At 39.1% G+C, this 72,089-nt stretch overlaps 1 pseudogene; it reads left to right on the top strand.

The window, feature by feature from the left end:
• The first annotated feature begins 30,229 nt into the window (after positions 1–30,229).
• On the top strand, positions 30,230–62,558 carry LOC119263617 (annotated as a pseudogene).
• Positions 62,559–72,089: the final 9,531 nt, after the last annotated feature.

The following is a 72,089-nucleotide window of genomic DNA, read 5'->3' as shown; positions in this document are numbered from 1 at the left end:
TAGCCACTCTAAAATCCCCTTGACCCCCCCCCCCCCACCCCCCCCCCCCCCCCCACCAAACACACACACACACACACACACACACACACACCCCGATGGCAGCTGAACTGAATTAATGAAAAACTGAGAAGGGAACTTTTAAGTTGTGCCTTGTACATTTTTAAGACAGTTTGTATATCATTTATTCTGTCAGAGTTAGCATATTAGTACTGAAACAAAGTTAAAAGAGAGGGTTTTTTTCTGGTAAATATTTTGCTGGTAAATAAATTATGTGTAAGTTGGATGTCAAATTCATTCATACATTTCAAATTCTGTTTGATCATATTTTTTTTTTCACCAGCAATAGCACAGAAACCAATAAATGGGCTACAGAAAGGACTAGTCATGCTCTGGAGCTAATGGCTAATTGCTAAGAGAGTGCAGATGGTTATGTTTTAATACTGTTGAAACACACTGTGTCTAAACAAGAACATGATTTAAGGTAAATGTGCTATAATAATTAAGGCATAAAGTCCTGTTTGCCTCCCAAAAATGGTTTATTTACAGAAAAAAGCACTAAAGTGAGTCCTGGAAGAGGCCACAGCTTTGCACTGCTAAATATTTAACACTTCCCACGCTTCATGTTGTGAAGGACTTGATAAGTAGCCGATGAGTGGAATCAGGTGTGTTAAATCAACAATTGCCCTGGCAGTGAAAAACTGCTCACATACAAATAGTTTATAGACGAAGATGTTTAGAAACTGTTTAGAAAGATGGATTTGGAAAAACACAACAAATGACATATATTTCTAAAAGAATCCATATTCCCAGTTCATTAATGCTGTATTTACAGAGCACATTCAAAAAAAGATGATTCTTTGATAATGTCAATGGATATATATCAGACCATGAGTTCTACGTAGAACCATTTCATGTTTCAATGCGTGGAGAAGTTATTTGTCAGTTTGATGTTGTATGTGGTTCTATATAGGAACTTTATGAGACTGATTCTATGTAGCACCAAGATGAGTCCTTTTAAGGCTTGAAATAATAGAAGAACCCCTTTTGGGGCTAAATAGAGCCACATACAACATATTCTCTATCACTCTGTAAAACAATTTCACTATGCAAAGAACCGCATAGTTCTTTACAGCAAATGCCGCTGTAAAGAATTTGTGGATCTAAATACAACCATTCCCTTTACTAAAGAGGCATTGAAGAACCATCTTGTAAGGATGTACTCACTACTAAAGAGATGAATTATTATTTTTTAAATGCTTTTATATAGCGTCAAAAATGTTGACATTGTAACTATAGCAGAATCCTTATTGGTATTTTACATATGATGGTATTGAAACATTTACAAAAAGTTTCAATATGAGCATATACAACACATTCTATACCAATTTGAAGAACTATTTCATCATGCAAAGAACCATTTAAACATGCAAATGGTTTTTTGAGTGTTCATGGTTCTATATTTTATGAGTACAGGCACACCTTAGAATTATACAGCAAGAAATCTGAATTCCACTTTCTGTTCTAGAATAATTACACTTTCTTATAGTTTTAAGTAAAACAACTTAAGGTTGCTGTTTCCCACACGTTCTTTGTTATTCACAAACCATCCATTGTGGTTGGAATTTTCTTCTCCAAACATTTCCCATTGTAGCCTCACAAAATCTCAGTGGGTTTTGAATCATGCCTGAATTTCACTTAATCTACTGTGTGATGTTTTGCATTGTCTTGTTGGAAATATCCAGTATGTAATATTTGTTATGTTTATCTTCAAAAACGACAGGACAAAACATATCAAAAACAATTAGTAAATGTCAGTGTATGACAGCCATTGCATGTGAGCAATTCTTTTTGACTGCCAGTGTTCTTGACAAAGGGATATGCAATGAGAACCAATTGTTTGTACATGGGGAAAAAAAAATCCCCAACTGAGTGGAGAGGCCTACTTGGACTCAAAATGACTACATCTGTCATTCCATGTCAAATCTTTCAGAATAACAGAAATTCTTTTTTGTAATGCTTCCATTTCCGTAAAGCTTCTGTAGATACGAAGGCATTAATGAAGACCCCGCTGTACTACTTTTCTTGCGTTGGTCTTAGGTTTCGTTCTTTTATTATTATTTTTAGATCCTCGTCACCAGCCCTCTTGGCATTTTAATTGCACAGGAAAATGTCATCAGCCGTCGCCCTGGTGCAGCTCTGCCTGTGTGATGGGCCAGCGTCACCCCTGGGCAGAACATGTCCTGTCCATCACAAGCTCTGTGATAATGGCACTCAAGGGAACAGATGAGGAGGGTCATGGGCAAATATGGCTCCTGCTTCTTTGCCATTCTCTCCTTGCATCTGCGGAGTGTCATTTATTAATAGCATTTGGTAACATCTTCCTTTGAAGTGCTGCACTGTGAAACAAGCTTATGAGAGAGTGCTAAGGAGGGTGACAGTATTTGTTGGAGCATATGATATAAATCTGTGGATACATATCAATTTAATGATGTAGTGAGTTAGCAACAATCACATATTTCGTGAACATAGTAGAAGCATTGAATCTCACTGTGTTGTAAATTAAGCCGCTTTGTGCATTTTTACAGAATCATTGTAAATCATTATATAAGTATCAGGAACTGTACTAAACACCATTCTTCAAAAAAATGTTCACTCAGTTGGTGTTGCAGTTGGTATGCATATGCAAATGACAATGCCCAGTCAATGCATTGCAAATGGACATTCTCTACAGACTCACTGGGCATTCTTATGTTACTGGGGTGGGTGAAATACTTTGTACTCAAGGAGGGTAACAGAGGAATATCAGAGCAGGATCTATTGTTATACCAACAGCCTCAACAGCTAAACATGGGCAATAGAAGAGATTGAGCTGTTTTACCTGTTCTATTGGATTAAAATGGGGATGATGCAACATATATGTTTATGTTTATGCAAGCAAACCATTTTTGAAGAGACTTAACTGCAAAAAAGTATGAAACTGTCACTGGGGTGGTATCAGTATCTTTAGTCAGGGAACATAACTACACCATAATCCTTTGAGATTATATTTTGTTAGTTGTATTGACTCTATACATATAGCACCAAAAAGAATCCTTCTATTCTTATGATGTCAGGATTATAATGGTATAAGAACCATTTCTGGGGCTAAATACAGCCATGTACAAGACATTCGCAAGCTGAAAAACTCACCATGCAATTAACCATTTAAGCATGCAAATAACTCTGTAAACGTAGAACTCCTGGCTCCCTATAGAACCATTCACTTTACTAAAGAGACCTTGAAGAGCCATCTTTTAAGGATATACTTACTACTTGACACATAATGAATATGCTTATTTAGTTAGTTACAACATCTTTAAGTGGCAGGAAGGTCTTCATATGTACTTGAACATGATTTCAGAATTACACAATAAGTTAGTATTGCTCTGCTGTGACCCTTCACTCTAAGGGTATAAATGGACACTAACCATACCAACAAAATGCCCCTTACAGCACGACAGAGCCACTAGACCTTCTCTCTGTAGGGGTCCAGCATTCAAGCCTCTTAGTGCACGCTGCACATGCACTCTCCCACTTATGGAGAGTATGGTGGAAGATGACTCATCTGACCAGATCACTGTTTTCCACATCTCTGTAGAGCTGATGGCTTTATACCAACGAAGACTCACATGGTCAATGTTTTTTGATGTGCTTTTGATGAAGCACTGTAACCCTTTAGTCACTGTTCCTACTGAAACACTAACCAGTTGAGCAGTCTTTTTAACTGACGCTCCAAATAATGAACCCTTTCAAAGTCACTTAGATCATTTCCTTTTACCATCTTGATCCAGAAGTGAGGTCAACTGGGCCTGCTCAGTGTTTTATACATGCAATAGAGAATTGTGAGATGTCATTTTCTTAACTGTGCCATACCTTTCTGGAAGCATATGCATTCACTTCTCCAATCATTTATTATTTTCCTTCAGTTCCAGAGTCACCTGTAAGATGTCTGGCCTTGCAGTGCCACTGCAACGCCATGACTTTTGAAAGATATTAATGGCCAGATGCCAGTCAGACATTGTGAACAAGTTTTGAACAGAGTTAAATGCACTCCTGGCTTTTGCCTCTATACAAATCCTTCTTCCTTTACATTCCAGTGCACTTAGGCTTTAACCTCTCACGGTGCCTCTCAGACACAATTGTTTAACCGTACATCCATTCTGCTCACTCTGGCTGTGCAGACAGAAAGCCCTCCCATTTAAAAAAAGCTCTTTGAACTTGCACGGAACGACCTGCACTTCCTTTCACAGCACAATACGCCTCGCTTTCCATCCAATAATAAGGTAATGCATTCGCTCCAAACACACACGGCTCTCCACTTGCCATGAATTAATTCGACAGTGTTACAACCCTGAAGAACCGTTTACAAAAATCCACTTTTGATTCCACGCAGACCCTTTTCTTAATGCACTACCCCCCCTCCACCCCCACCACCACCCCTTCTACTTCTCCCCAAGCGACCATTTTCAATTAATCCCACTGCATAATGCATGGTTACATTGAACAATCCAATGAATTGTTATGGAGTCTCTGGCTGGCCGAGAGACTCTATTAACGATTATAAAATGGAGCTATACCACTCCAGACGAATTCATTACTTCTCTTTAGTGACTCCAGAAGTATGACACCTGTTGAAGTCACATTTGGCCAGACACTGGGCAGCATTTTACTTTTTCGCTCATCCAAATTAGGACCAGCCCTCAGCCAAGTCCTTCAGTAAAATTATGGGTTGCTTTGGATGAAATACCTCTGTACAAAAGTTAAATTTGCACAATTTGACAAGAAATGTTTGGTATCTGAAGCTACTGTAGCTAACAAATATTGGAAGTTTATGCAAGCTATTTTTGTGCTGAATGTTTTAAACAAAACAATAATACTTATAAGCAATAAAAGCAATATACAAAGTATATTGGCAAAAGAGACCACTCTTATTTTACTTAATTTCCAGTCAGAATGGCCATAAAAGTTAAGTAGATACCTTTACTCATGTCCATACCATGAACTCTGGAACTTTCTCCAACATGTTTACCATATTTCATTCGATTTATTTACATAACACATACTTGAGTCCTATGTTGGCATATTTAAAGCTATGCTTTTTTTGCAAACTTAAGTCGCCAATTATGTTTTGGCTGATCTAATATTTTTAGGGTATAGGAGCACATTTAAGGTGGGCAGGGGGATGTGGCCACTTCAGTATTTAGAGGCGGATGAATTGTCAACCCCAATAATTGGCTCTCAACACATCCACACTTTGCATTTTGTTGTTGTTGTGATTGTTGCATGTTGTGATTGTTTCTGGATGTTCAATTTGACCCAGAAATATCAATTTTTAAATATTTATAAAAAAATCATGGCTTACACAGAGAGGATCTTTTTTGTCCCTGTGCATAGACTCATGGGACTAGCTACTGTAGTAGGTCTCAGAGGTTTATTAACTTTGTTAAGCTTCTATCTATAGGTGTACTTCTGTGTCACCTTGGCACCTACATATGTCTTACTAGGGTTGCCAGGTGTCTGGTTTTAAGCTCAGTTTCCATTGGGAAAATACTTGTTGGTTAGAAGAAGTCTATTGCTGCTGAGGTTAATGGACCATTTTATAGAAAACCAATATCAATGCTAATATTAATGAAAGAAACCAGTTACAACATTGCTGCCTTATAATAGTAATAACTCAGATTGAAGCATTTCAAATATATTTATAGGCATTACTATTGTATTGAGTATTGTATTGAGTAAAACTGAGTATTAAATGACTGGAGCTAAATAATTATTTTCTTAACATTAATAACCTGTATAAATTGCTTATTGCATGATGGGTTAGATGCTATGAGCACTGCTAGGAAAAAAAAAATTTTTTTGCCAAACTATTACTTAAGAAGAATTTTCTTGAAACATAAATAAGATTGATTCCATAGCACAAAGCCTTTGTTAATGTTAGCAAAGGTGTACAATGTGTCAAATCCAGCTTGAGCAGTACTCCAGCTTTCCTTATAGTAGGAAAGCAAAAGAGAGTAAAATAGACTGAAACAGACTGGACGAAGCGAAAGAGAGAGACGCAGTGCCTGAGATGGCCCTTTTCCCCCTCAGGCCATCCGAGTAGCGCTCTTCCTCTCCTCCTCTCTCCTCTCATTATTTCCTCCCTCTCTCCACGGACTAACCATTTCCTCAGCTCCAATGAATGCCCATTATGTGCCGTACCTGCCAAGAGAGCCTGCAGTCATGCTATGGTGCAACTAACTAAATGCACTGTCTGCTGCTTTAAGTACGGCCGCTGTGCAAGTGAAGGGACTCTCCTTATACTCCACTGACTAGACTCAAGTGATACTTGGGTTTTTTGCTTGTAGCCCCTGTGAGTTTTTAACTCTCCACTCTATGCCTTGAAACTGTAGTAGAAAATCCTGAAAAAAAAAGGCTAGATGCAAACCGTGCATGTGCACACACCCAGTCTCACTCAAGAAGTAGCCTCAGGGCATCAAAAGTATAGGAAAATGATTGAGTGGACGTGACATTTGAGCAGCCCAACAGCAGAGGTGTTTTCTTCTCAAACTCAAAACTGCACAGGCCTCAAGTTCATATGTAGGTCAGTAGAGTTTTGCTCACCCTATGTGTATGCATTAACTAAATATGAACAGTGTGTTATGAAGCAGCTATGCGGCAGGGTTCTCAAATGCTGGAGGCTACAATTTAGACGGTCATCTTCAACAAGGGAGGTCGGCAGAAGTATGTAGGAAAAATCTACGTAACATTTTTCATCTCATGGTTTACTGTCACGAAAAATCATATTTTTTTTCCAAGTATGAAAACCTCCTTCTGATGTACTCTGTATGGCCAAAAGCATGTGAGCACCCGGCCATCACACATATATGAGTTTGTTGGACATTCCATGCCAAAACCATGGAGTGTGTCCTTGGTGATTTGTGCCCCCAAAAAAAGCATTTGTGAGGTCCTTCACTTATGTTGGATGAGAAGGCCTGGCTCACAATTGAGATTCCAGTTCATACCACAGGTGTTCAGTAGAGTTGAGGTCAGGGCTCTGTGCAGGCCACAGAAGTTTCTCCCATCTTATCAAACTTATCAAACCATGTCTTTAAGGAGCTTGCTTTGTGCAAAGGGGCACAGTCATGCTGGAGCCCTCCCCAGACTGCTGCCATAAAGCTTGAATCATATAAATAAGTATGTGGGACAATAATAATAATAATAAGTTACATTAAGATGTCTTTAATATGCAACCAAGGAGCCAAGCCCAAATTCTGACAAACAGACCCAGACTATTATCCCTCCTCAAGCAAACTTTACTGTTGGTACCATGAATTCCAGTAGGTAGTGTTCTTCTGGACACACCTAACCCAGATTTGGCAGACTGCTGTATAGTGAAGCATGAATCATCAGCCCTGGGAACACTCAGTTTCCACTGAGTACAGTGGTGGCACACTTCACACCATGCCAGCTGACACTTGGTATTGCATATACTGATGATAAGCTTGTATGCAGCTGCTCAGCCATGGAAGTTCATTTCATAAGGCTCCTTATGCATTGTTGTTGCACGGATTTTGCTTCCAGAGACAGTTTGGAACTCTGTACTGAGTTGTGTGATAGCTGTAGTGAATGGGTGATTCTTATATGCTACGTGCTTCAGCACAGAGTTTATGTGTCCGCCACGTTATGGCTGAGCTGTTGTTGCTCTGAGATGCTTCTGTTTCACAATAATAGTACATTTGACTGGGGCAGATCTAGCAGGACAGAAATTTCATTGTTGTACTTGTGTCAAAGGTGGCATCCTATAAACTAGCAGTCAGGTTTGGTTGACACTACAGGGATTCCCAGTGGATGTATGATGTATCTGCACAATGCATGCTGGATATATGCATGAGAGGATACTGAGGAACCAAAATGATGTAATGTCATGAATGCAATATACTGCCTAATGTGATAATTAACATGATAAACTATACTTTTGGGCCAGAATGCCCATTTACACAAACACAACCATATTTGAGTAAAGTATTTCTTTAAAACCTATATTAAAGCTTTATAAATGAACAAAAAGTTATATGGAGGCAGATAGTGTGCAGGATTTCACTGACACAAACACCACCAGCCATTGTCATGATTTAGTCTGATTCCGTTTCAATCTGTCGATCATTTTAATGACCTGTCTTTATATGTCTCAGTGCCACCCATCTGCAGTGCCAGTCTGTGACTCACTTCCTTTGAGTTGATTTAGCCAGCGAAATGGCTTTTCATGACACTCGACAGCCTGGCTGATGGGCGGTCGGACTTGTTATTAGTGCTGTCATAGTTTGCCATTTCTGCACGGTATATGAAGGATTCTGTAGGTGCAGGCATTTATTTGTTTTGTGCTTCACTGCATTATCCTGAGCCAACACCATATTCCTCAGACACAAAAGTGTCAGTCATCTTTTCGTCTCTTGTTTCTATAGATTCTATGTATCTGCAGCCTTGAGTCTCTAGTCTCTCCTTTATTCTTCACCTGCTGTAGTTACGCATGTGGAATTCATACTTATAGGCTACTTTATACAAAAACATTTATTAGACTTTGGCAGCAGTTCCACCTTTCTAGAGACTGTAGCTGTTGTCACAAAATTTGCATTGTAATCCTAACCACACTTTGCAGCCTTTTCTGGACATTTTTGGAGGATTGACCACTCTGAACCTTGAGAGTGAAACCTTTTTGCACTTCTGTACACTGAAAAAAAATGAAAATTTTGCTCAATTTAAAATGATATAGTAACTGGTTATGTGGATTTTCTTGAGTTAACTCAACTTGAGGACACCAGAGTTCACCCAGACTTCTTAGAATCAAACATTTCCTTGAGGTAACACAACTTGTGGACACTAGAGTTCACCCAAACGTCTTAGAGTCAAACATTTCTTTGAGTTTACTCAACTTGAGAACACCAGAGTTCACCCAAACGTCTTAGAGTCAAACATTTCTTTGAGTGAACTCAACTTGAGGACACCAAAGTTCACCCAAACTTCTTAGAATCAAATATTTGCTTGCACTGACACAACTTGAGGACACCAAAGTTCACCCAAACTTCTTATAGTTAAAATTCTCCCAGCTACTGTTTCTGTGTCTGCATCTCAGTTAGATAAACAAAGCTGAATTACCTTTTTTTTACTCAATTTCCCACTACCTGTCACTCATTCTATTACATGATCCCATCTGGCATATTTTCCTCTAGGGCTACCGGATGTGGGCAGTTATGGTATTGTTGGGAATTAAAAAGTAAATAAAAGAAAATAAAGTTTTCTCCAGTTTATTAAACATTTGTAGACACAAAATCTGTGTTGCTGCAAATGTTCCTGAGTGGTCCTGTGAACTAAGCCATCACCCCAAAAGGAGGTTGTGATTTTGAGCCCCAGGAATGTTATAGTCATCCATAAGTGAGTACCCAAGAGAAAAAATGTCTAGCAGTGTTGTGTGATGGCAAGAGTCTTGGTTAGTGAGGAAGTTGAGCATAAAAAAACAAGTTCCTTTTATTTACCCAACTAAGATGCAGAACTAAAAGAACTTGCAGAACTTGCTGCAGGTCTGTACAGTGTCTTTTGTACATGTCTTGGAAAAAATAGAGATTAAGACAATCAACATCACAACACCTAATTGTTTTTGAGCAGTAACTTTGCTGAAATCAAAGTTTACTGCAAAAAGCATCAAATTATTCCAAACATAACTACTGGCCTACATAACAAGGCACGTGCACAGCAGGGTTTAAACACATGTCCTTTTGTCCTCAGAATGTGCAAGTGTATAATAATTGTGGCCATTCTTCAAAAATCCATATCAGCACAGGGCAGCTCAGACTCATCCGGCCAGTAGAGCTTGTAAGTCTGCTCGATTTCCACAAGTTCCATCGTTCTTGAGCACCCCCTCTGGTATAGTACCGACCACCTATAGATATTTCCTCTCAGAAGCTCCAACCTGTTATGGATGCGTGCATCACCACAGCATCCATCAATAAAACACAAATGTCATTAAGAAAGTGTCACATTCCATAATGTAGTTATTTTGAACAATGTACAAACATAATATTGACCGCAAGAGGCACCAACAAATCACTGAACTGATTGTAAAAAACAGGGATTTGTGCCTTTGTGGAGCTATTTAAAAGAGTTCCAACTCCAAGGCTTACAGTTTAGATTGCACAGTGGTTCATGTTACAACCTTTTGCACTGATTAGAGATTGGAATTCAAATCCCTGTCCGTGTGATAAAGCTTGTGCTAGAATTACCTCTTGATAAGTATCTCTGGACTATGGTGTAAATTAAAATAAGCTTGATTTGAAACATTCATGTTTCATGTTTTGCCCCTTGAGCCCCCCAGAAGGTTTGCACACATAATCTTGTAGAAAGTCCACACAGTCCACTGGCATATCTTCCTAACATTAGCAAACTAAGACCTCCAGTCTAGATAATGTCACATATTCTCTCTCTTGTTCACAGACAACTTTTCACCTTTAAATGTCTCACTCAAAAACTCAGTACAGAAATGATAGCCGATAGTCTTCTCTGAAAATGCAAAACTGCTTCACCAAACAATGAATGTCATTTGTGGTAAAAAGTTGGTGAATTTGTTAATAAGAATGTAAAAACATGTTCTCTACTTTCTCATTCAAAAATGCTGCCAATGCTGGAATGTTTTCCCTACTGTGATGACTTCAGCTGCATCAAATACATAACTGTAAAAAGAATCTATGGTCCACTGCTTAAATAACATCCGGTCAAAAGCAGGTCAGAAACTGAAGACCTTCTGAGCAGACAGACCACTTAATGTGGTCAGTGAGAGGAAGAATCATAATTATTTCTGATAAAGTGGATATGTTCCAATTAAATGTACATATGTGTAGGTGTTGGAGCTTCCTTAGCACATGAATGTCTTTATTTAATTTCCATCTGCATTCATTCTAAGCATGTGTAATTTCCCCAGATGACTGTGGCGTACTTGAACAAAACACTCCACAGTTGGCCTTCTAAAGCCATGCTTATAGGAAAAGCACTTGTTTGGGACTGTGTCCTTTGTGCTATTTCTCCCTCTAGTTGCACTTAGCCTGTTCTAACTACTCTTATTAAACTTAGTTAAGCCCTCATTACCCCTCATAATCTGCAGATGCCACCCTGGGGAAGCACATGTCCACCTGCGGCCTGCCTAGCCGGCGGAATTAGGGATTCAGTGTTGTCGCCAGCACACCTTACACCGGCACCTACCGTTAAAGCGTATTAATAATAATGATAATGTTAATAATGAAAGCTGCATTAAATGGCCCTGGGAGGAGTGCTGTTTGATTGTCTTTAATGAATTCCACCGTTGCGCACTTTTGTTCCACCTAATGAAAGGGGGATGAGGGTTGGGGGGCTGCTGCAGAGAGGAGAACGTGGCTGAATAGATTAATAGATCACATGGAATTGAACTCCGTCGTAGCAGAGGTAATGAGCTGTCAGTTTGCTGTTATGGAGGGTGGGAGTGAGTTTTCCTTTTTTGGTCGAGAGAGAGAGAGAGAGAGAGAGAGAGAGAAGCAGCAAGACAAAGAGGAATGGCCAACCAGAGTTCAAGAGCTTTAAAAAAATAAAAAGTCAGGACAGGACGCCGACCAATTAACAGGTTCGACTCGTCTTGTCAGAAGGTTTTTAACCTCCTCACCTTCATCGCCTCACTAGCTCTGACGTCAAACAACTTTGGGACCCTTCAGCTTTGCTGCATATGCTTCAATTTGGGCCTGTAAAATGTATTGTGTTGCGGAAGGTTTTGAGAGACATGCCAGGCGATGACCTTCACTATTCCAAGACTGCGCATCATTGCAAAGTTGAGGAGAAAAAGGGCATGTCCTTTATCATCCTTAATCGTTAAGACTTTTAGATATAAAACATTAACAATATTACATTCAGAATGGTTTAATGTGAAATGCTTCATTCTAGAAAGATACAATTGCTCTGTTGTAGCATTGCTCACTAAAGTGGCAATAGGAACCAGACATACAAAGGGTTTAATGCCTCTAAAAGCTAACTCACAGAAAGCTTGACATAAAATATTTACAAGTATGTTGCCTGATGTGTGAGACAATGTTTTATACAGTTTTGTGAAAAGGTTTTGGCTAATCATAGCCTTTTCAATCCATGCAGGAAATGTATTTAGCAAGCCAAACATTGTCCACAAGGGTGCAATATCAGCACTTGAATGGAATTTGTGTGCATTGTTGAAAGAGAGGAAATCCACACCAGCAGGATCTCACATATGCATGTATGATAATAACAACAAATTTCCTATACATGCAGTAAAAGTAATTTTAGTAAAGTAAAGTTATTTTTTATAGGTAGTATAGCGTAGTGGACAAATAACAGGGTAACCCTAATAATATTCAGAATTAGACTTTTTAACTGTAACTTTAATTGTAACTGTCTGTTACAAGATGCTACAACTCTCTAGCAGAGATGACCGAAGCAGTACTAAATCATGTTTGTGAATCGAACGCGCACCACTGGTAGCATAACTAAGCCTTGAAATTCCTTTAGAAATACTTTAATGTGTAAAATAGTGCATTAAACATGTTTAAACATGATTTGCTCACCCATGACAAGTTAAATTAAGTTTCTCAAAGCAAGATTTCTCAAAGTGTCATTAAAAATAACTTTAAAAACATCAAACTGAATTTGCTGATATCTGCAGATCATCTGACAATACATATTTTTAATTCTAATACTGCTGACTCTTAGTAAGACACCAAGTCTTACAGACATGCCCAATTCTACATATTCTTAGCCAAAGTACTGTTGATTTAAGCCTTTCTTATTGTTTGGCGATGAAGATTATTAGATTAGATTAGATTAGATTAGATTAGATTAGATTAATCCATAACATTATTGATAGTGGCAGCCCCAGCCATATGTTTGAATACCTACACCTATCCGTGGTAATAATGCATACAATAAACTTCTTACATATTCACTTACATTTAAAGATCAGATGGATCTGATCTGCAGGGAAGCAGGAGTAGCTGATTTGCATGCTACTTTTTGTAGCTAACTACAAATTTTTTGTAGCTAATAGCTGTAGCCACTGCAGTTTTATGAAATGTGGCTAATAGCTGTAGCACCTACAAATTTTTGTGTACCTAAAACGATAATTTTTACTGCAGCCTTCAGGCAATCTGCACAAACACTGAACCATAGAACGCGGTCATTAACTGGGCTGGTGCAATCCTGACTGAGTCTTGGAAAGTTTGAGCAACCTCTTACTAGTAAGCTTAGCTCAGGGGTTGGCAATTGAAGTGTTAAGAAAAACCATTCTATTCTTTCAACAAAAATGAAACCACCTTGGGTGCCGCAACATTTTATGTCCATTTTGCCATCTAGACTATAAATATGTCTCAGTATGTGCTCATGTTTGAGTATAGACTATAAAAATATAATATAAATGAAAACACAGACTTACTTTGCCCTGCTTTAAGCTTTAGCTCAGCTATAGCCACTTTTCCTGTGTATCCTCCAGGAAACTTTTCTGCAGAAGTGAAATAATTTCTTGTAAAATGTCTCTCAATGTTCAACTATTTTGATGCTGTAATCAGCTTCTCATTCACCTCAACTTAGTTTGGTTTCCTGATATGTTTAATCTGCAGTGAGAAACCGTCAAACCAGTTGAGTTCTTACAAATGCAAATAAGTCCGTTTGTCTTCAAATTATCAGTGTACGTCTTAAATGTTTCTCTTTGCTATTTTGTTAGCTATTACGCAGTTGAGACTGTCTGCATTGCTGTGTGACCAGCAGTCTGCATTTTGTGAAAACAATTGTGAAAACTGTCAGACCTGTGTGTTCAAACACATTGTTTCAACAAAGCTATTTTATCTTAACATTTATTTCTGCTGTGGAGAATCATAATTATTTCTAATAAAGTGGATATGTTCCAATTAAATGTACATATGTGTAGGTGTTGGAGCTTCCTTAGCACATGAATGTCTTTATTTAATTTCCATCTGCATTCATTCTAAGCATGTGTAATTTCCCCAGATGACTGTGGCGTACTTGAACAAAACACTCCACAGTTGGCCTTCTAAAGCCATGCTTATAGGAAAAGCACTTGTTTGGGACTGTGTCCTTTGTGCTATTTCTCCCTCTAGTTGCACTTAGCCTGTTCTAACTACTCTTATTATACTTAGTTAAGCCCTCATTACCCCTCATAATCTGCAGATGCCGCCCTGGGGAAGCGCATGTCCACCTGCGGCCTGCCTGGGCAGTAAAAGAGCTGTGTGTTGCCAACACGTGGCTTGGATAAGCGTAAAAAACATTTTCAGAATAGACTATTACTGATAGTACTGCACAGAACCAGGATCACTAATGAGAATGTTCAGGCTAAAGTGTTGCTGAAGTTTAACAAAGAACTTTAAATGTCATGGCTGTAAATATCTTGCTGAAATGTTAAAGTTAGAGCAGGTTTATTTCAACAGTTGAAATAACACAAGGTTGTTTGGTTTGTATTCAGTTATTTCTGTTGATATTTGTTGGGGAAAAGCTGGAATTATTGACTTTGCCTTTACTTAGTCAAATTTTTTGTTGGATATCACACCTTTGGTTGTATAAGTTTGAATGTTGATTACACTTTAGTTTACTTTTTGTGGATCTTTTTGTAAATTTGCAACTTTCTTTCTGGCACATGATTAAATGCAATGTCTTGTTCACACTATTAGTTGGACTGTCACCAAACACCAACCTTCTGACAATTGCGTTTTCAAAGTAGTGCACTACTTCAAAATGTAACTAGTAGCCACTACTTTTTCTGGAAAAGTAGCTAAATGGTTGCTAGCTACAAATTTTGGGAAATTGTGAAAGCTAACTACTACTTTTTCAGTAATCCCAAGCCTGCTGATCTGCAAAGAACAGTAACTGTCTGCAGAAACAAGCAGAAAAAAACAACTTCCATTGTCCACTATAGAGTTAACCTTACTGCTCTCAATTTGCTGAACTTTCTCCCTTCTCAATTCTATTCCTCCTTGATGGAGCTCTAAAATAAATGGCCAGATATGAAGCAGTTGCTTGCAGGTGCCTTTGGCCCAAGCCAACCAGGGAGCCATATGGAGAAACTAACTCATTTCTCACACCTTTCAAGCTCCTCAGGTGCGGAAGAAGTTATGTTCGGAGTAAAGATAAAATAATCACTCCTAATACCAGCTGTTTCCTCTTTTTTATACAGTATCTACTTGTCTATACTCATGCAGTCCTACTATTATATATGAACTCTGAGTTTTGCATTTCATAGCCTGCTTCACATTATTACACTCTCAGCAGTCATGTAATTCATATTAAAATATTGCTCATTTATTTGCTACACCAAAAGTAACGTGTGCTGTGTAGTAATGTGTACGCTTCCAATTCATATCATTATAAACTCCTACTTTGTACTTCCATGTACAACTACAACTGTAGCTCTTCCTTTGTCATGTACAATGTGTCACGTGCCCTCTTCGCTCAGTTGATCACTGATGAAATTCTAGAGGATGGCTAACATCAATCCTGCATTGACATATGGGTTACAGTCTCTAACTGTACACCAGCAAGGTGCAGCTAGCAGTAGCAGTTTCTAGAAAAGTGGCTGATGAGAGAATTTATGCACTACATTGCCAAAAGCATCATGGACACAAAAAAAAAAATCATATCCTTGAGTGCCTGTTGAGCATTCAATTCGAAAACCAGGTGTATGAATAGAAAGTTTATCCCCCCCTTTGCTATTTTAACAGCCTTCACACTCATAGGTTTTCCACTGGATTTTGGAATGTGGCTACAGGGATTCATTTTCATAAGAAATGAATTAATGAAGTGGGGCAATTATTTTGATTGTAAATTGAGTCATCTACTTTTTAAGGCTAAACATTAAAAAAGGCTTAAGTGAGCAATAACGTGGTAAATAGCTTTTAAAATCATTTTAATGCCACAAATTTGGGCCTGGCTTGTAGGAGGCAATCCATTTTATTCCAAAGCTGTTGGATGTGGTCAACGTCATGGTTTTGTGCATGTTTTTCTATACCATGTCTTTATGGAACTTGCTGTGCACAGCAGCATCAAAATGCATTCAGTCTAATATCACTGTATGTTTTGTATGCCATTATATGTCACTATATGTGGTTGTAGCATTAAGATTTCCCTTCAATGCACCCAAGGATCCAAGCTCAAATCGCAAAAAAGGTCAAGAACATTATTCCACCTCCATCAGACTTTACTGTTGGAACTATGCATTCAAACCGGAGGCATTCTCCAGGCATCTTCCCAACCAAAATTCATCAGCCTGTCAACGACAATGCTTCCATTGCTCCAGAGTCCAATGGCAGTATGCTTTACACCATTCCAGTTGACACTTGGCATTGTGCATAGTGATCTTAGGCTTGTGTGATGCTACTTAGCCACAGAAGCTCCTGAAGTACAGTTCTTATGCTGATGTTGCTTCCAGGGGCAGTTTGGAGCTTAGTAGTGAGTGATGCAACAATAGACAATTTTTATGCACTTCATCGCTTGATGGCTTCGTCTGTGAGTTTGTGTGGTCTACCACTTCACGGCTGAGCTGTCATAGCTTCTCAACATTTCCACTTTACAATAACAGCATTTATACTTCACTGCTGCAGCCATAACAGGACAGAAATTTGACAAACTCATTTTTGGACAGGTGGCATCCTATATGTCACACTGAAAGTCACTTAGTTCTTCAGTACAACCCATTCTGCTGACAATGTTTTTCTATGGACACTGAGTACTTGATTTCATTCACCTGTTAGCAATGGATGTGGCAGAAATACCCTAACCCACTAATTAGAATGGGCAATCCTTATGGTCATGTATTGCGCTGTAGTACACACTGTCTCAGTCGTAAGACTGACTTTGACCCAAATTTTGCCCTAAGAAGGCATTATTCCTATAGGTAGTCATCAACAACAGCAAAAATGCTGTTTACTGTGATGTCCCTCTGCCAAATCCATCCATGATTTTCCGAAAAATTTCTTAAAATCTGTCACATTCGCTGATCACCACGGATGCAGTAATTATAAACATTCATTTTCGTCTGAAATCTGAGCATAATGTTCCATGTTGCTCCAATCAAAGCTCCTTGGGCTTCTTGATTATGGCCCAAACAAGAAAACAAGATGGGACTTTATTCTGTATCCACTCAGACATCTGTTTGCATAGCAACTACAAGCAGAGGACGTGGTATTGTGTACATGTGTGTATGTGTGTGTGTGTGTGTATGTGTGTGTTTTACCCCGATTTGTCACCAAATGTCCAATTAACATGGGCAGAGGAGATTAGTGTCCTCAGCGCAGAGGGGATTACTCAAGCCATTTAATTGCGATTTGGCAGGAGAGAGCGACGGACTCTTCTCCGTGAGCCTTTTGGATTATGTGCTGGCAAAATGTATGACATGGTACGGACACCTGGAGACAAAAAAAAAGAAAGTCCAGAACTTGTTTGAACACCTGTGCTTCAAGACTAATTAGGTGTAGAGCAGTGGTATTTTTAAATATTTCAATGGGCCCAAGATCAGCCTCGTCCTGGCTTGGCTTGGATAAACATTTTAGCATTGTTTGACAATATTTTTAATAGTTCATAATCTATTCCTTTTATTTAAACATTTTTACCTTTTTTTGCTTGTAAAAAATTGTTGTCAAAAACAATTATTTGTTGTGGTACTGTGTATTAGTCTTTATTGTTTACAATCTTTCTCTCTTAACAGACGTTACCACTGATTATATAGATTAGTTAGATAGGTCCACAAGTCCTATGCTTGGGAGAAAATTGGAAACCACATTTGTTAGAAAAATGCAGCTAAAATGACAATTATATTCACTTAGTTTAGCCAAAAATTAACCAATTTTGACTGGGATGTGGGATGCAGGCTGTGTGACAAATTATTGACCCCTTGAAACCACTGAACATTCTCAAGATGAGGACATGCCCATATTCCTCAGCGTTGGAAAGTTTTAATTTTTTGGCACACACCAATGATTTCACAGTTTTTGACGTTATACTTTAATGATCCTACAGTTAGAATTCATCCTTTGACCTAACAGTGCCCAGAGTAAGAGCAGCACAGCATTACCAGAAGAGCAGCACCATTTGGGGCAGTGGAGGGTTGAGTGCACAACCAGGAATATCTAGTGAATCTTGGGATTTGAACCCACAACCTTCTGGTTGCTGGCTCACCTCTACCAACCTCTACAGCCTACTGTTGCCATCTCCTTTCAATAGTTACGTTATTCCTATTTTCTGTGTGTTCTGCGATATATATATATACCATGCAAGAGATGCAAATATTTATGACATTGGGCACAGAGCAACTTACAATTTGATTATTTTACAAAGGTAGGCCAACGACTCTTACTAGTACAGTGTAGTATGGTTGCCCTGGTGGAGGATTGAACCCAAGTTTACAGTGTAAAAAAATCCGAAAAAGACCGGATTTTAGCAATATTTTTCAAATGATAAGAAGCTTCTTTCATGACTGTATTTACATGCAAGTTAAAGCAGATCTCAGAATTTAAGATTACACCCAGGTTTTATACTTCAGGTTTGGCATACAAAGCTAAAAGGACCAAGCTTCTTATAAAACATTTTTCTTTGAGTTTTATTATCAAGTACCAGTATCTATTTTAAGAATTTTTGTAACATCTACTGAGAAAGTCTGTCTACAGACTCTTGATCATCATAAGGAATAAAAATGTATAATTGCATGTCAATGAAAATGTATATTATTTCCAAATGACAACATCTAGAGGTAATATGGACAAAGAGAAGAGTAAGAGCTCTAAAACTGAACCTTGTGGGACATCACAAAAATGTTTAATCTCTTCAGTAAACAATTGTCTGTGCATATTTTGTTTAAACCATTCTAAAACTGTACCTGAGAGGCCTACCCAATGTCTATGTCCAAGACAGTCTATTAGAATATTGTGCTAAAGCTAAGAACTAATAAGACCAAAATGGATTTTTTGCTTCAGCACTAAGCCTGAGGTCATTCATAACACAACCCCCAACAACAGTGGCTGTTGGTCATTTGACATTCATTTATTTATTACATCTAGCCTCTCTGACATATCTTTTTGTACAGATGCATTACATTCTGCAATGTACTGTTTGCCAGTTCCTCGGGCTCCAGTAAACTCAAAACTACATGACGCATGATTTGTGCTTGTCCTTTAGGGACTATTTTGGGAAACGGCATCATTATTCGCTCCGAAAACCTGACAGGAATGGATGTTACCAAAGCCCGATGCTTATATGTTCCTTTCGAAATGCATCAGAAGCCTGACTAGTTAACACAAAATGTGACTGGCCAAATGATGGTAGTGTTAGCCACGTTGATGCTGGAATGTCATTACAAAGAACAGAACATCAAAATAAATGCAAGTGATTAGAGTTTGGACAAGGCAGCAACCAAATCTGTTAACAGTACATCTAAATGAACGTCCAGAAGATTGTACAATTGGATAGCAAATGTAGCCTGGAATATCACATAATTTCATAATGTATAGTTGCTTGTGTGATAACAGCCACATTAGCCTAATGTAACAAAAAAAAGAGTAGCTAGCTTAGACATTTTACTAGAATTGCGTTTTAACTATTCTAATTTTCAAAATTGCACTTAAACTGATATTTATGTTTCAGTGTTTTGTAAGAGCGGCACGGTGGCGTGGTGGGTAGCGCTGTCGCCTCACAGTAAGGAGGGCCTGGGTTCGATTTCCCGGCCGGGTGACCAGGGTCCTCTCTGTGTGGAGTTTGCATGTTCTCCCCGTGTCTGCGTGGGTTTCCTCCGGGTTCTCCGGTTTCCTCCCACAGTCCAAAGACATGCAGTCAGGCCAATTGGACATGCTAAACTGCCCCTAGGTGTGAGTGTGTGAGTGACTGTCTGTGTCTGTGTGTCTGCCCTGCGATGGACTGGCGACCTGTCCAGGGTGTGTCCTGCCTTCCGCCCGAAGACTGCTGGGATAGGCTCCAGCTTCCCCCCCGCGACCCTGACGGAGAAGCGGCTTAGAAAATGGATGGATGGATGTTTTGTCCATCCATCCATCCATCCATCATCTTCCGCTTCTCCGGGGTTCGGGTCGCGGGGGCAGCATCCTGAGCAAAGAAGCCCAGACCTCCCTTTCCCCAGCCACTTCCACTAGCTCCTTGGGAAGGATTCCGAGGCGCTCCCAGGCCAGCTGGGCGATATAGTCACGCCAGCGTGTCCTGGGTCTTCCCCGGGGTCTCCTCCCCGGTGGACTTGCCTGTGACACCTCCCAAGGGAGGCGTCCAGGAGGCATCCTAACAAGATGCCCGAACCACCTCAACTGGCTCCTCTCGACGTGAAGAAGCAGCGGCTCTACTCCGAGTCCCTCCCGGATGACCGAACTTCTCACCCTATCTCTAAGGGAGAGTCCAGCCACCCTGCGGAGGAAACTCATTTCAGCCGCTTGTATTCGCGATCTCGTTCTTTCGGTCATTACCCAAAGCTCATGACCATAGGTGAGGGTGGGAACATAGATCGACCAGTAAATCGAGAGCCTTGCCTTATGGCTCAGCTCTTTCTTTACCACAACAGACCGGTAAAGAGCCCGCATCACTGCTGACCCAGCACCAATCCGCCTGTCAATCTCCCGCTCCCTTGTACCATCACTCGTGAACAAGACCCCAAGATACTTAAACTCCTCCACTTGAGGCAAGAGCTCATCCCCGACCCAGAGAGGGCTCTCCACCCTTTCCCGCGTGAGAACCATGGCCTCGGATTTGGAGGTACTGATCCTCATCCCGGCCGCTTCACACTCGGCTGCAAACCGATCCAGTGAAAGCTGAAGTTCACGGCCTGATGTCCCCAATAGGACCACATCATCTGCAAACAGCAGCGATGTGACCCTGAGGTCACCAAACCGGACACCCTCCATCCCCTGACTGCGCCTAGAAATTCTATCCATAAAAATTATGAATAGAATCGGTGACAAAGGGCAGCCCTGACGGAGTCCAACTCTCACTGGGAAAAAGTCTGACTTACTGCCGGCCATGCGAACCAAGCTCCTGCTTTGTTTGTACAGGGCCTGAATGGCTCGTAGCAAAGAGCCATGTACCCCGTACTCCCGAAGCACCTCCCACAGAATACCCCGGGGAACACAGTCGAATGCCTTCTCCAAATCCACAAAGCACATGTGGACTGGTTGGGCAAACTCCCATGAACCCTCGAGAATCCTGGAGAGGGTAAAGAGTTGGTCCAGTGTTCCACGACCAGGGCGGAACCCGCACTGCTCCTCCTGAATCCGAGGTTCGACTATAAGCTGGACTCTCTTCTCCAGTACCCTTGCATAGACCTTACCAGGGAGGCTGAGGAGTGTGATTCCCCTGTAGTTGGAACACACCCTCCGGTCCCCCTTTTTAAAAAGAGGCACCACCACCCCAGTCTGCCAATCAAGTGGCACCACCCCCGATGTCCATGCAATGTTGAAAAGGCGTGTCAGCCAAGACAGCCCCACAACATCCAGAGCCTTGAGGAACTCGGGACGGATCTCATCCACCCCTGCAGCCCTGCCGCCAAGGAGCTTTTTAACTACCTTAGCGACTTCGGCCTCAGTAATGGACAAGCCTATTCCCGTGTCCCCAGACTCTGCCTCCTCACTGGAGAACATGTTGGTGGGATTGAGAAGGTCCTCAAAGTATTCCTTCCACCGCCCAATGACGTCTTCAGTCGAAGTCAGCAGCACACCATCTCCACTATATACAGTGCTAGTGGCACACTGCTTTCCCCTTCTGAGTCGCCTGACGGTTTGCCAGAATCTTTTCGGAGCCGACTTAAAGTCATTTTCCAAGGCCTCACCGAACTCTTCCCACACCCGGGTTTTTGCCTTGGCAACGACTGAAGCCGCAGATCGCTTGGCCTGTCGATACCTGCCAGCTGCCTCTGGTGTCCTACAGGCCAACCATGTCCGTTAGGACTCCTTCTTCAGCTTGACGGCATCTCTCACCTGGGGTGTCCACCACCGGGTTCGAGGATTACCGCCCCGACAGGCACCAACTACCTTGCGACCACAGCTACAGTCAGCCGCTTCAACAATGGAGGAGCGGAACATGGCCCATTCTGAGTCAATGTCCCCCACCTCCCCCGATATCTGGTCAAAGTTCTGACGGAGGTGTGAGTTGAAGATCAATCTGACAGGTTCTTCTGCCAGACGTTCCCAGCAAACCCTCACTATACGTTTGGGTTTGCCTGGTCTGACTGGCATCTTCCCCCACCACCTGATCCAACTCACCACCAGGTGGTGATCAGTTGACAGCTCAGCTCCTCTCTTTACCCGAGTGTCCAGTACACATGGCCGCAAGTCCGCTGACACGACTACAAAGTCAATCATTGAACTGCGGCCTAGGGTGTCCTGGTGCCATGTGCACTTATGGACATCCTTGTGTTCAAACATGGTGTTCGTTATGGACAAACTGTGGTTTGCACAGAAGTCCAAAAACTGAACACCACTCGGGTTCAGATCAGAGAGGCCATTCCTCCCAATCACACCCCTCCAGGTCTTACTGTCGTTGCCCACGTGAGCGTTGAAGTCCCCCAGTAGGACAATCGAGTCTCCAGGAGGAGCACTTTCAAGCACCCCTTCCAAGGACTCTATGAAGGCTGGGTATTCTGAACTGCTGTTCGGTGCATAAGCACAGACAACAGTCAGGACCCGTTCCCCAACCCGAAGGCGTAGGGAAGCTACCCTCTCGTCCACCGGGGAAAACCCCAACATACAGGCGCCGAGTCGAGGGGCTATGAGAAAGCCCACACCTGCCCGCCGCCTCTCACCATGGGCAACTCCAGAAAAGAAAAAAGTCCAGCCCCTCTCAAGGAGATTGGACCCAGAGCCCAAGCTGTGTGTTGAGGTGAGCCCGACTATATCTAGCCGGTATCTCTCGACCTCGCGCACCAACTCAGGCTCCTTCCCCGCCAGTGAGGTAACGTTCCAAGTTCCAAAAGCCAGTTTCAGCAACCGAGGATCAGAACGCCAAGGCCCACGCCTTCGGACACTGCCCGATCCACGGATGTTTTGTAAGAGAGTTTAACTGAACAATCAAAGATATATTTTAGTATGTTGTGTTCTTGGCCATGTATTTCTTCTGGGTAGTAGAGTGTTTGTGCAGACTGAGCACAGTACTTTTATATGGCCATCTTAAGTGACTGTAACATTGAAGCAAGCAAGGAAGCACGAAGTATTTGCAAGTTCGGGCTGACAACAGCTGGTATGTACAGATAACACACAAGAATTCATGAGACAAACAGAAAGAAAGAACAAAAATAACATATTTGATGAGGGGGCAGAGCTAGGGCAAGAGTGACATGAATGGGGCAGACAAGAATCTGACTAGGGAAACAATACTCAAACAATAAGTATTGTTAATATTATCATTATCAGTACTGGAAATGAACACAGAGGAGTAGCAGCACAGCTCCACTAATTTTGTGTACAGCTACAGTCCATAGCCCATCTGTTCCTGCACATTTGTCATGCCCTCACAACCTCATCCATCAATGGTCAGTTTATGACCACAGGGCCGCTGTTGATCAGATATTATTGGAGTGGTGGTCCATTCTCAGCACAGCAGCGACACTGACATGGTAGTGTGTGAGGTGCTGGTATGAGTGTGTCAGACACAGCAGTGTTGTCAGGGTTTTTACACATGTCAATGTCACTGCATGATCCACAATAAATATCCAGCCAAGAGCAGCTCTGTGATCAGACCAATAATGAAAGGCTAGAGGATGGCTAACACAAATGCACATCCACAGATGAGCTAAAGTCTCTCGAGCTGGCCATACATGACTTCTAAAATGCTATCCGATTTCAAAAACACATCCACACACTTAAAAAATGTCTTGTTTTGTCATGAGGGTACGCACACTAGATGACAAAGCAGAAGTAAGCACAACACATATAGAGAGTTTTGGCTATGAAAAGCAATCAACCAATCTTTTCATACAGTACATAGTAATGTAGGTTGTATGGGTCACCAGTAATGAATCTAAATATTTTAGAGTAGTTGCAGATGGATTTCTGTATATCATGTTGCCATAATACAGGGTAGACAATAGCATTGCTTCAACAATCTCTTTCCTTATGTGCATACTTTGTTTCGATACATTGAGTGCCAGTTTACACGGGAGCACATATAACACACATTAATATGGTGTTTAAAAGTATCATCTAGCCATATACCAAGGTATTTGTACTCACTAACTTTTTCAATTCTTTCAATGTCGGATCCCTTCAGGGTTGTGATTTTAAAAGTATTAAAATCAATGTTAGAGGCTCTGGAAAACAGTATAAATTTAGCTTTCTCAAAATGTAGGACTATTTTATGATTGTAAAAAGCTGACTGCAAGGCAGTATCAGTATAGTTAGCCAAGCAGTACAAGATGCTGTCATCAGCATATGAATGTACCTTGCAATTATCAATTGTGGTGGCAATGTCATTAATGTAAATACTGAATAGTACTGGTCTGAGGATTGAACCTTGAGGGACCTCCTAAGTTATTGGTAGTAGTTCAGATGTACTTTGTCCTAAGCCCACACATTGCTGTCTATTAGGCAGATAATTTCTAAACCAGTTGGTAGCTATGTGGTCAAAACCAATACTTTGTAGACTTTAAAAATAGGGAATGATCAATTGAATCAAAGGCTTTAGAAATATCAATAAAAATGACTGCACATTGTTTCTTTTTATTAATGGCACTGAAGATTGTCTAAAATGAGTGTAGCAGCAGAGATTGTATCATGCTGTTTTTTAAGACCAGATTGATAGTTAGAAAAGACCGAATATCTATGAAGAGAAATTCCGTAAGTGCATATGTGATTCTTTTTTTACTTTTTGCTCTCTTTTAGTCACTTCCATCTAAGCTCATGACCTTGAAAATTGCATCAGTTTATGAAAATTTGTTCAAAGGGGCAAATAATGGTTGAAATTCATGTAGTGTAGAACCAGCTTAACTGTACACCAACAACTTGAAATTTGCGGAAGATTTAACAAAAAATTCAAGACTTATTTAGCCCCTTACATCGCCAGTTTTATTATACACTTCTATAATCTATTAATAGCTCAACCAGCTTGCTTTAAAGTGCCTGTAGTTACTGGATAATAAGCCTTATTATGTAATAAGACTGGGATTTTAAGGGGTTAATCTCTACAAATAGTTTCTGCTTTTTTCATTTTTCAATGTTTTTTTTAGTTTGCTTCTCATATCTAGGCAAGATGAACAGCAGTGAAAATTACAGCACAAACATTATTATTACATTTTTATTTATTATGACATATTTTCATATTGCAGTGTTATAATAACTCCTCTACAGATGAAAAGGGGCTCTGTACGTGCGTGTTCTTTTCCCTCATTAACACATTCTCACCTGCTGTAGACATTTTGTGACCACATGTTTTCTTTCGCAGGTGTAAGAGGGATTTGAGGGGAAGAAAACGGTGTGTGGTCGAAACAATTTACCAGCAGTGTGAAACAAGCACAGTAAGGATAGGAGAAGACACACATGGTCTTCTTGTCACACTTAAATGTGCTAAGATGACACCATTTCTCATATAGAGAACTGACACCGTGGTTAGATGTTGACTTGACTACTTATACCACCAAAATATAAAATCCCTGATACATACCATTAAATACGCATAAGCAGATTAAATATTCATAAGCAGACAGATTGACGAGAGCAGGCCTTGGTAAAGTTATGGAAAGATGCTGAAAGTACCATTTGTCGAGTCTCTCTATTGAATTCTCCTTGGCTGGCTGAGCTCTTCAGTTTCTTTTTTCCCATGACGTGTAGCTGTAGCCACACAATTAATCAGCCCCCTCCCACCCTGCCCATTAATGAAGGTAATACAGCTGTGATGTTGTCATGATAGCGTGTGTTGTACTGGTACAAGTGTATCAAGCTCACAGTTAGTAATCTATTCAGACTAGCAACTAGGTTTTAAGACTTACTTTGGTACCAGTATTCCAGTGGCAAGCAATGTGTAATTGCCACTGTCGTGCTACCAAAGAACTTCTGGTTTTTATTAAGCTTTTTCTTTTGAATTAATCCACAATATTATAGCCACTAGAGTTTGGAGTGAGTGATGGAATGCAGCTTCCTAGTGGATTGTGGGTAGTCATTGTCTGAGTCACGCTAAGCTGATGATTTGTTGGTGAACTCAAGCGGTATGGGGTCAAGACAGAAGCTCTGCCACAGCTTGACTAGCATTAGTCAGCTCAGCAGGCCCATGCTAGATTGAGTTTGAGAAATGACTTACTCCATGTGTGAGCTACACACATAACATAGGAAGCCACATGCATACAATCTGTTCTCTTATTCCACTGCACTTGAAATTTACTTTTTAAATGTGATTAACTATAACCCTATTAAAAAACACATTCAGAGACTGCTTTTGTTCCCTTCAACTCATTTAAATTTGTGTACTGTAAAGTTTTCTATCAGGGAATAAAAGAAGCTCCATACTGCCTTTATTGTTGAATGCACTGTGAACGTTTCTAAATGAGTGTGCAGTAGCTTTAATCAGGCCTGAAATTTTGGTCCAAACTGACTTTCTGTCTGAGCCTGAGCTGACCCAACCCACAGCAAGTTTTGAGTCTGAACCTAACCTGTGTCTAATAAAATGTTGTCCGAACTATAACAATCCCAACCACATTATGTTTTCAGTCTGAGACTGACCCAAACAGGCCTATCATCACTCAAAATACCAACCTCGAGAAATTCTATCTGAAATATGACCCAAATCAGCCCATCACGTAAAATGCTGAACTCAAGAAACTGACCCAAAATGGCCATCATTTCTAAAATTTCTAAAATAATTCCATCCAAAACTCACCCAAGTGAGCCTGACTGACCTGAATGACAGATACTTCATGTTTTCCAATATTTGTTACATATTTTAATAATTCGGCTTTTGCCAGATGTTTCAAGCTCTAGCATGAAGACACATTCAGAAAAGCAATCATATCACTATAGAAATGCTTATTATAGGTTTGCTTCATCAGAGTAGCAATAAATGGCCTCAGATGTTTCAAGTATAATTCATTACAATTCATATGTTTGTTTTCTTAAAATTATATCTTGTGACAATTTTTTTTATCTCTCCATTTCTGTCTTTGTTACATCCTGCCCTTTCCACATCAAAGTGAATGTGGCAAGAATATTGAGAAATCACATTATTAAAGCAGAGTAGATTAAAGCCACATTTTCCCAGCATTAAGGGGTTAAATCCATTACACTCACCATCCACTTGCGCTTGTACTTTGTGCTTCCATTGACTGGATACTTTGAAGTCCACCTTCCTTCAAAGCCCTCTGTGTGCAATGTGCAATCAAAAGTTTGGAGACACCTTGCTTTCTTTTGAAATTTTGGAAATCCTTTGACCTGAAGGTGGTTCAGAAATATTCCAAAAACATGAAGGTAAGAGAAGCTCCGTGGTCAGACATTGACCACTGATGAAGGGTTAGAGGACATCTAAATGCAGATTGGCATTAACAGATGGGCTAGATCGGCAAGGTGGAGCTACAAGGTCAGGTTTTCTAATAAACTGGCCAGTGGTTTTATATGAATTTGATTATTTGCAGGTGCATGCCATGTTGCTGGAGAATCATTGTTGATATTTGAACTTAAGAACAAAACAAATACAGCCTCCTTTCAGAGCTCTTTCAGAAGCTCTGCCCTGCAAATTCATGAATATGCATTACCAAGATGAATGAGACTGGGCTAGAAAATTTGTTCTTTTAAATCTTTGTGGCCATAAAATCCTTTGCAAATGTGCTATGGACAAATGCCATGACATGAAGTTAGAGCAAGCAACCATACTGCGAGTACTGTAAGTAACGTTAGCCAGTTTGTGGGTTAGCAAATTGTTGATACACTTTCTGCTGCAAAGCTAACCAATTGGGATTAGCTATTACAAGCAATCACAAATGGGACAAAAAATACTGATCAACAGAAATAAGTTAATGTTACCCACCTGTTAAACAGAAATAGAGCAACCTCCTTATCCCTTTTCATGCCTTTCAACTATTGATGGAGCTGATGTCAACCTTTTATTCACCAACTTCATGTTAGAATTTTCCCATTCCACTTTAAATTGTGCAGCAGTTACATTCTGGTGGTTGAGAACAGGAAATTCAAACTAGAAGCTGGTGATTAAGAAGTCAGCATCAGCCTCATTAACTCTCTGAGGTCACTCCACCATTGAAATGCCTTAGCAACGTTAAGACGGCTCTTAACCCTTACCTTGTTCTACCTTGGTTCTTCAGATTTTCTCCTCTTTGGCTGTTTCTTGGCTATCTCTCCTTCTTGATAATGTGTTAAGCAAAGTTAAGGACATATTCCTCCTCTTTTCCCTGTTCTGTGCACAGGCATGAAAGCCTCATGGTACTGACTGGCTAGAAGAGTGTTGTTTCACTTTGTTTCCCATTTACAGAGGCAGGGCTGTGTACTATAATTGTTTCTTTTTTCCAGTGCACACACATAATGAACAGCTAGTGGCCCGTGAGGAGATATTCACTGAATTTGACAAAAAGTGTATAGGATTCGTATTGTTAACTGCACCTTTAATTGATTAATTGTCTGGAATTCTCATTTTAGACCAACTTTAGAGCAGTGGAAACTGTCCCATTGAATCCTGGGAGTAAAACACCCCATCTCATTAGGAAGCTTGTGACAGATGAATTTCAAAATGTTGCTAAACACAGGGACAATTAATCATCTGTTTCCTGGGCGAGAAATGCACAGCTCATGTGTATGAGTAATGTCCATCCTGCGTCCATCCCACTGCCTGGCAGCCTGTTCATGCAGAGAAGCCTTCACGCCTCCCCACTGCTGCCGGCTTCAGAAGAATGACTGGACTTTCAGTGGAACTAAACGTTCCTCAGTCTGAACCTTTGCTTTTAACTTTCAAATGTCAAACATATGCTGTCATCATTGTATGCAATAAAAATCACTTTGGCCTACATCGAAACTTCAACTTCAAGTGTTTTTGTTAGTGATTTTCTCTTTCTTTAAAGATGGTAGTGAGCAAAATTTAGAAACAGCCCTTAATTTATTCATATTCCATACAAAACAACCATTAAGTACAAGTTAATATCAAAGCAAAATAAGTTGAAAAAACAGGCATTTTCAAAAAATGATGGAAGGATCAAAATCAACAGCACTTAAAGCTTTGATCTTTGAGAGAGAGAGAGAGAGAGAGAGAGAGAGAGAGAGAGAGAGAGAGAGAGAGGAAAAATTAGGCTCCACTCTTGCTTCAGATCTGAAAAAAATCAACATGTGTTTCTGTTCATCCTTCCACTGTAAGAAGACAATTCAACACTATGGATCTTTAAGGATGTGTAGCTGTCAAGAAGTTCTTACTGAGAAACGGAAACTTTGGGAAAGGAAATTTTGGTATTGTATTGAGTTATTGAGGATTCTGTGCAGTTTTCTGTTGAAAATGTGTTCTGCTATTTTGTTTATGCTGAAAAATGAATAACTTGTATTTAATGGCCATTTTGACTGGAAATTCAATAAATGAAGGCTCTGGCTTCCAATTTGTTGCTGTGCAGTTAGATACTTGAACATCACCGTCATAAAATTGATGTACTGCGCAAACACAAAATGATATTTTAAGCTACTTGAATGTAAGTGTTGCTTTGGGAGAAAAAGGATAAATACAAATAAACTCCCCTTAAAGCAGCCTGGTATGAGAAGCTGCCAAAAAAAGCCTAAAACATTTGTCCAGTAGTAATACATTTATGTAATGATGATTATTTGAGTAATTAAGACATTTCTATTAGTAATTTCATCATAAAATATTCATACATAGCAAAGGTCAACTGTCAGTTTCAAGTGGTGTGAAAAACAGAAGAAAGGCTGGTGTTGCAAAGTTTTAATGTGATGACAGTATTATATTAGCCATCCTCTAGCCATCCACCACTGCTCAGGTTCTGGCCACGGAGCTGCTCTCAGCTGAATATTTATGTGTGGTGGGCCACCAGTAGTGACACTAACATGTACAAAAAACCCACCAAGTGCTTGATACACTCATACTACATCACACACACTACCAAAGCTGTGTCACAGAACTGAGAGTGGTCCACCACCCAAATAATATCTAGTGAACAGTCATTCTTTGGTCAGAAACTGAGCATTAATGAATGGGGTACAGAATGGCTGACAGATGGCAGCAGCAGATGAACTACAGCCTGTACTTGTGCACCTACATAATAGAGCTATATGGTAGATGGAGTTCAAAAAGTGGCTATCGAGTGAAACAACAAGGTAAAGGTTAAAATAGATCATGACTAAGTAGCACTGTAGTTTTGGTGTCAAGCAGGAACAAGCATACTTCTTGATGTTCTGTTATAAGGAAGAATGCCATTTAGATGACATACTTTTTTTCTTCCTTTTATTACTTTGATGCTGATGTTTGCTTGTTGAAAGATGCACAATTTTTCTCTTTTTATCAAGATACAAAGAGACCTGGCAAATTCCTGATCAAAGAGAATGGGTTTAACAGGTTATAGGGATTTCTTACGCTTAGACGTCTATGTAGAAATGATTGGAAGTTAGGAGAAAAAGAAAGTCTAGATCAATGAACTACTTTTTATACACTCTGTCAGCCATTCAGTAGAGCAATGCTTAATATATTCAGATTTTTCCTAAATGATTAAAAAAATATGTGAAATATAATACTGTGGTGCTTGCCACTTGCTTCATGTTTCAGAAGCTGTGTTGGATGGTCCATAGTTTAGATGCTTTATAGATACTTAATTTACTTTCAACTTACATTCAACTAAATGTCTATTAAATTGACCATAATTTCCTTTAACTGTAAACCTGGCATCTAATCCTAACCCTAACCTTCACCTCAACTCAAAACCTAAACCAAACACTTACCCTGGTCCTAGCCCTAACCTCGGACCAAATCCTAACCCTAACCCCACCACTGTTTAGAATCAATTCATAGTTAGAATCATTCATAGTCAATAGATAGTCTGGTAATTGGAACATCTGTAAATAATCTGTAGTGGACGATCCAAATAAAGTGAGGCCAATTTGTATTGGCTTCACTCTCATCCGCAATTAACCTCCTGTGTCCTCTCTCCTCCAGGCCAGCAAGATCTTCCCCACCTGCCCCCTGGCTGACAGGGGTCCTGCGCAGCAACCGACAAGATCTAAGGAAGGCTGAGAGAAGGTGGAGGAAATCCCAGCTTGACTCAGATCTTCACTCCTATCAATCTCTCCTTTCCAAGTTCTCACTTGAAGTTACTGCTGCAAAATCATCATTTTACAAAGGGAAACTGGAAGCATCAGCATGTGATCCACGCAAGCTCTTCAACATTTTCTCCTCTCTTCTCAACCCTCCTCCTCCCCCTGCACCCTGTTCTCTCACCCCTGAGGATTTTGTAACCTTCTTTGAGGAGAAGGTAGATAGAATCCGCCAGTCCTTTCCCTCTGTCCCCACACCTTCCACTAGACTGCATCATCTCGTTCTCGATCCCTTAAACTGTTTCTCTTCTCTTTCCACAGATGCTGTCCTTCAACAAAGGCATGGATCAAATCCAGTAACCCAACCACATGCCCACTGGATCCAATCCCATCTGCTTTGTTTCAGTCAATCTCTGAGGACCTATTGCCCTTCATCACGTTTCTCATCAATGAGTCTTTGGCGTCGGGTGAAGTTCCAGCAACTTTCAAGATGGCAAGAGTACTCCCCATCTTGAAGAAACCCATGCTTGACAGCTCTGATGTCAACAACTACAGACCGGTATCTCTTCTTTCTTTCCTTTCAAAAGTTCTTGAATGTGCAGTCTATAATCAACTTTCTCTCTTTCTCACACAGAACCAGCTCCAAGACCCCAACCAGTCTGCCTTCAAACCAGCACACTCTACAGAAACTGCCCTCATCGCAGTGACTGAGAACCTCCAATCTGCAAGATCGGCCAAATTGTCTTCTGTCCTGATCCTTCTTGGTCTCTCAGCAGCTTTTGACACAGTCAACCATACGATCCTTCTGGACACCCTCACCAACCTCAGAATCACTGGTTATGCGTGGAAGTGGTTCAAGTCCTACCTGGAGGATCGCTCTTATCAGGTAACATGGAGAGGGTTCACATCCTCTCCATGCAGGCTCTCCACTGGTGTCCCCCAAGGCTCGGTCCTGGGCCTCTTCCCTTTTCTCTTTACACTAGCTCTCTTGGTGATGTAATATCTTCTCATGGCTTCTCTTACCACTGTTATGCTGATGACACTCAACTAATGTTTTCTTTCTCTCCCTCTGACACACAGGTTTCCAGTCGCATCTCGGCATGCCTGTCTGACATCTCTACATGGATGGCAGCCCACCACCTGAAGCTCAATCCCAGCAAGACTGAGCTGATATTCATCCCTGCGACTACAGGTCCTCATCATGATCTTGCCATCTCATTCGAGAACTCCCTCATTGTTCCATCTGCAGAGGCAAGAAGTCTTGGTGTGACCCTAGACGGCCAGTTATCGTTCTCGACTCACATCGCGAACCTGACTCGGTCATGCAGGTATCTACTGTACAACATCTGGAGGATCCGACCCTTCCTCACCCGAGAGGCCACCCAGGTGCTAGTGCAGTCTCTGGTCATCTCAAGGTTTGACTACTGCAACTCACTCTTGGCTGGTCTTCCCATGCAGACCATCAAGCCTCTGCAACTCATCCAGAATGCGGCAGCACGACTCATCTTCAATCTGCCCAAGTTCAGCCACGTCACCCCACTGCTGCGCTCCCTTCACTGGCTTCCTGTAGCTGCACGCATCAGATTTAAAACCCTAATGCTTGCCTACAAAGCCAAAAATGGACCAGCCCCTACCTACTTGATGGCAATGGTGAAATCTCAAACTGTACCACGAGCCCTTCGAGCTTCGAGTACAGCTCAGCTTGACCCGCCACCCTTCAAGGTGCACGGAAGACAAGCGTCGAGAATGTTCTCTGTACTGGTACCCAGGTGGTGGAATGAACTCCCACTGGCTGTCCCAACAGCAGAGTCTCTTGCTGTCTTCAAACGCAGACTGAAGACTCATCTCTTTACACAGCACTTAAATGAGCATTGAACTATAAGCTGCACTTATTTTATTGTACTGCACTCTGTATTGTAGATTATTGTATTGTATCTTATTGTTATTGTATTGCATTGAATGGCACAGAGTTCTGCATTCAACTCTGTTTCTTTTTCTCTTGGTGTCTGCAGTGACATATTTGTATCTAGCAGTATCCGAGCTCAGGACTGTCTTTTTCTCTAAGCTACTGGTAACTAGCAAAGATACTTTCTCTAGATTGACAAAGCACTTCTTGTAAGTCGCTCTGGATAAGAGCGTCTGCTAAATGCTGTAAATGTAAATGTAAATGTATTGCAGGGACAAGTGAAGGTGTTTGACGTTGGGGTGCTGAAATTTTGAGCATGGAAAATGTGACTTGACTGATGACATCATGCAAAATGATTTGCCTTTGTTTATTTATTTATTTTGCTAGTTTAGAACAAATATAACATTTCAAACAGTGCTACAATGAGCTAAGGGATAACAATATATACATATCTTTGGCAAATCAATCCGTGGAAGCACATTCTCTTTCTGCTCTCTCATTCTGGATTAACTTTATGCAAATTAACTGAGCAGTCGACCAATCAGGTTGTTGATATGTGGCGTAGTAACTGATTGAGTCATGCAGTGAGATTTAACATGGAAACACATGCAGGATGGGAGATAGCAGTGGATAAAACTTTGTAACTACAATAGATTATTATTTTACAGTTATTATTTTATAGTTACAAAACTATATTATCTGCTTTGGGGCTCAGAATTTAGACTTTCTCTCTTTGTACCTCAACCTCTACCAATGCCTTACAGATGCTCCCCCAAAGCAACCAGGTTTCACCCACTGTGAAGAAAATATGCTACTGCTATATTTAAAAAATATAAAATTACAAACTCCACTCTAAAACAAGCACACAGGGCTCTATGCTACATTCAAATTATGTATTAAATAAAGTTCACTGTTTTATTATTATTATTTTTAGTGGTAGTAGTCCTGAAATCGGGGGTGCTGAGGTGCTGCCACTTCCATGCTGTATCAAATGCACTGCTTCCCACTCCATTAAAAGGATGATTGTTGTTGCTGTTGTTATGTTGTCATTGTTGGTTTAAGATGTGCTTACATGTTAACTGTGTTTGTTGTTTATTGTATTGGGCTGTGGGTTAGAAGTTGTGTGGCAAAAGGTGACCTTCTCTGCTATTCTGGTCGTTGTGCAGTGGCTTTTTCTGCTTTCTTCAATGTCCTTCCCTGAGCAGAAATATAGCATTCTCTGGTTCTTCTTCACTGCCAACATGACAATATTGATAATCCTTTACACAAGCAACCACCACATCTCGCAAATACATATGCATGACCTTTGTCTCTAGCACCTACGGTTTGTGAGCAATTCGGCTGAAAGTGACACAAGTAGAAATGTCAACTGACCCCAGAAGGGGGGTTAATACTGGTAAAAATTCTGCAGAACAGCAAATATCAGCATGATAACACCAAAATATGTTTTATTAACATGACATTTATATTATATTACAACAGACGAAACTAACATTCTTGTGAATTTTGTGACATATTATTAGGCCAATGGTTGTTAACCCCTTAAAATCCCATGCTTATTACATACTAAGGCTTATTATTCCAGAACTACAGGGACTTCAATGCAAACTGGTTGAGCTGTTCTTAGCTTATAGAAGTGTGTAGTAAAACTTTGGGTCCAGGTCATGTAAGGGGTTATCTATTATCAGACTAAAGCCCTCAACCATAAATGTTGATTGTGCTAATTTCTGATAGTGCTAAGGATTTCCAATACTATGTTAGCTCAGCTTGCATTGGTGCACAGATTAATCACAAACATTTTGGTTGTAAAACACATTCTATATGTTTTATTTGAACTTTCATTCTTTTAGTTTAGAGCTTCAGTCTACAGCATTTTCCATTTCTAACAACAGACTGAAACCTGGTTGGACTGTGGCTTGTAACCACAGTCAGTGACATATCTAGAGCTTCCAGAAGGCCTCTGATTATTCTCATGAAACTTGTCACACCCATTGTAAAACAAAGCATGATGTCACTTCCTAATTATGTTGCTAGATAATCTAACATGTAAGGCCTTCAGTCCAGCTCCTGAAGTTCTAACCAATGGGAGAGCTTGCTTCACTTAATCAAATTCTGAATGACCTTTCTGTCACTCTTTGTTTGGATGGTCCTCTATAGATGTTCTACAGATACTTAAATCACTAACAAACTTTCTGATAATAGTCAGTTGATTATCAACAGCATTATGGTTAGGGTTATGGTAAGGAGTAGGTGTAGCTGTAGGTTTTGCCTTAAGTTTAAGGTTAGGATTAGGTTTAGGGTTAGGAATAGATTTAATAAAACATTACATACTGAACTTAAGGTTTAATTGCAATTAATAGACATTTAGTTGACTCAGTGAGCATTTACAAAGCATCTACAGTGGACCATCCAAATAAAGTGATACTGAACTTTCTACCAGGCATTTCAAGATCTTAACCCTTTTGTTTCAAACAAAACATCAAACAAAGAAATAAGAATATTATTGCAATATTTGCAGTATTTACAGAGTATAAATACAACAAGGACGATGATACTATTGAAACTTCTCTGAAGGCCTAAAGGGCGTGAGGGTTCCCCTTTGGTGTAAAGGCTTTAAGGTGTACACAGAAGAGCATCACTTTTTCTCATTTAACAATGTTTAGAAAATTATCCAAAGTCTGCAATCTGTAGATTTTACTTTAGTTCATGTTACAACATACATTTTGAGTAAGAAAACATATGAATGTGAATGTACTTGACCTTTAATGTCACTCTGATTCAAGAGTTTGATTGTCATGTACACAGAAGAACAGACAGTTGCACTGTACAATGAAATTCTTACTTTGCTGTTCCTCCATTCATATTTGCAAAAAGAAAATATAAGAATAACTCTAAAAACAGTAGTAAAAAGCAAGAGTAAAAATATACAGTATGTGCAAAAGAATTAAAATTAAAGCTACACATGCGTATGTGCAAATATGTAGAGCAGCTGTTCATAAAGTGCATCAAGTAACAGATGTAAACAGATGTAAACAGTAAACAATATGATGAAACAAATGACTTATATGCCCTTAATAATCTAAATTACTTGCTCAGAATCCTCAGAACATCCTAGATAAAAGCTTTGCTTGTGGTGGAAAACATGGGTGCACTCAGAAGGCTCCAGCCCCACAAGCTTATTCACTTGACTATGGCTAATGTAGGCATGCATGTGGATCGACTACTCTGGGAGCAGATGTTAATGTATGATAAAAAGGCCAAAGCCAACATGTCCAAAGGATTGGCCAGACAATAGTTTTGAAAGGGTTAGTTAACTTTCACAAGTAGCTCAGATTTAGCTTGATCAAAAACAATTGAATCCCCATCATATCATGAAATGTGTGTATGACTACACCCTTATTAAAGTGAAGAATCAAGTAATAATGAGTTATGTGGGTGTATTGTTCTTTATATGTGGAATTTGTAAATAGCTATTTCAATGATGACCAAGTGAGAAAGTGATTCAAAGGACACATGCAGCTGAACGTTGCCAACAATAACATGTAGACAGTCACAGCCTGCCCACTATATTACAAGATTATATCCTCCAGTTTATTTAACTGCTGAATCTAAAATTAACAAAAAAGTAAATAAATAAAGAAATAAAGTGTTGCCCTCAAGGAAAGAAAAGTTTACTGAATATGATTTGTTTCTCAGATTTTTGAATCACCTAAACTGAAATCATGTTATATGTACAGTACTGTGCAAAATTTAGAGAAAAAATATTTTCCAGAAAACATCAGCAGCAAAAACTATAACATCAAACCTTTAACCTTTATTACTTTTATTACCTCTTAACCTTTATTTCAGCTTCCGTTCTTTTTAGAAGTCTCATTTTCCATTTCTCAAAGAAATCTGCAGCCACACCTCCAAAGCACAGTCTTAGAAGTTGGTTTAGCATTTTCTAATACCAGCAGCTTCTTAATGTTTTGTTTCCTTAATGTGTGTGTTTCCTTGTCTTGACAAATTCCTGATAGTTGCACATCCTTTTAGACCCATAGTGTGGACAGTTTGAGATCTCTCTCAAAGATGAAAGCTTAAAGTGCTGTTTATCTGGTAGGGACAGTTTTGGTGTCTACCAGGTCTTGCGGGTGGTTGTTAAGTGTTCAATTTTTCTCTGTAGCTTTTAATCTTGTTTTCTGAACTCCAGTTTCCCTTTGATTTTCTCCTTTATGTAAATGGATTATCTTATATCTGGTCTCCAAAGAAATATCTACTGAAACATTAATGATTTTAAAGTAATTAAGTGTATCCTCCAAGTGTCCATCCTCCACAGTACTGTACAAGTTTGTTTAATACTTTTAGGTGTGATAAAAAGTGAAACTACTTTCAGCATAAGGCAGAAAAAAGGGGCCCTTTGAGAAATTTGTAGCATTCAAGAATGTATTTTCAGGATAGCAGACTACACAGACAAAAAGACAGCCTCAATTTACAATATCATGATGAAATCAATCAAGATCAAACTTTTGAATTAGCCCAGTAATAATAGGTTCTTAAGGCTGAACTTCATTGGCATTTTTAATTTACACACTAACTGTTCTAACACCACTAGACTTTTTTTCTTACTTTCTTTTATTATTCATATTAGTTTTTTTAAATGTATTTATTTGAAGATAAGTAATCTTAATAAATCTCCCTGGATTAATTGTAACATCACCTACACTTTCAGCTCAGAGAGTCATTTCATTCCAAGGCTTTCTCCTCCTCCACTTCATCATTTCCATAAGCTTTTTGCTGGCTTCACAAGTTGCTGACATCCCTCAATACTGCAGTGAAAGAGTTTTGTGGAAATGCTTCACTAAAACCTTTAAAACACAGAACTGCATGTCAGTTGTGCAGAAACAGACTTAAGAGTGAATCTGCAGAGACCTGGAACCACAATATACAGTTTCACAGTCTAAATAAGGATGCTTCTTTTTACAGTGCCTTAAGTTTTATGTATTAATTGGGCAGGTGTGAGGTACAAACTCCAAAGTACTAGATAATCACATGATGGTAAGCTGCAAGGCAGTTTAACTGAATTACACTGACATGCCCAACTGCAATGTACAGTACTGTAGAGTACAAACAGTTTATTTAGTACATGTCAATGCCACCATGTTCCTAGAACTTCTGTCAAGTATCCTTCTAGAACCTGTTAGTTATTTCAGTGTAATTTAATCAGGATGCCTTAGTACATATCACCAATTTTGTCATACTTATTTAATGTCTAGAACTTTCAATGTAATCTAGTTAAACTACACTGGAACTTACCATCATATTAAACCAAAATCCATCCATCCATCCATCCATCCATCCATCCATTTTCTAAGCCGCTTCTCCGTCAGGGTCGCGGGGGGGAGCTGGAGCCTATTCCAGCAGTCTTCAGGCGGAAGGCAACCAAAATGATTACCTATTTTATTTTACTATCCAAAACCATCAATGTACCTACACAACTTCTGGGTTTTTATATAGAATGTTGAAAATAGGAATAAACCATTTAAACAAATGGGCACTAGGCAGCTTTACAACACCCTATTTTTCCCAAAAAAGGATTGTAAGGTGGACGCCTGGTTTCTATCATCACCACTGTGAACAATTCTGAATCTGTAAATTTCTTTAGAATGAGGCATTTCACACCAAGCTACACAAATGCCTCTATTTACATTTCAACTGCTTATTTTGCAGACATTTGCAGCTAATTTTAACCAAGGTTAATACATTGAACCAAAGGATTTTTATTCAGATGTTAATCCAAAGATTTAGAATTTAGTTACTACTATAAATTGCTTGCTGTATACAATAAGGTAATGAGTAAAGGTTTAGGAGTTCAATAAATGGCATGATTAGGAGTGACTTTCCAGCCAAATTCTAGGATAAACAACTATATGCTTCATTTTGTCTAAATGTGACCTAAACTGGAAAGGTTTAACCTACAATGGAGAACTTGAAAACACTCAATTAGTAATTTTTTCCTCTTGGTCTTTGACATGAAGCTCATTGCTTCATTCCAATTATATAAATCCTTGCTATTCTTGTCTTCTCCATTTTTTGCTGTTTCTGATCTCATTAATTGTGGTAGTTTTTCTAGGCATATGGTAGTCTAAATTGGTTTATTTGGCAGAGAAACCAGAGAATCACTGGTGCAGAAGCATCTACTTGAAAGTTAATTGGCTCTGGATTTATGGCACTACATACTCATTGGCAGCGGGGAATACTCGGGGTCTTGTGGGAACTAAAAAAAAAAGTCAAATTTTTCTTTCATTTTAATTTAATAGAAAAATTAAGCCTGTTTAATTTCTGTAGGTATTGCATTAATACTCTTATGTTGTTGATGAATAAGTTGGAAATCTTGAAGTCTGTGGAAAATGATCCAACAAACAGAAAGATCTCATTTTTATCAACACACCTCCGTAGCTTCCATTAATACTACACAGACAGACAGAATGTCTATTAATCTCAACGTCATTGATCGTATAAGCTCATACATTATGACGTTTTTCAAACAATCCTTTACAGCTAGTAGCATCATATATTCATTATTTACAAAGTATTTATACATTGTATTTATAAAGTATTAATTTTATATAAGTATTTATAAAGTATTAAATCTTAAATAACTAGTCTTACATAATCATTTTGACTAATGCTTGATGTTAGTGGAGGCATGAGATAAGAACATCAGCTTGTTTGTGTCACGATTGGCCCCTCCCAGTTCTGTCCATGTGTTTGTGTTTTGGTTTTGTAACTCCGCCCCTGATTGTTTTCACCTGTCGCTCGTTGCCCCTGTGTATTTAAGCCCTGTGTTTGCCCTTTGTTTTCGCTGGTCGTTGTGTTCTCATCGTGTTGGTGTTGTTTGCCGTAACCAGCTGTGTCTTACCCTCAATCTGTTCGTGTTGGCTCTTTGACCCTGGACCGTTATGACCCTGATTCTGGATTTGCCCTCAATAAAAGTCGCTTACCTCCGCACTTGCGTTGGCTACCTCGCTCCTCGTTACAGTTTGAGATATAACAATAACAAGTAAACAAGCAAATTACTTTTTTTTTTTTTTTCAAATTCACTGTAAGTAAGGTGGGCAGCATGGTGGTGTGGTGGGTTGTGCTGTTGCCTCACAGCAGGGATGGCCTGGGTGACCATGGTCCTCTCTGTGTGGAGTTTGCATGTTCTCCCTGTGTCTGCGTGGGGTTCCTCCAGGTTCTCTGGTTTCCTCCCACAGTCCAAAGACATGCAGTTAGGCCAACTGGACATGCTACATTGCCTCTAACTGTGAGTGTGTGTGTGTGAATGTTTATGTCTGTCTCTCTGCCCTGTGATGGACTGTGACCTGTCCAGTGTGTATCCTGCCTTTCGCCCAATGACAGCTGGGATAGGCCTCAGCACCCCCTGTGACCCAGAAGGAGGAGCGGCTTAGAAGATAAAGCTCAACAGTTGAAAAGTCCACCTGGAGATTCTGGACCATTCAGCTTGTATTTTAAAGGCAAGCAAAGCATCTCTACTGGTGGCTTATTAAATTGAAAAAAAGAAATATATATATATATATATATATATATATATATATATATATATATATATATATATATATATGTATATATATATATATATATATATATATATATATGTATGTGTGTGTGTGTGTGTGTGTGTGTGTGTGTGTGTGTGTGTGTATGTTGCAGGCAGTAAAATGCCTTTTGTGCCTGTAGTTCAACTTTATTCAAACCCACGCCTACCTTGGGCCTCAGATGCCTGATGTGCCTGTACTTCTCCTTCTCACTCCCAAAGCCCTGGAGGAGGCCCCCTGTCTGAGTTTAAGAAACCAAACAGAAACGTTAGTGGAGCACAGAAGAGCCATTAGCATCTCGCGCTTGCCTGAGGGACCATGCGGAAAACGCACACACTCCCGCTGACTTGCACGTACACACATCCGCACACCATACAAGACTAACAGCTTAGTGCGCCCAGTGTTCACTCGTTTGCCTGATTCCAGACAAGCCTGTCAGTGGGTTATCACGCTGTCTCTGCGCATTCGATCAGCGGTGGCTGCTGCCCTGAGGCTTTGCTTCTTTTTAACCCAGGCTAGAGAGGGAGTTTACAGAAGCTCTTGCCACTCCCACAGACTCTCAGCAATGCTCCTGTGGTCGCTAATGGGAAGTTTCAGCGTCTTGCCCCGCTGCTAAAAAGATGATGCTCTGTTGAGAGCTCCTTCAAGACATTTGCATAGATTGCCTGCCTGGGAGTGCTTTCAGTTGGGCAAGGGGTGAAGCGTTCCTAAGCTGCAAATGTATCACAAAGTTCAGTGGAGCCATCAAAGCAGTTCTGAAGTTGTTGCAGGAGTGATGAGAATGTGGCTTTGTGAGAATCTGAATCAGTAAGAGAATTGCGACGAGGGACAATGGAATTGCGCAACAACTGATGTGGACAGCTCTGAACATTGGGTAAAAAGAAGAAGGCACCAAAAAGGGCAATCAGCTGCAAAAAATGAATGATTTAAGAGGCAGATATGACGAGTGAACACAATTATAATGTCAAATTAATGTTCCAGCACCCGAGAAAGAGCCGTCTGAGAAAGGATGCGAGGTAGCAAGGCATTTGAAATTCAGGCAGCACATCTTATGATGTCTTTAAGGCACAGAAAGATTCAACGTCCTAAATGTTGCATGGCACTCATTAAGCTCCAACAGTTTTTCAGCCTCCGCAAAAACACTTCGCTCTGGCTTTCATTCTGTGAAATTAGTGCAGGGCCCACGCTTGGACCCTGTAGAACCCCCTTTTTGATGTCCCTTTGATTTTGAGCCTGGATTGTTATCTAGGCCGTCTCACTGGTTCCAATAATTTGTTGGCCTCTGTGTCCCAAGCATTTTCTAGATTTTTCTCTGAGACTAGATTATTATTTCAATTCTCTAAGCAACTGAGCCTTTTTTTTTCGCATACAGTCACTCAAATGTAGCCATGCTAGGAATGGGAAAGGATCAGCGTCCTGCTTTTGATGACAGAGAAGGTTTGAAATCAATGAGTCTGGAAAGAGAGGTGCAGGAGAATTTAATGAAAAAAAGCTAGGGAAGCAATGTCTGCATATTTTCGCTTTTTAGAACTGTGCATAAATGTGTGGAAACATTTTCTAACGAACATACACTCACTGGCCACTTTATTAGGTACACCTTGCTAGTAAAAGGTTGGACCCCCTTTTGCCTTCAGAACTGCCTTAATTCTTCATGGCACTTTCAACAAGGTGTTGGAAACATTCCTCAGAGATTTTGGTTGGTTATTTGAGTTACTGTTGTCTTTCTATCATCTCAAACCAGTCTGCCCATTCTCCTCTAACCTCTCACATCAACAAGGCATTTTCATCCACACAACTGCTGCTCAATGGATATTTTGTCTTTTTCGGACCCTTCTCTGTAAATCCTAGAGATGGTTGTGCGTGAAAATCCAAGTAGATCAGCAGTTTCTGAAATACTCAGACCAGCCCGTCTGGCACCAACAGCCATGCCACGTTCAAAGTCACTTAAATCACCTTTCTTCCCAATTCTGATGCTCAGTTTGCACTTTAGCAAGTTGTCTTGACCACCTCTACATGCCTAAATGCATTGAGTTGCGGCCATGTGATTGGCTGATTAGCTATTTGGGATCACCCAACAGATCCAGAACCACTGAACATTTGACTGCACTTATTAGTCACCATGTCTTTTTAACAGCATAAAACTATTATTAGAGATTATTAATGTCATCTTCAGTTTTTACTCAGCAGTTTATTTCAGTGTTATATGCATAGCAGCCTCAGAGACTTCATTCTGCTTCTACACAGCTGAATCTAATTCAGCTTAATTGCATAGGAGTTAATTCAGCACTGCAGTGTATATGACAGCCTCCCAAAACTGTGAGTTATCAAATTGTGCTGACTGCAGATAAAAGCTGACTGCAGACCGGCACCTTGAGTGAGTGAGTTACTTGCTACTATGCATATTAACAAGCATATAAAAAGTGTGTAAAAAGTGCCAAAGCCAAAATTCTTATTGTTGTTTTATGCAAAAAAAAAAAATCCTCATCATCTGCAACAAGCATGGCTTTCTTTATCAATTGTGTTTTATGCTACAGGGTGATTTATTTGATTTTATATTTAGTAGCCAATGCGCAGAGTTTAGCATATCATGATCCCTTTAATAATAGAAATGTAGTATCACATCCGAACACTTTAAAAAACAAAAGAAAAACAGCGGTCCAGTAAAAAAAAAAAAACTTCATAAGCAATTACTGTCTTTTAGAATATGTGAGTCTTAAAGGCATGATAACATATTAAGTCACAATTACAGAGTCAATAGGGTTGGACCGTTGCTTAAAAAATGCATTGCAGTACATATAACTGATTACTTTTAACATTTGTAACCTAACACTTTCTGAATGAAATAATGCAAACTGATTAATTACATTTGGATTACTGACTTTTCAAAGTCATACAACTAAATAAAGTCATGTTAAGACAAATTTTAATGAGACATTTTTAGACAGAGACATTTTAGCAGAGCTGCTATTTTGCTAACAAACACTGGAAGCCAAATAGCCAAAACAGTTTCCCTAAGAAGGTAAAATTTTCATATATTTGCTTCAAATGACATCATAAGCCAACAATTTGGTAAAATATGCCGTCCATGTCACTCACTATGGAAACTTGTTATATCTTCATCATAGTTGCCAAGATTGAAATTGATGGATGTATCCAAAATGGCTGGAGAACACAATAAAAACCTAATAAAAGATAGAAATAATTAGTGAAGGAATTCCTTCACAGCTATGAATGTACAGTAACGTCAGCTACCATGTAGAGCATGGTAAAATGATGGAGAGGTGAAAATAACTATAATCAAAAATATAGATTAGCCAGGTTAGCTGTTAGCTCATCATGATCTGACAATGACAATTTTTGAGGAGGAATGAAAATTGTTCCACTGAAAGAAGCTGCAGCAAAAACTTTAAAGAGTAAAGTGTCAGCAGTGGTGAAACACTGAAACAAAGCTTCTTCCACTCCATACAACAAAGTTTATTGCTTCGTCACTCCTAATGGCACAAACCCATTTTTCCTCTGTTCATCATCAGCTGAGAACCTATCAATGTTTTTGATTTGAGCTCGAATGCTGAGTAAGTTGTACTATTGCTATCGCTGTCACTGTTGTTTTTAGTAGAGTGAACATGGAAATGTGAAATGGGTCTATTCCATCAGCAAAATCTGTTAGGTTGGAGTGCAGGATGCGTGTCACACAGCCTCATTACACAGGAATGTACAGTAATACCTAAGGGATAGAGGATGTGGTTCCATGGTTTGATGTGTCAGTTATGAGAGAGGGTCCCATGTTGGCTGGCTACTCGGGCATTGGCTGGCTCCTAACTCACTTGCCATAACAGCATTGATGCTAGTTTCAATGGCAACAAAATGTTTGGTTTTACAATTCTTTTGGAAATGGTCTTTTCTTTTGCTTCCACACATTAATTAAGGAGAAATGAGTAACAATTCATTTTTCCCACTGCTCCAGTCTCTTGGGAAACTGGGCAAGTTTTTAGATTTACAAATATGCTGTAGCATATTGTAAAGTTTTTCAGACATATCCCAGGCATAGTTATAGTTGCTAGGCTATGAAGCAATTTACTCCAGTGCCACCCTTTGTATTTCTATTTGAGTGTTAATTTTATTTACACACTAGGTTTATTTTCATGTATGCCCCCAGAATTTTGATTTTGAGCCATTCAGAGGGTCCAAAAGGTTAATTAGGAGGTCCCAGACCCATTAGGACCACCTGTATTTTGCAATTTGGTTACTTTCATCTCTGCTTATAGCGTGTTATGATACATTCTTAAAAATGTAATTAAAAATCAGCCAGACAAATCAGTTTTGAGATCATGAGTCACGTCACATATACGCTGTTGAAAATTTCAGCACCCCCAACTTAAAACGTCTTCCCGCGCCCCTGTCTGTCAGGGTAAAGACTTGTTGGTAGCACTGTATTTTACAGTATGGTAAGTAGCTAGTATTAAGTAGGTAAATATACTGTACATACCAGTAATTTTCTTGTAAATTTAAATGAAAATTTTATTACATTTTAAAAAAGTAAATTTAAAGTACATACTTTAATTTGATTTTGACTTTAATTTGATTTTTACACCACCATCACCTCTATCACATAGGTATGCGGTAGTTTGGTAGTACTGTCCATGTAATTTCTTAGCATTAAAAGCTGACATGTACCTCATATTTCTCTCGTTAACTGTTGTAGTTATATAGTAAACTAAATATATATATATATATATATATATATATATATATATATATATATATATATATACACTCACCAGCCACTTTATTAGGTACACTTGCTTGTGTAACGCAAATAGCTCAGTTGCTTGTTCAGTTGCTTGTTCACGCAAATAGCTAATCAGCCAATCACATGGCCGCAACTCAATGCATTTAGGCATGTAGAGGTGGTCAAGACAACTTGCTGAAGTGCAAACCGAGCATCAGAATGGGGAAGAAGGTGATTTAAGTGACTTTTAATGTGGCAAGGTTGTTGGTGCCAGATGGGATGGTCTGAGTATTTCAGAAACTGCTGATCTACTGGGATTTTCACACACAACCATCTCTAGGATTTACAGAGAATGGTCTGAAAAAGAGAAAATATCCATTGAGCAGCAGTTGTGTGGACAAAAATGCCTTGTTGATGTGAGAGGTTAGAGGAGAATGGGCAGACTGGTTTGAGATGATAGAAAGGTAACAGTAACTCAAATAACCAATCAAAATCTCTGAGGAATGTTTTCAACACCTTGTTGAAAGTGCCATGAAGAATTAAGGCAGTTCTGAAGGCAAAAGGGGGTCCAACCTTTTACTAGCACGGTGTACCTAATAAAGTGGCCGGTAAGCGTATATGCATGTGTATATATATATATATAATTCTATTTACCATTCAGTAAAATAAAATGCAACCAACTGATTTCCTCATGTAACCTTTCATTATTACAACTGCGGCTTTTGTCCATGAACCACAAATTAGAGAGAGAGATGTTCAGTAAGTGTTTTGTGCAAAATCCGTTTTTCACCTTCATTTTTACAAAGAAGTGAATTCAAGGTAAGTAGTGTTTACTTTTTCTCTGACTTCATTGCCACAATGTAACTGCCATACTATTTAAGGTGGCATGAACAATTTTAATAAGAAGCTAAATTTAGCTTTGTGATAAGAGGTGTTCTAGGGAGTCACTGGTATGTCCTGCTGTAGATTTTCTTTATGTGCATTTTCAGGTTCAAAACATTCGGTTGAGAATCATTTTTGCAGAAGTCATAATCAGGCACTGTGTTGATTTTTTGAGCTAGCTTCTCTATCTAAGCTATCTTCTACCTGTGGTTAAATCCCTGTTTTTGATCATCTAGCACAAAATTATATCAAATTGTATATTATATAATTGTATATAAGCTTAGTAAAGAAATGATTCTGGTTATCCTAAATGGCTGTCCCTTCATTTAGAAGAAAAGGATTTTCATTTTTGTAGTTCATAATGAGTCATACTGTGTTCTAAACCACACCCACCACATCATGGCATGACCTAAATGAAGACCCCAATATGGGTTGAAAGAAATCTGGGGCATGTGTTTGTGGAAAATGAAACTTCTAGTCTTTGTTTGCAAAGTTAGCTTTGTAGCTCCAGGTTTAAATTAAATTCTGATGTCTTGTCAGATGGACTGTGTTTGAGTGGAAAATTAGTGTTTTTGCCAAACTATTCAGGGCGACAATTGTCTGCAAAATCTATGCACACCAGTCACAGAGCTAAAACTTTTTGCATTTTCACCAAGAGCTTGGCTGTCCATAGATGCTATAACACTGTGATCTCAAATTTTGTTGTAACTCAAATAAATTCTGTTGTTCCTATAACTGAATGAATCTCATATATTACTGACGTACACTGTCAAATATGTGACTAATGGTTACTTAAAAAAATTATGGCAACAAGTGACACATAATATAATTGAATAGATTTTACTTACGTAAACTTTGATTGAAACACATTAAATAAGTGAACTAAATTTAAGCAAAGAAATTAAGTAAATATTACTAAAAGCAACAGCTAAAATGTGTTGTATTTAGTAATAGTATGCCACATTATAAGTTAATGTAGCCCACAAATATTGAGTAAATACAAATGAATTTAACATGGAAAATTTAGTAATATCTACCAAGTGTCTGAGCAAAATTGTTTCATATTTACTCAATATCTGGGGAAAATGTATTTACATTTACTAAATATCTGGTGAAAACTGGTTTATATTTACTACACTTTACTACAGCTGTGGTGGCCAGATCTTCACAGTGGAAAAGTATAAGACATTACAGTATGCTTTTTTGCCAACCGTAAATTTCTCTGTTGAGAACTGTTGTTTGTTTACGGTTAATTAGTGTGAAAAAAGCATATATTGTACATCTGTATATGGTAAATTATTTTGAAAACAACAGATATACTGTTACATAATTACACTCTATCAGTGATAAACACAGTACAACCGTTACAATATTTTATTGCAAAGTTCAACTTTACAGTAAATTACTGGCAGCTGTGGTTGAAAACAGCATGTGTCCATATATATATATAACTGATAATCCATGGTGGAATGCATAAAGATCATAAAAAGAATTAGCCACTTGCGCTGACTGATCAAGAATAATGAGTCACTGAGTCCAGACTTGAAGGAAGAAGCTGCTCAACATAGGGTAGTCTCATGCGGACATGATTTTGGATGATTACTGGAACTTACAGGTGCACTTCCACTAGTTCTGCATGAGAACTCACATACTGTCCAGGTGTTCACTAGGGTCCTGCAAGACCGTCTCTGTAGGCAGAAAACAAAAACCAAAACAAAATTAAAGTTAGATTGATGCTTTGCTTGAGCATGATGCATACACAATAATAAATGCAAGGCCTTCTGCTGTTAAACTGAGCTCGAATGTAGTAAATATACAAAACACCAGCATCCAGCAGTCATACCTCATAATCTACCTTCTGATGTGACATAAAATTGCATCAATCATCCTATCCATGCCATGAAGGGAAGAGGGAGTGGTTTCCAGGCATATTTAACCTGATATCAATACAATGTCGTCTTAAGAATGCTGATATAAATAGTTATGTATAGTGTTTTAAATGTGTTTAGTGCTGTAAATATGTTTAACGTTTTTTCATATTATGTCAGTACAATGTCATTTATTTCATAAAACATCTTATGTCAGATTGCGAGAACCGACATAAGCACTTAATAAATGTTCAAGTAGTGCTTCATAAACACATTATTCAGTGCTTATGAATGTGTCATGAAGCCCTTATGTAGGTAACCTTCAAATAAAGTGTTACTGAATATTTGTTGTACTAAGTACAGCTAGTTTCAAGCAAAGAGTACAACACAGGTGAACACAGCTGATCAATCAATAATCTTCCACTAATATAAATAGTACAAATTACATTACATCACTGTGCTTGATTATATGTATAAATGTATAGATTTAATGATGAATAGACTAAAATAAATGGCCCAAAATTGCTTGGGATCAAATGACTTACATTAAAAGTAAAGTAGGTTTTTTTTCCTTCTCCTGTAAAGTTACGATTTTGGAGATATAAGGTTTTCTTCCGACAACAGGGATATGCTTTACTCAGCTATTTGGCCTTGTGTTGTTGACTAAAAGGGCCAGTTATTGTTTTATTTGCTGTTTACTGCAGATCTGTGCTGACAGGAACCACGTTAATACCAAAGATGGTCAATATCACTCAATCATAAAAAGTCTCTTACCTACCTAATGAAACATATAATTAAATAGGAATTTTAGAATTGACCAGCTCAAAATCCATCCATCCATCCATCCATCCATCCATCCATTTTCTAAGCCGCTTCTCCGTCAGGGTCGCGGGGGGGTGCTGGAGCCTATCTCAGCAGTCTTCGGGCGGAAGGCAGGATACACCCTGGACAGGTCGCCAGTCCATCGCAGGGCAGACAGAGAGACACAGACAGTCACTCACACCCAGGGGTAATTTAACATGTCCAATTGGCCTGACTGCATGTCTTTGGACTGTGGGAGGAAACCGGAGAACCTGGAGGAAACCCATGCAGACACGGGGAGAACATGCAAACTCCACACAGAGAGGACCCTGATCACCTGGCCGGGGAAATCGAACCCAGGCCCTCCTCGCTGTGAGGCGACAGCGCTACCCACCACGCCACCGTGCCACCCTGACCAGCTCAAAATGTTAAATTAAAATCAAAATTTACAATGTACACCATAGTTGCTGGGACAAAATTATTTGGACAGCCAACCACAAAGACAACAGAGATTCACAAGCCATAGCCTGGTGTGGTATGCAAGAGCGGTTTAAATGTAATCCTGCAAGTAGTCAACTTGTCTTTATAATGTACCTGTAATCTGATTTCTATAACATATTAGCTACTTTTTTGTATTCTGCCTACATTTCCACATAATTAAAACACCCTTACAACATCCAGCTTGAATCACACCTTGCACTCAGTCCATATTGAAGGCTTCCTAAGGTCTATGATGAACACAATGACTAGCAACATTCACATACAGGCAGAAACTAGATTCATTTGACCAGACACAGTTCCAGTCATGAACAGTTCAATTTGTGTGTCTCTTCATCCACTGTAACTGGGCAACTTTCTGAGCAGAAGTGGGTGAAGGCCTCTTGTGTGCCACTTTGCTCCAAATGTTCATGATGAGCAGTTCCCTGTAGAGTGTTCTTTCAAAAATTGGCTGTAAATGACTTGTAGCAACATTGCTGTATATAAACTTGGCTGTATTGTAGCAACATTTCTTACCTTCAAGCAAAGTGATTTTTATTCACAAGCCATGAAACACACCGGTGGTCCCTGTGTATAAGTTCCATATTTTGGCCAAAATTCTGACAAGAATTTCCTGTGGACAGGAATTTTTGCCACTGCATGATCATATGATCATAGGCTTCGATACGCCTGCTAATTCAGCTACTTCCTTTACTCAGTGGCCTTAGGCAGGCCCAAATGCAATCACTTCTTTTTGCCAATCGTTACCATCTGCATTGCAACCCATTTTCCACACATCGACTGAGACATTCACTGCGCCCTACCACCTCTTCTCAATCTATGAATCCCATCACACACCCCACAGATATTATAGCCTGATCATCCTTGTCCTACGCTGTCTGCAGGAGTCTGAAGTTACTACCAAACATACAAGGTGACTTTTTTTTCCAGGGAGCTTATGTGGTGATGTCTGTGGTGAAGTCTGCACTTATTCTCTACTTTCTCTACTTTTTGTTCATTGCAGATCTACATGCATCAGACTCTACAACAATAGGGGCATCCATTTTAATGCATTCTTTTACTGAGTAAACTAATACAGGCTCTACTCTTTGAGTCTCCAGGCACACTTGCTCAACTCAAACCTCAAAGATACATAAATGCTGGCAGAAATGATGTCTTCACTCACTCTTTGAACAGTCTTGTTCTAAGGCTTACTTCCAGAAAAGGTGCCATTAATACCATAGGATCTGATCACAGTGATTTTCCACTCAGCCATTAAGAACAATGTTCACCTCAAGATCTTTACTCCCCGGGCAGAGAAGTTGTTAGGAAGCTAAAGAACTGGCACATTCTGTAGAAAGACAGAAGAAAGCTTGCATTTTAAACATTAAAAACCTAAAGTTACTACTGCTTCACTACAGTTCCTAAATGTAATTATGTAATTATGTAATTAATCACATTTTTGTAAGATAATCAACGATATGTATATTTGATTGCCATTCTGCATCATCAGGTTTGAATATGCTGGAATCTTAGCCTCAGTTAAGCACCATCTGTTGGCTATGTGGGTGCCTAATATATGTCTAGTATTAATATATATAGCACATTAATGGTTAAGACACCAAAAAAATAAATAAATAAATAAAATAAATAATATCATAGAATTATCATTAAAAAGGTATAATTGTCTACAATTACACTGCATCTGCACAGGAAAGGCCCTTTAGCTATCTGTGACTATTTTCACAGTACATATATTTAAAAGTAAATTTTATATAATAATTAAAATGTACTGTCAGAATTAATTGCACTATAGCAACATAACAACTACACAGGAACTGTCCACTTGTTTTTAAACTGTAACTTTTACATGGTTACTTTGAAATATTTGTGGTAGAACATGATAACTTGATCGAATCACACAGATTCATACCACCAGAATTAATAATTAATTGTGTAACTACAAAGATATTATAGATATTTTAAATAAAGCAGCACTGAACCTTGTGATGCCCCACAAAAATGGCAGTGTACACACATAATCCTGACGTTATAAAACATTTCATACAACTTTTTTTTTTACTTATTTTTTTGCAAGAAATGCTGAAAGATACTAAGTTGAGATCAGTTGTCACTTCTTCTGTACATCAATTTGACAGGTATGCTAGCTCTATATTCCCTGTAATAATTCCATCATGCAAGCTGGGTAAAAGGTCATGTTTGAGTAACCTAAAAAAGAATGCGGTAGGTTTATGTTGAGCTGATTTTTTACCTTTTATCTAGAATCAAACTGATTAAACGAGATAGGCTGCAGTACATTTTAAAAACAGCTACCTTAACAGAGCTCCTGAGGAGTTGTCAGTGGATGTATTATCAGTGGATGGCTCAAGGTTGTTACCACCAGATGATGTTGGATGAGTAATATTGTATTTTTGAAGGTGGTATGATCTACACATCCTTCATGGTGAGCATTTCCATGAAAGCGGGACTCTAAGATAAGGTGAAGTATGAAGAGTTATACAAAAACACACCTTTAATCATTTCACCATTAATGTGAATAATTAACCATAATTTGCTCTTGCCAAAAATTCTAAAAACCTAAGTTCTTGGTATCAGGTAACTGTAAAAAGTAAGTGTGAGGTACAAACTCAAAAGTACTAGATAATTATTTTGGGTAACATGATGGTACATTAAACCACAGTCTAGCTAAATTAAAGTGAAATGCCCAACAGGTCTCTGGTCTGGTATGCTTAAAGGTTCATCTTCAGTACCTTCAGATAGGTAACATATTTGTACCATAATCCATTGTAATTGCATTTTTTAAGTTATGTTCACTCCACACACTTTGTCTTGACTCAAGCCTTTTAATTTTATTGTTATTATTTTAAAACACAGTTATGAAAATGTACAAAGATGTACCTCTTTCCCCTGGGAAATGTACCTTTAAGGGTACAGTTACATTGTTTCTAACTTAATAAATGAAAAATGTACCTGTGAACGACACTTTATTCTGATTAAAATGTAAAACTGTCTCTTGCATATGTTAAGAAAGCAACCGACATTAAATTAACTGTATTGATACATTTTTAATATATATTAGTTCCTAAATGAAAGATAGACATATTTATCCCAAGCACTGAATCAGAAAAAGTCAGTCAACTTAAATGCTATCTCTGTATTGTCTTTCTTCCTAAGATATCTTCCCTTGGATGTATGCTTGTATGATTGGTTAATCTCCTAGCCTCATTGTTGTTGGCTGTTAATGATATATTGCTATTGCTATGTAGGGTTTCAAACTGCCTGGGCACTACAGTGATCACTTTTATCCCCTTGAATGGTCAGTTTTATTACACACATAATTTCCTAAGAATAGATCAACCCGTTTGCATCAAAGGCACCGTAGTTACTGAAAAGCCGTATTTTTAGTAAGCCTGGGGTTTTAAGGGTTTAAATGAACTACAGGAAGATAAAATGGACCAATATAACTTTTGAGTACATGTAACTGACAAAATGGACCCCTTAGTTCCAGTGAAAGAAAATCTTAATGCTTCTGCATACTAAGACAACATGGAGAAGTGTATGCTTCCAACTTTGTGGGATTAGTTTGGAGAAGGCATGTTTCTGTTCCAGCATTACTGTGCCCCAGTTCACTAAGCAAGAAAAAAGACATGACTGGGTTTTGGTGTAGAAGACTGGCACACACACAGGCCTAACCTTAACCCCATCTAACACCTTTTCAATGAACTAGAACGGAAATCGCGAGCCAGGCCTTCTTGTCCAACCTCAAGAAATGCTGTTCTGGATGAATAGGCAAATATTTCAACAGACACTCTCCAAAAACATTGCAGAAAGCGTTTCCAGAAAAGTGGAAGCTTTTATAACTGCAAAAGGGACTAATGCCTATATATTTAGAATGGGATGTCATAAAAGCTCCTGTATGTGTAGATGTCTCAATACTTTGTGTGTGTACACACTATGCTAATGATACATTTTGAAATAATATCCAAACTCAATTTCAAAAAAGTTGGGATGCTGCGTAAAATGTAAATAAATGTAAATTAAAACAGAATGCAATCATTTGCAAATCTCTTAGACCCATATTTTCTTCACAGTAGAATATAGCACACATATCAGATGATGAAAGGGAGAAATTTTACCATTTCATGAAAAACATAAGCTCATTTAAAAGTCGATGACAGAAATGCATTTCAAAAAAGTTGAGACCGAACCATGTCTACCGTTGTGTCGCATCCCCTCTTCTTTTAACAATAGTCTGTAAACAACTGGAAAGCGAGGAGACCAATTGCTGGAGTATTGGGAGAAGAAAGTTGTCCCATTCTGGTCTGATGTAGGATTCTAGCTGCACGACAGTCCTGGGTCTTCTTTGCCAGATTTTTCATTTGATTATGCGCCAAATATTTTCTATTGGTGAAATGCAGGCAGGCCAGTTCAGCACTCAGACTCTTCTTTTGCAAAGCCATGCTGTTAGGATGGATGCAGTATGTGGTTTAGCACTGTCTTGCTGAAATATGCAAGGCCTTCCCTGAAAAAGATGCTGTCTGGATGGCATCACATGTTGCCAAAACCTGAATATATTTCGTTCAACATTAATGGTGCCTTCACAGATGTGCAAGATACCCATGCCATGTGCACTAACCCACCCCTGGCTTTTGAAGTGACCTTGGGTTTGTGAAAGGCGCTATATAAATGCTACTTATTTTTATTATTATTATTATTATTATTATTATTATGATAACTGTGTGCTTACAAGCTGAGAGGGCTAGAGCCTGGAGGATACAGTGTCCATTATTTTCAAAAAGAATTTCAAATTTTGCTGAATCTGACAGCAGGACAATTGTCCACTTTGCCTCAGTCTATCTTAAAGAGCTTGGGTCCAGAGAAGATGGTTTCTGGATTGTGTTGACATTGTTTGCATGATACAGCTTTAACTTGCATTTGTGAATTGCAGGATGAACTGTGTTCACACACAATGATTTCTGGAAGTGTTTCTGAGCTCGTGATGGGATTCTGAATACAGAATCATGCCCATTTTCAATGCCTGAGGGCCTGAAGATCACGAGCATCCAATATTGACTGTCAGTGTTGTCCCTTGTCCCTGCAGGGATTTCTCCAGATTATCTGAATCTTTTGATGATATTTTGTTGTTTCACTATTTTTAGACATAGTTTTCACAGATTGGTGAACTTCTGCCCATCTTTGCTTCTGAGAGACTCTGCTTCTCTGAAATGCTTTTTTTTAATATAGCCAATCATGTGAGTTAGTTGCAAATTATTTCTCCAGCTGCTTTTTTTATTAATACCACTTATTTTCCAGCCCTTTTTTGCCCCTGTCTCAACTTTATTGAGATGTGTTGCTACCATAAAGTTCTAAATGAGTTAAAGTTTTCATGAAATGGTAAAATATCTCACTTTCACATCTGATGTGTGTGCTATGTTCTATTGTGAATAAAATATGAGTCTTTGAGATTTGCAAATCATTGCATTTTGTTATTTACATTCATTTGCATTTTACACAGCTTCCCAACTTTTTGGGAATTGGGATTGTATATTTATATTAAAAAAAGAGTTTTGCCCTCTGTACATAGCATAGAATGTCATATACACAAATGGCAGTCTTTACATGGAATGACTCCTCTAAGCTAGACTGTATTAGAAAATGCAGTGAAGCATAGCCAGTCATATATGTTCATATATCTGGAATGACACATATTATATTATTATGTTTTGAAATGATTTCTAGTGACTTTAGGCTTTGGATTCTTCAGTACAGTGACAAAATCAGAGACCACCCTTCATTTGTAGAAATTCCACTCAAAACAGCCATTAGATACAAGTTCTTATTTTTTTCAGGAGATATTTCTGAGGACCAACACTGACACTAGACCTATGGAGTGTGGAGATGTGGAGTGTATTATAGTATTATAGACTGTATTTAAATTTTTTACCGGGATCTTGAATTTGCAAAGTACTTTATATTACTTCTGTAATGCTATGTTAGATTTATATTAGCAAGTTAGCATAGATATTTGCCAGATGCAGTAAAGTATTATTTTTCTTGCCGTTTTCCTGATTGTACTGTTTGTCAAGAAGCAGAAAATGCTAAATCACCTTCTAAGACTGAACTTTGGAGGTGTAGCTGCAGATTTCTTTAACAAACTGAATGTGAGTCTACTGAAAAGAATGGAAACTGTAATAAAGGTAAGGCATGGACACACTAAATATTGACACCTCTGGTATTATATTCACAGATAATGTGTTTAAAAAAATGTGAATAATGATTGCAATGGTTGCTCATTTTACCGCCCTAAAACAAATACAAGTAAATTAAGACATTAATTATATACAACATATATATAAACATATATAGATAAATTAAAAGGGAAATACATGAATGAATGCATGGATGAACAAACAAATAAATAATAAAAAATAAATAAATTAACAGGTATTATAATTTGCAGTCACCACTGGAGATGTGTTATCTCAGGTTACATTATGAATCCACATCTCACTGGGAAGGAGCCTGATGTTCTCAGCCCATACAAGAGTGAACTGTGCCTTCACCTCTCTCTGTCAGACCTCAGCTAAGCAGCTGACAGCAGGACTGGGAGGCTGAGACTCAGCTGTGGGTGTGAACTATCACACACACACACACACACACACACACACACACACACACACACACACCTAGGGCTAGAAGCACCAGGCCTTGCACTGGCAAGAGAGTCGCACCAATTAACATCCAGCTGTTCCTCAGCACAGGCTGGCGGGAGGTGAAGAGAGTGGCACTGGTGTGCCAGTCCCTGACAAAACTTTAAAATACAAGCACTCACAGCAACTCAGCTGCCACTGAATTATAGAAGCCATGCATTGTTTTGTGATTTTCTGTGTTAGTTTATTTGAAAAGCTTTTGAATTTGGTGAACCCATACTGAAATATGATACACAGTAACATATGGATTTAAAAATATGACATATTTTAGCATATATGTGTTTCCCATATATCCAACTTATATTTGACATATGGGCATATATGTGACATTTAGGCAAACTTATTTGAAATGGTCCATTTTTCAAATATGGGATATATATATATATATATATGTATATATATATATATATATATATATAAATATATATAAGGATTGCACATATTCCTCATATATGCTAGCTTTATGGTATTCAATTAAACATAGTTCATCACTGCACTGTGAACATAGTTCATCACTGCATCCACAAATGCAAGTTAAAACTCTACCATGCAAAGAAGAAACTACATATAAACAGAATCCAAAAAACTGCCACCTTCTCTGGGCCCAAGCTCATTTATGATGGCATGACATGAAGTGAAATAGTGTCCAGGACTCCAATGAATCAAAGTATGATATTGCTTTTGGAAATCATGGATGCTGCATACTAAAGACCATCCAGCTGTTATCAGCACAAAGTTCAAAAGCCAGCTTCTGTGAAGTAAATTAGTGCAAATGGAATGGATAACCTGCACATCTGTGAAGGCACCATTAATACTGAATGATATACACAGGTTTTTAGCAACATATCCTTCTTTTAACTCAGGAAGACAATGCAAAATCACAGTCTGTATGTATTATAGCAGCAAGGCTCTGTTGTAAAAAAGCTACCAAACTGGCCTACCTGCAGTCCAGACCTGTCACCTATTAAAAATATTTGGTGTTTCAGCTGTTCAGCAGCTGAAATCTTAAATCAAGCACAAATGGGAAAACATTTCACTTTCAAAACTAGAGCAACTGGTCTCCTCAGTTCCCAAATGCTTACAGAGTGTTGTTAAAAGAAGAGGTGATGAAATACAGTGGTAAACATGCCCCCAATCTCTTTGGAAACTCTTGGATTGCTGACATGAAATTCTAAATGGGTATATTATTTTAAAAAAACAATAACATTTCTGAGTTTCATCCTTTGATATGTTGTCTTTGTAAAAATAGTGTTTACATTATTTACATATCATTACATTCTATTTTTATTTTACACAGCACCTTTTTGGAAATGAGGTTGCACATACAGACAACATAAATGCACATATGTTTTGAAATCTATGCTTCAACCTTATGATATATCAGGTTTCCATATGGGTAATGATGACACTCTTGACTCGAGAAGTTTCAACACATGCTGCGGTGGCTTCACATTAGTGAGTGTCAAGTTTTCATGCAAGCTAAATCATCCACATTCACTTCAGAAAATAATGGACTGTATTTTCAGGTGTTTCAGTCTTCTTTTTATATATCCAGGACCATTTCTGATCAATCACCTCAGACAAAAGATGCAAACATAAAATTATATTGCCAATGAATTTTAACTCCATTTTTCTCCATTGTGCTGTAGGAACTAACAGAACAACCTGTTACTGGCATGTTTTATACAACATACAGTCAAACACAGAAGTTTAGGTGTCCAAATTTCCTCAATAACATCAAACATGAAATGTAGCCTGTATAAGAGTTGTGGCACATTTTATAGATAACACAGAAAATGAACAGAAATTGTGCACTAATCTCCCATTGAAGGGTTAGCTGAATTACTATTATCATAGCTAAGCTAATCACAAGGGCTAATAATAAAGTAAAGTAAACTGCACATTAATCTACTTACATAAACAAATTATAAAATACATAAAAACATTTTTTGAAAATTTCAACATTCAAAAACAACACTGTGCCACTTCTAGTCATTAATTGCTTCATGTGATTGTCTTTTTGAACATTTTATGTCAATTTACCTCATCTAGCTAATCAGCTACCTTGCTTGCTAGTTATAGCTAGCTTAACTTATTGGCTGATATAACACCACATACAGCACTGTTCTGCACGCACACACTCACACAAACAACTACAATTCCACAGAATCATGTGTAACATCAAAATAGCTTATATTTATCTGTGTCAAGAGTGAAAATTAAGCAAAAACACTCTTTCTGTGATGGCTAGAATAATGCTAACAACATTGGCATAGCATTCTAGTTTCTAGAAATATCTGCACTCAGGACTGGCTTTCTCTCCCACCTTTCACTAAGTAGACAAAGTCCTTTTTTGAGTCCCTCTGGATAAGAGTGTCTGCTAAATACTGTAAATGTAAATATAGTTTACATTCTGGTGCATCCATTAGTCATGTTGTTGGTGCTTGGTGACTTTATCTTCACCTGAAAGAGAAAATAATACTAAACTGTTGACGGCTTCAGCTTCAAGTGTTACCAAAGATTGAGAAGAACACCCTTGAGTACCATTAAGTCCTGCTGTCACCAATTTTGAGCAGATACCAAAAACTATGAAACAGAACTTTCAGTACTGGACAAATGGTCACAGTTACAATGTCCTGGTGCTGTGGTACACCTGTATGCGTGTATTACATTTTACTACTTTTTTAAAACTAATGAGGCCAACATATCTAAATTGATTGATTACATTTGGGGATAAGGAATAAATTGTGCACATTTTATTGTGTATTGTGTTACGTTCCTTTCATGTATTCTTCTTCAGAACGCTGTGATTTATCTCAAGAAGCAGTCTTGTAAATGTAATGATCATTAAAGACGAGATGGGTCCATTTGACATGCTGACATCTCACACAGTTTTAATATATTAATCATCTTTGTAATACATGAATAATGACCATTTAATGACGAGCAAAGAGTTAAAACAAATAAGGATTAACAAGTAGTCAGCTTAATGATATATCTCAAATTTAAGCAAAGATAGAACATATAATGGTGAAAATGGTTTACATAGACAGCTACTAATGTATTTGATGATCTGAAGGCTTGTACATACCAAAACCTGTACCTTTACATGTGAATGAAATAAGTTTGGGCTCATTATGGTCCTGTATGCATGCACCATCATACTACAGCATTACTTACATAAACCACATGGGCTTTCACTCCAGCAATATTCAGCTAACTCGTCATGCAAACTGCAAACTGGCACAAGTATTTGCAAATTAGCCTGCGGGGGGGATGTGTTGGGCTGGGAAGCAGACGAAATCAGATTTACTGATAAACATTTTCTTGCAAGAGCGCACATCTGGTGATGCATGGAGAGAATGGCCGCTAGTGTGCTTACGATGTGCCAGAAGCAGTCAGAACGGCTTGGGGAGTAGAATAGATACTCAAAGGCTACGTTACCAAGCTGGAGGAGTGATTTGATCATCCGGGGACGACATGCAGGAGAAGTTTGAAATATTGTCTTAACAAGGTTTTCATGAGCTCTAAAATAAGAGCAATGATAGTAATTGTCGAAAATGACCTCTGTCCACAATTTAACAACAACACTTCCACTCCACTCGTAACCCTCACAGCTAGTCCAAAAGAAAACCTTTCACGCCCTAGAAAACAGCTTTCCTCAAAAAGCTGTCCGTCTCTCTGAAATGTAATCACCCCTGCAGAAGGCAGCTCCAATACCCTTCTTCTTCCATCTTTCCCTCACAGATCCTTTTTTTTATATTTCAACTCAGTGCGGATCAATAAATAACCATCTCTCCAAATACAATGACAAACGATTCATGGATAATTTAAGACAGCATGAAGATAAATGGGCAATTTTCCCTCCATCTCTGTCACAGGAGCCGACACGAGAGGGGGGAACAGAAATCCATAGCCACGAGATGATGATGGACACATGTCTCAACAGAGACGGGTGTCTCTGGGTTCTTTCACGCTTGTCTGGACCAGAGTACTTTTCTCATGGCTCTAAAAGAAGCTAATAGAGAACGATGAGAATGAGAATAACAATGAGAGAGTATATTTCTAATAGAGATGGGTTATAAAGCTAAAGCCAGCAGTAGCAATTGGCCGAATACTTTTGGAGAGGAGAATTGTGTATGTTTTGCTATGTTTTTGCCCACCCATCACTTTAAGCTCCACCTTGAGTATATTAATCAATTTCTGTAAGTTGGTAAATTTACATATATTAATGAAGAATTCCACCAATTTTTTCAAACAGATGCATTCAGAATGTTCTCATGTGAAATGGTTCATTTTAGAGAAACATACAGACATAGATTTGTTTACAGTGGTAGTGATAGGAACCAGGGGTCACTATATCTACAGCACAAATGCACCTGTTTTATGTACTATCCAAAATCACCAGTGATCCTAAAACTGTGTTTTTTGTGTTTTTGAAGAGAAGGTTAATGATGGTAAAATAGCCATGAATCAGAAAAAAATATGTTTTCTTTGGTTTTTTTTTTTTGTTTGTTTGTTTGTTTGTTTTGCCTTACAATTCACTCTGTGTGCCTCTCCACCATGAATTGTTTAAAATACCTGTATTAAAATATACTTTAAGCTAAAACTTTATAACAAAATAATGTCACAGACTTCAGGAAGTACATTCATAAACATTTCATATAATAACTTTGTGTAAGGGAGGTTTTAGTGGCATTAAACTCTTGAGATGTCTGGTTCCATTCCCTACCACTGTGAACAATTACAATTCAATAGGTGCCTCTAGAATGGGTTAGGGCAAGAGTTTCACATCAAACCACTTTTAATGGCTTTGTTTATATCTCAGTCATTTAATTGTTGTTTTTTAATCTTTTTTAAACAGTAGCCATGAATTAACACAATTTTTGTTCAATGTCTTCAGTTGAACTATGCATTTTTTTCATTCAGTAATATTAATGAATTATTATGTTTTGATGGAAATGTGTTTTCAAGGTTTTCATCCTTGTCGGTGAGCAAGCAAGGCCACCTTTTGAAGAATTTAAATCCAAAATTCCAGGATTTAAATCCAAAATTCCAGACATTTTTGAAAAATATAAAGTCAACATGCAATCGTAAACACATTTTACTTCTTTTACAATTGAGTTATTAATCACAATATAGCATCGTAGTTGTATGTACAAAAACCACTCTCAATATGATTCATCACGAAAATTTTGAAAATGGTCTATAATGCATATTGTGTTGTAAAAAATCTGTTTAAATTATGTTTGTGTACTGTGTCAGTTAGACAGAATTGTTTGAAATTAAGAACACTATGGATGTACATTTTTCTTAGGAGAGGTGTGAATTGCCTGTCACAGCAGTGCCTGTTACCTCATTGCTTGCTAGCTGCTCAACACAAAGACACAACTTTTTACATATAGAGAATCAGCAGTGTCCTAGTTAATCTGATAACAGATTTATGGAGAGAATAGTTTATTTGATTATGTTAATTAAAATTATTTCCATTCTGCTAGCAAAACTGCCTCTGAAGGCCTGCCTAAAGATGCTAAGGGCCTGATGTAAGCCTTTTGTGGCAGCTTCAGACACAAACCTACCTGAGTATTATGCAGGAAATTGGCACACAAGCCTAAATGTGCAGTTTATGGGTTGTATGCATGCAAAATGCAAAACACTCTTCCTCATAAATATGTGTGAAATGATCATGAAACAAAAGGTGCGGATATTGGAAATACACCTGATTACACATTACGGTCAAATTACTAATATTTGAGCAAGTTCTTGAGGTCATGTTTCTGTGGATTTGGTGTATATTTGTGGTAATGTTTCATGCTGTTGATAACATTTGCTTTAACAATACCAACAGACATCAGGATCAAATATAGTGAGATACAGTTTCATTTTTCTCATTTTTCTTAGTTTTTCTCTTTTGTCTAAAGCTTATTGACAGCTCCACTGTTTCACTGTAGCTTTTAAACCCTGCAGTAGTTGAGGTTGTGTTCCATGTACATGATTAGCGACAACATTCTACACATGAACTGTGGAGAGCATTCTAACAGGCTCCATCACCACCTGGTATGGAAACTGCACTGCCATTGAGCAGAAAGCTCTGCAGATGGTGGGGCAGACAGCCCAGCACATCACCGTGGTCCAGCTCCCAAACCTCCTGGATTTCTTCACCAGCCACTGCCTAAGGAAGATCAGGAGGATTCTAAAGGACTCCACCCACCCAGGCCACTGTCTGTTCTCACAGCTGCCAAGTGGGAGGAGGTACAGGAGTCCAAAACCAGCCGGTTCCGATAAAGGTTCTTCCCCTGGGCCATCTGGCTGCTGAACAGCCAGTAGTGGTGGTGTATCGGTCTATAGGCCTGTTACTACACCTCTAAGTCATCATCTCCATGGACACTCCACACCTCATCCACATCTCATCAGAGTCACTCTGATCCTCTGCACGTTCAATCTAGCAAGTCTGTACTTGCATATATAGATTGATATCTTGTACATCTTGTTCATCATCCACATCCTGTACAATCTGGAAAATTTCTATATCAGTATTCTATCCCCATGTGTATAACAATGCATTTCATAGTTTTATTGCATAAATTATTACTGTTAACTGTGCATTGGAATAGAGTGATACTAGTGTATATTGTGCATATGTGTATATTCAGAGTCAAAGTATGTATATACACTGCTCAAAAAAATAAAGGGAACACTCAAATAACACATCCTAGATCTGAGTGAATGAAATATTCTCATTGAATACTTTGTTCTGTACAAAGTTGAATGCGCTGACAATAAAATCACACAAAAATCATCAATGGAAATCAAATTTATTAACCATTGGAGGCCTGGATTTGGAGTCACACACAAAATTAAAGTGGAAAAACACACTACAGGCTGATCCAACTTTGATGTAATGTCCTTAAAACAAGTCAAAATGAGGCTCAGTATTGTGTGTGGCCTCCGCATGCCTGTATGACCTTGTAGGGGCTACTACTCGCGACTGGAGCGAATCCGCAACGGACAGGCTTTAAGTCACTCAACGAGATCTAGCCCTTTAAGAGACTCGAGGGGGGAGGCACTAGTTGGTTTTAGTTGAGTTTTTGTTTTGGAAGCGAGTTGTGAGTTTCGTTTTTGTCTCGTAAAATTAAAGTTTTCCCTTCATGGGATTCTCCACTAACTTGAGCCTCCTTACTTCACGACCCGCTTCAACCTCCCTACAACACCTGGGCATGCTCCTGATGAGGTGGCGGATGGTCTCCTGAGGGATCTCCTCCCAGACCTGGACTAAAGCAGCCGCCAACTCCTGGACAGTCTGTGGTGCAACGTGGCGTTGGTGGATGGAGAGAGACATGATGTCCCAGATGTGCTCAATCGGATTCAGGTCTGGTCTCCAATGCCTTCATCTTGCAGGAACTGCTGACACACTCCAGCCACATTGAGGTCTAGCATGGTCCTGCATTCGGAGGAACCCAGAGCAAATCGCACCAGCATATGGTCTCACAAGGGGTCTGAGGTTCTCATCTCGGTACCTAATGGCAGTCAGGCTACCTCTGGCAAGCACATGGAGGGCTGTACGGCCCTCCAAAGAAATGCCACCCCACGCCATTACTGACCCACTGCCAAACCGGTCATGCTGAAGGATGTTGCAGGCAGCAGATCGCTCTCCACGGCGTCACCAGACTCTTTCACATCTGTCACATGTGCTCAGTGTGAACCTGCTGTCATCTGTGACGAGCACAGTGCAGAAATTTGCCAATCCTGGTGTTCTCTGGCAAATGCCAAGCGTCCTGCACGGTGTTGGGCTGTGAGCACAACCCCCATCTGTGGACGTCGGGCCCTCATACCATCCTCATACCGTGGAGTCGGGTTCTAACCATTTGTGCAGACACATGCACATTTGTGACCTGCTGGAGGTCATTTTGCAGGGCTCTGGCAGTGCTCCTCCTGTTCCTCCTTGCACAAAGGCGGAGGTAGCGGTCCTGCTGCTGGGTTGTTGCCCTCCCACGGCCTCCTCCACATCTCCTGGTGTACTGGCCTGTCTCCTTGTAGCGCCTCCAGCTTCTGGACACTACGCTGACAGACACAGCAAACCTTCTTGCCACAGCTCGCATTGATTGGTAGCTGCACTACCTGAGCCACTTGTGTGGGTTGTAGAGTCCGTCTCATGCTACTACGAGTGTGAAAGCACCACCAACATTCAAAAAACCAAAACATCAGCCAGAAAGCAGAAAGGTACTGAGAAGTGGTCTGTGGTCCCCACCTGCAGAACCACTCCTTTATTGAGTGTGTCTTGCTAATTGCCAATAATTTCCACCTGTTGTCTATTCCATTTGCACAACAGCATGTGAAATTGATTGTCAATCAGTGTTGCTTCCTAAGTGGACAGTTTGATTTCACAGAAGTTTGATTTACTTGGAGTTATGTTGTGTTGTTTAAGTGTCCCCTTTATTTTTTGAGCAGTGTATTTCTTCTTTTTAGATATTTTTTGTATCTATGCACCTAAGATTTTTACTCACTTCCCACCTGTGTAAATGTGATGTGACAAAAACGTGATTTGATCTGATTTTAAAAAATAACATTACATCAGAAAAAAAATGTATAGTGTTAGCGCTGCTAGCTATGCATGGATTTGACCTCCCAGTGTGTAGAGACATGGTATTACTCACTGTGTAAACACTAGATTGAAGTTAGTTATAACTCTAGTTATAAGAGCCCCATGGGGTCTCTACAAACCACTATTTTTTCACATTAATGAAAACTTGGTGTAGAAAGTTGTCAACACCACTTATTGCTTACATTATGTTTGACTATTGTTAAAAACCACATAAAGGTGTGCGATGCTTTCTGAAAGTGCTTATTACATATTATTTCCAATTACTTTGGTTATCCTTTTGACAGGTTGGAGTTACTGGGGAGAACCACAGGTGATCAATACTACACCAGAGGAGGTGCCAAAGAACAAAGAATATTAAAGAACCCAAACTAACCCACTTGTTCTATTCCTGGAGCGAGACTGAGCTTCAGTACACTGAATTGGACGCCCTCTAACCAAGAAGGTACTTACATAGTTTGAGGGCCAAGGGACAGGGGCTCAAGGGTATATCTGTGGATATGCCTGATCTAGAGCTCTACTTTAAAAAGTTGCTAATGTTGCTTAAGTACAAGTACCAAAAAATAGACCTAACTTCATATTCTTCAAATATAATTGACAGGTGGAGAAAAGTGGTTGGAGAAAACTCTTCTGAAGAAGAAGATGCTTTATACAGCTTTTCCCTAGGTGAATAAAACCTAACCCTTAAGCAATCATCATAGGGAAACACTTTTTATGCCAGTGGGCACAGGTCCCTCCTGTTCACAACATTGTATTCAAAAGGTGATAACTGCTCCTAGAACAGCACTCTTTTCCTAAGAACTCAGACAAACATGTGCCATTTTTTATTGCCTGTTATTGCCCTGAAGGGAAAGCAACAAACATGTGTTGCACAACATTGCTAGAACCCAAGTGGAAAGTTTCCATCTTGCAACATCTTGGTCTATGACTTGATCTAATCCCATCTGATTCTATCTCTGAAACTCTATTTCAGTTAATGCTACAGCAAATGTCGAAAACAAGTTAGACATCTGTTTTCAGCGTGTGCTGTACCATTACCTGGAATAGCATGTAAATCCATGCACAAGGCTGTCCTGTGGGGGAATGAACCAAAAAGGTGTTTTACATGACTGACAGGTGTATCTGAAGCTGTGTGAAGCATATAATACAGGAATTTTATAGGTTGAATTTTATAGAATTTTATGACCCCCCTCATTTATCACTCAGGTAAGAGTAGCATGTCAGATGTTCACTAGTTCTCCTATTTTACTTTATATAGTAGCCAGTCAGTCATTAAATAACTCAACCAGTCTTTTATTTTGGGGTATCAAAATTGCTGACTGCCTTTTTCATTTTACAAATAACAAGAAGTGAAACAGAGACAAAAAAGATCAATCTAAATAAAGATAATCTGCAAATAATCAGCAAAAAAAAAGAAAAAGAAAACATTTCCAGGTACAATAAACATTTAACAAAGAAATAATCCTAGACAGAGTAATACATGGCATTGTATTGTATTGTATCTTATTGTTGTTGTATTTCATTGAATGGCACAGAGTCCTGTGTTCAACTCTGTTTCTTTTTCTTTTGGTGTCTGCAGTGATATTTTGTTTCAAGCAGTATCTGAGCCCAGGACTATCTTTTTCTCTAAGCTATCGGTAACTAGCAAAGATACTTTTTCAAGATTGACAAAGCACTTCTTGTAAGTCGCTCTGGATAAGAGTGTCTGCTAATTGCTGTAAATGTAAATGTAAAATATCAGTGGTATTAGCTTTCTACTCCAGTACATATGACTTGAGATGAAAAAATGACTGCAGGGTTATGCAGAATGGCCTTTTGTTCCCAATTTAGTTGTAGGCACGTTCACCCACTGGCTAGATCTGATGATGCTACCAAGCTGGGATTGGTCATCCTCCAAGACACGTGAAACAGCCACTGCAGCTTTTCAAACTAATGCTAACGTAGCATCATTGGAGCTCAACCTCCTTGGAGGAGAATGCTAACTGCTAATTATATTATCAACAAGCAGATGCCCCTATTGGCTAGCATCACACTAAGTGATTCAGGGAGAAAGAGGACCATCTTACCATCGTACTATCCTGTGATCCAGTCTAGGGTTGAGTCATAACCAGAGTCGATGGTGAAGTCGATGGTGAATGTTACAAATGTTGCATATAACTAGTTACAGCTAATGGTATATGAAAAGAGAGACAAATGGAAATGTGGGATGAATAAGTGAAAGGTATCTTGTAAGAATTCTGTAGGTTGGCCAGTGCCAAACTTACCCAGCTAAGAAAAAGAAAACAAAAGACAACTGCCTGCTTTGTCTAACCACATAATATACATATAAACCTCACTACCAGCTAGAACATGTGAGCAGAGTGGGAGCAGAGCATCATGATTTTGGTGGGAGAGTGGAGTGGCCTTTGGGAATGTCAGATTGAGAGAGAATGATCCAGTAATGTTCCATCCCATGAGCCATACAGTTCTTTTGTCCACACTGACCACCTCTGCCTGATGCGTGATGCGGCAGCGTGACTGCTTCAGCTTCACACACCATGGCTGTTCATACACAGCATCTGCACTGGGGAGCTGCTCCGCAGACCTACATATTGGAAGTTCTCTGATACCAATGAAGTTACACAGAGTTGTTGGTTTTGCTGTGCAAATGAAAAAGAAGAGCATGTTAAAAGCATGCGCATTTGTGTACCCTCTGCAGTTTTCTAGTTTGTGATCAGGCTCTCACTTCAAACCTACACCTACTGAACAAAAAAGGTGAGCTATTTACTAAGACTATATATAAGACAGCAGCAAGCAGGGCAAACTGACCTCTGAGTCAGAATCAAGAAAGCCGGTGTAGAGTTTTTCAGGACCTGAAAGTGTAAGGCTCTTCTCTGGCCATGTCATTACCTGACCTGAACTCTATTGAGCATTTTAAATACTAGACAAGTCTGAAATCAAAAGCCCCTGAAACAAACAGAAACTGCATACAGGCCAATCAGAACATAACTATGCAACACCAGCCTCTATTGATGTCTATGAGATGCAGGTGAACTATGTATAAAAGAGCATGGATTCCTATATGGTACCACGCATATACATGCAAATAACCTCATATTAAAACTTACAGCCTGCACTTTTTAGACTCATAGTTAGTGCTTCAGAGGGAATTTCATGTTTCTGCATAACAAAATCTTTAAAATATAAACAAAGTCATTCAGAGTGGTTTGATGTAAAATGTGCAAACATAGAGAAACTTGCCAAGCTACATCACAGAAAGCTATTACATGAAATGGTTATGAGAGGAGATTGTTTTCCAATGGTTTTAAGATAAAGTTCTGGCCTAAAATACACTATATTGCCGAAAGTTTTCGCTCGTCTGCCTTCACACATATATGAACTTGAGTGACATCCCATTCTTAATTCATAGGGTTTAATATGATGTCGGCCCATGTTTTGAAGCTATGAAAGCTTCAACTCTTCTGGGAAGACTTCACAAGGGTTAGGAGTGTGTTTATGGGATTTTTTGACCATTCTTCCAGAAGCAAATTCATAAAGTCAGACACTGATGCTGGATGAGAAGGCATGGCTTCACCACTCTAATTCATTCCAAAGGTGTTCTGTCAGGTTGAGGACAGGACTTTGTGCAGGCAAGTCAAGTTCTTCCACACCAAACTTGCTCATCCATGTCTTTATGGACCTTGCTTTTTGAACTGGTGCACAGTCGTGTTGGAACAGGAAGGGGCCATCCCCAAACAGTTCCCACAAAGTTGGGAGCATGAAATTGTCCAAAATCTCTTGGTCTGCTGAAGCATTAAGAGTTCCTTTCACTGGAACTGTGGGGCTGAGCCCAACTCCTGAAAATCAACCCCACAGCATAAACTCCCCTCCACCAAACTTGGCACAATGCAGTCAGACAAGTACCGTTCTCCTGGCAACCGCTAAACCCAGACCCGTCCATCAGATTACCACATGGAGAAGTGTGATTCTTCACTCCAGAGAACATGTCTCCACTGCTCTAGAGTCCAGTGATGTAAGGCTTGGATGCAGCTGCTCGGCCTTTGAAACTCATTCCATGAAACGTTCTACACACTGTTCTTGAGCTAATCTGAAGGCCACATAACGTTTGGAGGTCTGTCGCGATTGACTCTGCAGAAAGTTGGTGACCTCTACACACTATGCACCTCAACATCATCTACTGACCCTGCTCTGTCATTATACGTGGCCTACCACTCTGTGGGTGAGTTGCTGTCGTTCCCAATCACTTCCACTTTGTTATAATACCACTGACAGTTGACTGTAGAATATTTAGTAGTGAGGAAATTTTGTGACTGGACTTTTTGCACAGGTGGGATCCTATCATGGTACCATGCTGGAATTCACTGAGCTCCTGAGAGCGACTTTCACAAATATTTGAAAAGCAGTCTACATGCTTAGGTGCTTTGTTTTATACACCTATGGCCATGGAAGTGAGTGGAACACCTGAATTAAATGATTTGGATGAGTGAGTGAATACATTTACAAATTTTAAATTTATCAAAAAGGCACATGTAGAGGGTTATAAAGTAAAGTGCTACACAAAGAAAACATTTTTTTCTGATTTGCTCCCATTTTATCATCATCAACATACTATATAAAAACTCTTCTTAAAAACTAGCTTCATTGGTGATTTTGGATAGTAAATGAAATAGATATAATCTCCAAAATTAATAATTCCACACAAAACCATTCTGAATGCCCCTCTACATCTCAGCCACTGAATTATGCAGGAATGTTTTAAAAATTGGTGGAGTTCCACTTTAAATCTACCGTGCTAGGAATTGCAATATAAATAAATAAATACATTGAAATGAAATGATCACAGTGCCAAATGCAGCAGTTCTTACATACAGCAATGCACTTCCCAATAAAAGCTCTGACTATATCTCCATATTAAAGTGTCTGATAGCCTCTGGATACAAGCTATTTTAGAACTGTTCTACATTGAATGTGCTGAATCCTCCTGCTGGAGGGAAAAACTTTAAGGAGAGAACAAAATTAGAACGAGAATCAATTCATTGTCCACTAGCTTGTATAAAGAATTTGTCTCAATGAAACTGGTGCTCAACTAAATGGATACCCTTGAATGCAATTAATAAACAAATACAAAAATTACAATAAATAGTCACTGTTGGAAAGACTAAGACCTAAAGTGGAAGAAACATGGAAAGAGTCTGACTGCAGATGGGACTCTACACAGTTGATTACAGTTTATTTGAATGAATTAATTTCCTGCCTTAAATTGAATAAACATTAACGTTGTTATGTTACTGTGTTTATACTCGGTTTATTTTATTTCAGAAGACAAGAGAAGCATTACAGCTCAAGTTCTCCTCCATAAGCTGGAAACAAGCAAAGTGTCAACAGCATAAATGTACCATTGCTCAGCACTTAAATTCCCATCTTACTGGATAAACTCACCAGGTGAACTGATCCTTTTCCTCATGGTAGCAAAACAAACACAGCTCCCTTTTTTGTTTATCACATTTAACAGTTTCTGCAGGTAAAAGAAGTGAAACATTCAACATGAGGCTGAACTTGACATTTTATTTGCAGTAGTTACATTGGTGCCTGACTGCTGCACCATTTAAGGTGGAACGGAAAAGTCAAGTAAGAAGCTGGCAAAAAAGTACATGCATTCACTATCATTTTGCTGTCTTTTCTGTAAACTTCATTCAACTTTACATTTTGAAATTCAATTCAAATCAGCAGTTATGTTGGCTGAGCTAGTTTTTATTCTAATGTGAAAGATTACCAAATGGAATGTTAAACTGTTTAAAATGTTAAACAGAACACCCTGTTGGCTAGAAAGAAATCATTGCCCATGAACTTGCTAAATGCAAGATATTGATCATGGCACTATCAGAATTACGACTTACCAGATCTGGGACGATGACCATTCAACCACTAGCTATCAAGAAAATAATGATGTTAGACTATTCTCGCAGCGACAAATTAGAAGCATTGGGATTATGGTGAACAAGCAGGTTCAATCCCCGCCTGGGTAAACACCCTACACTATATCAATAAGAGTCCTTGGGCAAGACTCCTAACACTACCTTTGTCTACATGTGTAAAAATGATCAAATTGTAAGTCTCTCTGGATAAGAGCATCAGCCAAATGCCATAAATGTAAATGTAACAAGCGAGCTGCCAGCAGCAGTCCTCAGTCTCCATGGCGCCATCAGGCCCCACACTGTCACTTCCTATAAGCCAGCTGAATTCAATGCAGACTCAACCAAGGATGATTTCTACAGTCAACTGCAGCATACTTTAGATCTGATCACAGAAACTGAAGTGATTATTCTGACTGGTGACTTTTATGACCATGCGGCCGGGAGACAACAACGGGGCCTATGGCAAAGGTCATATTTCACCGCCTCCACCAATTTGATCGCCAGGAACACCTACTTTCAACAATTGAGAAAACATCAAGTGACCTGGTGCATTCCATCCGCCAAGGATTCGGCTGTACTGGATCACATCCTGATCAACACCTGATTCTACTAATGTCCGGCATTGTGGTGGACATTCCCATGAGGAAAGTTTTTGATGGGAAACACGGCATAAATGGACTGAACCTGTCAGCTTCATAACCTATTTGTATTCATCAACTATAACAGCTCACTTTCAGCCTTTTTAATAATGTGTTACAACTGTTTATTAATTATTTTAAGGTGATTATGACCTGATTAGAAGCTATTAATGAACTAATGTTAAACCATTCATACATCATTTATAAGAGTTTTTCTATTTTAAAGTGGTACCACAAGAGCTCACACATAGCAGCACAGTTTATGCAGCAAAATATATGTACTTCTGGCTTACTTAAAGGATAAATGGAAAGCAGTGCTAAAAGGAGGCTATCCTTAACTATTTTCAGTGTGTAGCTGTTAGCTTTAAAATCAGTGCCTATTAAGGGCAACCAGATGAAAAACTCGACAGTGCTGCACTCAGCAGCAGTGCCAGGACTGCCGTTTTGGATGGCATAAGAAATTCGTAGGTGGGTCGAATTGTGCTCTCCCAGACAGACTTTCCGCAGCTCTCCTCATACAATTCCATGATCTCGTTCTCATATTAAATGTTCATTTCTCCTCGCATTTCCTCACACATTTTTTGTCATATTAGACACTACATAGATATAGAACATAACAAGGCATTAGCAGAAACACTGCTGTAGGACATAAACTGGATGCACTGCACTGCAAGGCCCTATCTTACCACTGCCAC

The sequence above is a fragment of the Pygocentrus nattereri genome, chromosome 6 (genome assembly GCF_015220715.1).
Source record: "Pygocentrus nattereri isolate fPygNat1 chromosome 6, fPygNat1.pri, whole genome shotgun sequence".
Lineage (NCBI taxonomy): Eukaryota > Metazoa > Chordata > Actinopteri > Characiformes > Serrasalmidae > Pygocentrus > Pygocentrus nattereri.
The sequence above is the reverse complement of the archived record's forward strand: the minus strand, read 5'-3'. Positions and strand labels throughout refer to the sequence as shown.